Source organism: Cryptomeria japonica, chromosome 2, assembly GCF_030272615.1.
Source record: "Cryptomeria japonica chromosome 2, Sugi_1.0, whole genome shotgun sequence".
Classification (NCBI taxonomy): Eukaryota; Viridiplantae; Streptophyta; class Pinopsida; order Cupressales; family Cupressaceae; genus Cryptomeria; species Cryptomeria japonica.
In genome coordinates, this window is record NC_081406.1 from 638,335,346 (window position 1) to 638,407,434 (window position 72,089).

Below are 72,089 nucleotides of genomic sequence, written 5' to 3' on the forward strand. Positions count from 1 at the left end.
TTGAATCTCCTTGAGGAGTTATGAATAGAATTACTGCTCATACTCCATGATTTTTATGTGAACCATCAAACAATAATTTCCACTATGTTTGTGTCGATAGTACAAATACTAAATTATCTAGGAAATCTATCGCCATTGGATGATTATCTTGTAAAGGTGCTTCTGCAAGTTGGTCTGCTATGATCTTTCCTTTAATATATTTTCTAGTGATGTATTCGATGTTGAATTCACTGAGTACCATGACCCAGTTTGCAAGTCTTCCGGTTAGTGCTTCTCTATTCATCAATTATTTGAGTGGATCAAATTGTGCAACCAACTGTATATTATGACTCAACATATAGTGTCTCTATTTTTGTGATGCAAAGACTACTGCAAGACATGCTCTTTCTATCTCTGTGTTGTTGAGATCATACCAAATGAGTGTTCTACTAATGTAGTAGACATCTCTCTCTTTTCCTTGTTCATCATACTGTACTAGGAGAGCGCCTAAAGAGGAATTTGTTGCAGCTATATATAGGAGTAATGGTTTCCCATGTATGGGTGGAACCAATATCAGAGTGGGAAATAGATATTATTTTAGTGTATCGAATGCCTCTTGGAATTGTTGTGTCCATTTAAATGTAACACCTTTCTTTAAAAGATGTTGAAATGGTTGGCAGTTTTCTGCCAATTAGGTAATGAAGCACCTTATGGATTGTAATCTCCCTTGTAGACTTCTGAGTTGTTTAAGCATAGAAGTTGATGGCATGTCTAATATATCTTTCACCTTCTCTGGATGTGTCTCGATTTCATGATTGGATACCCAAGAGTTTTCCAAATGTTACCCCAAAGATGCATTTTTTTGGATTTAGTCTTACATTATATTGTTCAAGTCTATCAAAGATCTTAGCCAATATGTTTAAGTGACTATCCCTTGTTTTGGACTTTGCTAACAATTTTTCTACATAATCTTCCATGATTGTGTGTATCATGTCATGAAACAAGGTGGTCATTGCCCTTTGATAAGTGGCACCTGCATTTTTAAGGCCGAATGACATCACATTATAGCAATAGGTTCCCCACGGACAACTGAATGCCATTTTAGGTTGGTCTTCTGGTGTAATTTTGATTTGATTATACCCAGAAAAAATGTCCATGAGTGATAGCATTTCATTTCCAACTGTCAATTGTACTATGATATCTATTTTAGGGAGTAGAAAGTCATCTTTGGGGCAAGCCTTGTTAAGATATTTGACGTCACTGTAGATCCTGATACCTCCAGTATGATTGGATACCATGACTAGATTTGAAACCATTCAGCATAGTCTATACGTCTAATGAAAACCACATATAATAATTTTTATAGCTCAATTTTGACTAACAAGGCTATGTGAGGATGAATCTTCTTGAGATTTTGTTTGTATGGTTTTACCCCTGGAAGTAAATGTTGGCATTGAGTTGTCATTGATGTCAACCGGTATCGCAGGGAGGCTATGAGTAGAGCTATGCCATCTGGTATGAAGGAGAGTGTACCGGTATGGTGAAAGACAATTAAGGTATTACGAAGATTAACATGAAGATTTGTCAAACCGGTATGGTGGAAGACAAGTAGTCATTGAGACTATTAGTGACATCACCAGTATGAGGTGAGATGCATGTGTGTGTTGGCATATTGAGTGATAACTGGTAGAGCTTAAATTGGTCTGGAGTTTGGCTGCCTATTTATGATGAAGAGGTAGAATGTTAAAGTAATCACTAATCACCGGAGGTGAAGATATGCTACTGGTGTAGTGTGCACTACCGGTTACTAGGAAGAGAAGGTCTCACTGGTAATGGCATGTACCGGTATGAGTTTTCTGAATGTTAAATTATGAGCCAACTGTGTTTTGGTGAGCTAAGTGATTGACCGTTGTGATGCCATGTGGAGCGGAGGTGGAAAACATGCAGAGGTTAGTGAAACCTCCATGAACATGGTTGTTGAAACAACTAGTCGACATTAATGAAACAACCAAAAATCAAGAGATTGTAACTGACTGATGCAACTCGAGGAAGAAAGAATAACAAAAGAAGATCAAGGATTAGTTGGCACTTGGGTCAAAGCAAAGAAATCAGATTGCAAGAAGGTCTCGAGAAGGAAATAGTTGAACTTTTTAAGAGTCGACAGATTTCAGGCTAGAAAATAATGTACGAGATTGCTATCTTTAGCAAGTATGCATTGGATAATGGAAAATATGTACAAATGCATTCTTGGAGTACAGGTGATTGATCCAAGATAGACTAGATCAGATCTCATGAAGATTGTGTCGGGTAAAGGAAACCCTAACCACTCAAAGTTTGAATTGTTTCTTCATGGGAAAGCTCAAGTTTAAATATGACGACTTAAGACTGTTGTTGCTACTGCTGAAAAGTGAAGACAAGTGTAAATTTTTTGTCTAAAAGTTGAAGATATAAACACTTCAAGTGTTTATGAGTGAAGATCTGACTGATAAGGAGAAGCAGTATAAACAAGTGTAGGGAACAACCGGTAGAGTGTGCATTGATCACAGAGGTGAAAAACCGACAGAGACTATGCCTAATTAAGAGTGATAAAGTGTGAGTTGAAGGTGAAAAGACATTGTGAGAGGGGAATTAGAAAAGTTATCAAAAAAGTCAAGTTGCAGAGTGGGTGGAGAGAATACAGATCGGTAAGGGAGAAACCAATAGAGGAGAATATTGTACAGTTGAAAAACTTCATTTGCAATAGTGATTTCATTTGTATATCTGAGATTCATATTGTTGTCACTAAGTTGTAGCTTAGTGCAGGGGTTGTAGCTCCTTTAGGTTGTAGCCTATAAATTGTGCAGGGGTTGGTGCTCCTTTGAGTTGGTACTCATAAATCATGGGTTGGTGCCCTAAATATTGTAATCAGAGTTTCATTGTGAGGCTGGATTGGAGCAGAAGATCTCCAACACCTATTCTCACCAAGTTTTTTCCCACGTTGGGTTTTCCTCATATATATCTAGTGTTGTGTGATGTATTCTAGTTCATATGTGATGTTAATGTTTTATCTAGTCCTTTCACATACTCTACTTGAATTGTTTATGTTACCAGTTGGCATTCAACTTGTCCTCTACTTTATTGATATCTCTCTGTTAAAGAAAAAGAGTTTAAATCACTGATTCACCCCCTCTTAGTGCTCCATTGTGTCCAACAATTAGTATCATAGCCTAGGTACCCAGTTTTGACAAAAGCATTGTTTAGCTTGGGTAGATCCTGTCAAGTGTCCACAATGGATAGAAATGAATCTGCCTCCTCAAAAGCCCCCATGTTTGATGTTGTCAACTATGCCTTTTGGAGTAGAAGAATGGAAACCTATTTGTCCTCTCTAAGTTCTGATGTATGGATGTTGGTTGTGAATGGGTATACAGTCCCTAATAATCCCCCTACTAATCCAAATGCTAAGAGGGAATACAAGAACAATGCTAAAGCTAAGAATGCCATTCTTAGTGGGTTGTCTGATAATGAGTTTGTTAAAGTCATGCATTTCTCTTCTACCAAGGAAACTTGGGGCAAGTTGCAGAAGATATTTGAAAGCGATGCTAAAGTCAAGGAAGCTAGGTTACATACATTGAGAGCACAACCTGAGGGTTTGAAGATAAAAGAAGAAGAGAAGATAGTTGACTATCTCCAAAGGGTTGATGAAACAACAAATACCATTAGAGGGCTTGGAGAAGAAATAAAAGATGAGTTGGTAGTGAAGAAAGTACTTAGATCTCTTACATGTAAGTATGATACAAAGGTCTCAACAATAGAAGAAGTAAAAGATATGAAAGTCTTTACAATGGATGAGTTGTATGGCTCCCTAACTGCTTATGAGATGAGGACTATCAGTACTGATGTTGTGAAGAAAGAAGCTGCTTTCAAGTCCTCAAGAAAAGGAAAAGAAGAATCTGCTCATGATGCAACCGGTGAAGACTCTGATGACATCATGACAAATTTTTTTGGAAGTCTCAAGACAAGTTCAGGCAAATGTAAAGGCAAGCTGCCTCTGAAATGTTTCAACTATGGAAAGATTGGAAATTTTGCTTCCAAATGTCCTTATGTTGATAAGAATGAAGATGATCAACCAAGTCATAGCAGATCATTTAGTAAGGATAGGAAGAAAAATGTCTATCGACATGGTAGAAAAGGCTACTAGAAGCAGAGAAGTCTTTACACACATGAAGATGATACCATAGATGAGGAAAGTGCCTAAGATGACTGATGCAGTGGATATTAAGTAGACCTTGAAGCAGAACTCATTAGTGCCTTAGATGATATAAACAAAACAAGAAGAGACTTAAAGAATGTAAAAAGGGCTACAACTGAAGAACAAGAATCAATGGAGGAGTCTCTTGAAGAGTCCAAGAGAACTATTACAGATCTAATACTTCAGTTGGAAGAGGCCAAGAGGATGTGTGAAGTCACCTATACCAGTCTGAGTGAAAAGGAAAAGGAATATCTAAATTTGGAAGTAGAAATAGTGAAAATCTGAAAGGACTTAGAGAAAAGTCAGGGAGAAATAAAATTGAGAAGCAAATTTGAAGACAACACTGAAGCCCTGGACAAGATGCTGAGAAAACTGAAGCAATCAAAAGATACCAGAGGCTAGAGTTTTCAAGAAGGTCAAAGTTAAAACATAAAAGACACATCCGATAAGGAGATACAATTCACTTCTTCAAATAAAGGAGAAGAGAAGAAGACATTCACAATAGCCAAGGATACTGACAAGAAGACATATGCAGATACTGCTAGAAATTGCCACACAAAGCGGTATGCTCAATCAATGAACCAGAGACCATAATCAATGCATTGACATGCAGATCCAAGGAGAAATGCGAGTACTAATCATGAAGGATTCACAAGGATTAGCAGCATGAAAGGAAGACCCCCAGTGAGGCAAATGTTTGCAAGTTCAAGACAACATAACCGATATGTTCCAAATTTTTATGGTTATTATCATCAGTGCAATAAGTTTGGTCATAAAATGGCAGATTGTAGGAAAATGAATGTCAACCCTAGTTTTGAGAGTGGAAACTCATTTGCTGCATTACAAAGTACACATGTTAGATGTTATAATTGCAATGAGCTTGGTCACAAAAGTTATGAATGTAGGAGCAATATGAAAATGTCCTACAAGAATGTATCGAGTACATCTTTTAGTACTAATGTGAAATGCTATAAGTGTCAAAATTTTGGTCACATAGCAAGGAACTGTCAGCTGAGAATTGACAAGAAAAAGAGAGTTGTACCGAGTGAGAAGTTGGAGACAAAACCAGAACACAAAGTAACAGAAGAGGAAAAAAAAGAAGAGAAACTTGTTTGGGTAGAGAAGGAGAAAAATAAGACAGAGTCCGACTTGATTGTGTAGACTGCTCTACATGCTAAAAGGAAAAAATTATGTGTAGTTGATAGTGGTTGTTAAAATCACATGATCGAAGATAAGAAAAAGTTCATCAAGATTGATGATTGGAATGGTGGTTCAGTCAGATTTGGTGACAACTCCATCAAGATCAAGGCCGAGGTACATTGAATATTGATGGAAAGCTGAAGGCTCATGATGCGTACTATGTGGAAGGTTTGAAGCATAACCTGCTGAGTGTAAGTTAGATGTGTGACAAAGGATACAAGTTCTCATTTGACTCTACTAGTTTCCAGATAAGAAAGTAAAGTACCGGTTAGGTGGTAGCAGAAGGAAAGAGAACAAAGGGAAATGTCTACAATCTGAAGGAATGCTATGAGTTCCAATGCACGATGGGATAGGTTGATGAGAGCTGGTTGTGGCACCAGAGATTAGGCCATGTGAATTTTGATAATCTGGTTAAGATAAGAAAGACCTGGTGTGTGAGAAACATACCTCAGATAATAAAACCAACAAGTACATTATGTGATGAATGTGTCAGAGGTAAGCAAGAAAAGGTCAATTTTAAAACAAAGGAATATAACACCTCAAGACCTTTAGAGTTGATACATATAGACTTATGTGGGCTAACAAGGACAAGAGCATTGGCTGGTGAAAGGTATTTCATGCTACTTATAGATGATTACTCAAGAATGACTTGGGTGACCTTCCTACATGATAATTCACAAGCATTTGAGAGGTTCAAGATCTTCAGGAAGATGGTGGAAAATGAAAGTGGATATCGGATAAAATGCCTAATATCAGACCAGGGTTGATAATTCTCTTCAATTGAGTTTGTTGACTACTATGAGGGACATGGAATCTAAAGACAGTACTCAGCTGCAAGGACACCTCAACAAAATGAGGTGGTACAGAGGAAAAATAGGACAATGAAGGAGATGGACAGGGCAATGTTGAATGAGGCCAACATACCGGATATATACTGGAAGAAAGCAGTTCATACTACTGTATACACTTTAAACTGGGTCCAATTAAGGGTGAACAATAGAATGACCCCTTTATGAGTTATGGAATGAAAGGAAACCATCATTGAAACACTTCAGAGTGTTTGGAAGTAAGTGCTTCATCAAGAAAGATGTTGATGGTTTGGGAAATTTTGATTCTCGGAGTGATGAAGGAATTTTCTTGGGATACTCAGCCAATAGTAAAGCCTACAAATTATACAACAAGAGATTGAGAAGAGTGGTTGAGAGTGTAAATGTGAGAATAGATGAAGACTCACATAGAGGACAATCTTCACCTACACCCTACATTGATGAGTCAGATGTGGAATATGCAGAATAGTCTGACAATGGATCGGTAGAAGACGTACCAAATAAGATTCCCAACTGGTATGTGCAAAAGAATCATCTAGAAGAACAAATCATAGGAGATAGGAATGAAGGTGTGCAGACCAGAAGGAGATTAGCCTGAGAAGGTTAATAGGTAAATTTATATCTCATGACTGACGTAGAGCCCATAATGTTTGATGATGCTAGCAAAAGCGAGAAGTGGGTAGATGCCATGAATGGAGAACTGAGAAAAATTGAGAAAAATCTGACTTGGGAACTTGTTCCTAGACCAACAAACAAGAATGTCATAGGTACCAAATGGGTCTACCAGAACAAGATGAATGAAGAAGGTAAGATAGTCTGACATGAAGCAAGGTTAGTTTGCAAAGGGTATGATTAAGTTGAAGGTATTGACTGTGAAGAGACCTTTGCACCAGTTGCTAGGTTAGAGGCAATAAGAATGTTTTTATATTTCTCAGCCTACAAGGGATATAAAGTATATCAGATGGATGTGAAATCTGCTTTTCTCAATGGTAATCTTGAAGAAGAAGTGTATATGGAACAACCAAAAGGGTACTTGTTGCATTAATATGATAATTTTGTATACCGGTTGAAGAAAGCCCTATATGGTTTGAAGCAGGCTCCTAGAGCATGGTATTCTTGGTTAGACAAATACTTGAAGGAGAAAGGATTCCAGAAAGGGAATGGGGACAACAAATTGTATGTCAAGGTAAATGGAGATCACATGATTATAGTTGTTGTATATGTGGATGATATTATCCTTGGTGGAGACAAGGACATCATGTGCAAAGAATTTGCAGATCAGATGAAGATAGAGTTTGAGATGTCCATGCTGGGTGAGTTGTCCTATTTTCTTGGTTTGCAAATCTCATAGAAAGAGAAAGGAATTTTCATCTCCCAAAACAAGTATGCGAAAGACATGGTGAATAAATTTCAAATGGAGGACAACAAACTGATAAGTACTCCCATGGTTACCGATTGTAAGTTTAGCAAACTAGATGAATCACTAGAAGTTGAGAAAACATTGTATAGGTCTATAATCGGTAGTCTGTTGTATTTAACAACATCTAGACTAGATATTGTACAAGCTATTTGCATGGTAGCAAGATTCCAAGATGCTCCTAAATAGTCTCACTTAAATGTAGTCAGAATAATCTTCAGGTATTTGCAAGGAACTATCAACTACAGTCTATGGTATCCAAAGAAAGGAGACTTGTCTTTGCAGGCTTATACTGATGCATATTGGGTAGAAAGTATTGATGACCAGAAAAGCACAAGTGGAGGTGCTTTCTACTTAGGAGACTGGTTAGTATCATGGCACAGTAAGAAGTAAGATTCAATGTCACTATCTACTACTTAGGTAGAGTACATAGTAGCTACTACATATTGTTCATAGGTTTTATGGATGAAGTAGACACTGAAAAATATACCGGGGGAGATATTGGAACCCATTCCAATTCAGTGTGATAACTCAAGTGCAATAAACATCTCCAAGATCTAGTAATACACTCAAGAACAAAACACATTGCAATCAAGTATCACTTCTTGAGGAAGAAGGTAGCTAACAAGGAGGTCATGTTAGAGTATGTTCCCACTGATGAGCAGATTGCTGACATATTTGAGTCAAAAGATGGAAGTTGTCCCACCATCTGGCAACACTTGAATGCATAGGAGATTGCATGATTCAGGGGGAGTTAACCATTGCTACTTGTTGTCTTCAAAATCTGATTCACTTTAACATCCTTATAGTGACATGATAACTCTGTATGCAGAAGTGATATTAAAGAGAAGGAAACTTCTAGGGCAACATATGACAAGGTTTGATTAACCTTCTACACTTTGGACTTATTCAAAGTCCAGGCGGGTATACCTTTGTGAAATAAATTCACACTTTTAAAAGATAAATCCAAAGCAAACCAGTCCACAAAATAGTGGATCTAATCACCTTAAAACTAACTAAAATGAAGGAATGAAAATTGTATGCATGTTCAGTATTGACCTACAAAATATGTAATAGACAACCTTGATCTATACCAGTGCCTTATCCAAAGTCACAGAGTCATCTAAGTTCAAACAATACTCCCACAATCAAATATCTCTACATATCCCATTAGTTTGGCTTCGGTAGATCCCTATATATGCCTGACACACATAAGAATTTATTCATACCAAATTAAACTATGCTCATCAAGATTCAAAATATCTCACAAGGAATTTACTGGTAGAAGTGATTCCTGCATATTTAATTCCCCTCCCGAAGAGAAAAGCTAAGAAACATATCTACTGAAAGTTGCGTTACAACCCCTATTCAAATGAAATAACCCTAGATTATTTAGGATGAAACAATAAACACTTGCAAACACATTTGAAGACAACACAAAGTCTTAACTCAAAACCAATGGTCTGTATATTGATATTCTCTTCAAAAAAGTATTACAAGAAACCTTTGAATATTCTCCATTAAAACTTGGAAAAGCTCAGATAAATTTCTACAGCCTTTTCTTACAATTCTTTGCGATCCCTTTCTACTAGTCCTGGTATCCATTTATAACAATATGGATGCATACAAAGCTTCGGACTTTCCTAGGAGAGTTTGTTACAATCATTACTTTTCAAGAAGAAGTTACAAAATCTTTTACAAAATGCGGTTACAAGTCTTTTTCAACCTCTGCGGCTTCTTCTACTTGTTGTCCAGTTGCAACCTCTTCTAACTGCTCTACATCTTGTATGGCATATTTTCTTGTCCACTCATTGTATACATCATCAGCTGGCCACACGAAGTTAATCACTTTTGCTTTTTCCTTGGCTAATCTTTTCCAAGAATTCCTCATTTTGTTAACCTCTGAATTGAGAAAACCATAATGAGATTTGTTTCTCTCTATCTTCTCAATTATTATGACAGAGAAGGAAGCATCTTCTGAGTTAATAATTCCTTTTATTCTAACTGACAATTTGGCTTCTAATTCCTTAAGCCATACTTGTTTGTCCTTCAATTGAACTAGGCTAGCAAAACCCCCTGGAAGTAATTCAAATACTTGATCAGTGTACTCTTTCTTATACAAATTCATCTTCCTATCTGCATTATCTATTCCTTCTACTAATTTTACTAGGTCCTTTGTGGTATCACAAGTAGATTTGATAATAGGATCAGCCCTTGCTTCATCATATGATACACAAATAAGCTCCAAATCCTACTCTCTAGGCTTCCACTTGTCAAAAATAAGCATTAAAATGGCCTTATCTCCATTAAGTTCATTCCACATATCTAGAATCTTGCTCATGTTGTTATATAATAATGAGGCCCCCATGGTGTCGACAAAACTTGAAATTGTAGCCCTTACTCTTTCTTCATATTTCTTTACATACGAGGCTTGATCTTGTTTTAAATCCTCCAACTCATGAGAAGTGATCTCAACCAATTGAGAGATAGAAGGTGCTAGAGATGGTGGGAACTCAATAATGGGGCTGGTAGGTGGAGGTCTTAAGAGGAGATCATCAGTGTTGAAGACTCACCTTGATGATACTGTCCTGCCAACTGGCTTTGTAGCTTGGCAATGATGCTATCTTTACTCCTTACCTCTTCCTTGGCACTATTATAGGCTTTTAAAACTATCTCCAACTTAACCTGGAGATCTGCCTTTTCCTTAGCCTCCCTTTCTGCTACCGCAACACTAAACTTTGCAGTCTCTAGCACAGTGCTAGCAGCTTCCACTACCCTAGTGCTCTGAACTCTTTTTACTATCATTCCACTAAGGTAACTTGACCCTGGGGTGTTCTTATTTCTCTTATTTTCATCTCTTTTAAGAGACCACATGACCAGTGCAACATTATCTTTGCTGAAAGTGACTCCCTCCATAAGTTTGGTCTCTTTTGTTACTGCCTCTAATACCAAGGCATTTGCTATGTCCCACTTGGGGAGAATGAGTACCCCAACCTATGCTACCATGTCTCTTCCTTGATCAGGAGTGATGGTCTTAAACTCATCGATTATTTCTTGCTTTAATTCCTCCTCAACCACAACTGGATCTTTGTGGGTCTACTCACCTTTTCTCTTTTCACACCTTGCATTATATTTGTCAATGTTTTGCTTCCACACAAAGTGCATGAATGCTCCTGATGTGACAAAGTTCTTGTCAGCTAAGAAATCTTCACTGGCCTGCTTAATCTCAGGATCCCACTCCTGGCCTTTGAACTCATTAGCAGTGATGTTCATTTTAGCAGTAAGGGGCTCTTCTGGCATTACCTCTTCCACTTCATCATATGTATATGCTATCTCTCCAAGGCTACCTAACTATATCAGTTGCTCAGCTGCGGCCTGTTCATCTCCTATATGAATAGGGGATTGAGATGGAGAGTACAAAGGTTCATCAGATTGTATTTCTTTTCCCACTCTTTGTTTCTTTGGGCTATCTTGAATGTCAATGACATCTTGTATCTTCCTCTTCCCCTTTGAAGTAGAGGGCTCCCCTGTTGTAGGAATCAACACACTATAATTGGACTTCTTATGCAACATGTAGTCACCAGGAGGGATTTCTCTAGTGGATGCAGACCTACTTAGAACTAGTCTTTCTTTCTCAGGGTTGTTTTTAATTACAACCTCCCTCTTTTCTTTCAAAGTCTACATCACATCCTCAAAACAAAGAATTAGGAACTTTATCTTCTCCTCAAAAGGGTGGAAGCTAGACAATGGGTCATAGCTGGTATCAAATTGGTGTACAAAGTCTAAGGATTTTTTATAAGCCACCCACTTTTCCTTCCTTAGTTCTTGTTCATCTAAATCAAACTCATTCCTAATGAGGTCTTCAGGAAACTGGAATTGATGGGGTCTACCTCTGCATATTGCCCTCTTTCTAAACATGCCATTGAAGAAATCTTCAGGGTCGGCACACCTGGATACTGCAGTTGACAAATGATAAGGTTGAAGAAAATCTTCAAAGCATTTCCAACCTCCTTTAGTTATTAAAAATTGGTGAGCTATGGTAACTGTAGGGAAAATGGTCCCTTTACCTCTACCTATCAACTTTGCCTCCTGTACACCACCAATCTACTTGAGGATCTTTGCAATTCTCACTTTAAGAGGAACTTGATAGGGAAACAAAAATGGAGTGCCTTTGAAACCATATACTCTGAAAACTGTGGAGATAGGGTATAAGTAAATATCACCCCAATTCTGGACAATTTTTATATTCTCTGCAAACTCTTTTGGCCTAATAAATTCCAAAAGAGCCTTGGGGACTCTTGGATTCTCTGAACAGAGGAGAGTCCTAATATTAGATGCAAAACACTTATCAAACTTTAAGAAGCTTGCATCTTCTCTATCCCATGACAACACTGTACTCCATAACTACACTGGCATCTTTTCTCCATCTTTCTCTTTTACAAGATCCATTCCACTTGCAAAATAATCACCACCCTTGAATAAAAATAAATGCATGAGGAGGAAATACCATCCAAAAGGCCTATCTACCTTCCCATTCTTTATTCCTATTAATCCTTCATGGATAGCATCAGTGATAAAGGAAGCATAATCAAAGGTCACTGCAAGAGAAGGATTCAAAATCTGAGCAACCATCAGCATGTAATGAGTGGGCATATTTGCCTCAGCATCCTCTCCTAAAATTTGGCAAAGTGACTAGTATAATCCCTTGGCCCTAAGGGTGAACAGATTTAATGAGAAAGGCTCTTTAGTATTGGGTCCTACAACTGTCAACCCACCTATCTTCACAAAGAATTCTTTAAGAGGCCCATTTCTAAGGTGGTTCTTCTACACACTGTATACCTGAGCTAGAGATTTGAAATTAATAGGTTCTAGAAAATTGGTAAACTCATTAAGCCCAAAAGCATTTCTGAATTCCTCATTATGGATTTCAATGAGGGTTTTCCCATTTATATCCCTAATACTCCTTGTGACTAGATCATAATTGTGTGCAATTTGAGTTAGGAGATCCACATCCATGAATACTCCAGGGACCACTAATTTGCCAACATCCAACTCCTAGATACTGTTCTATGGGGTTGAGGAGTTTCTCATGCCAAATCCAACTTTAAACAATCCCAACCCAGACAACCCAATTTGAGGGTCTCTTAGCCAGTTACCCTTATCATATAATCCCTCCCCTATTTTTAGGCGAGGAGCTCTTGGCACAAGTTCTTTTACCTTTGCAACCACATTAGCTGACAATGTCAACTATTCAAGGAAGTCATCACAGATAGCCCTCTCTTGGTAATTAACCTTTCCTGAGAATTCTCTCTTAGGTGCCATCTTAAAAACTATGCAAACAATTTAATTACTAAACCTAACTATTTAGTGACAAATCAAGACCTCAATTGAAACACACTGTTAAGTAAATGCCAAACAAGAGTATAAGAGAACCTGTTTTTTGCTTGAAGAAATCCGCTCTGCAACTGAAGCAATTTTCTCTGTAAGCACTTCTCTGCAACTACTCTTCAAAATGATGCCTTCATTCAATTGATACGAGATCATATACGGTAGTCGTACTCTTAACTACGACATTGATACCGCATGTTTCGCCCGTCCCTTCAGAATTGAATTCATAGAAGAATTCAAAAATTTCACTCCAACGGGTCATAACATGCCTATGTATTTTCCTTTTCGCTCTTTCACCATTTCACAGAGCATAACATCTTAGCAATTTTTCTTAACGAAATCATGCCAACCGTTCGATCAAATGAAACTTGATTGGTCTTTACATTGACTTAACGCCTTTGCCTTGGCATTGGGCCCTACTTCCTTTTCGCCATTTCATGGGCTTTATCCCCCGAGCACTTTTCTTTCGCGAAGCTATGCCAGGTGTTAGATGGGACTCTAACCGCTCGGCTTTTAACTCTTACTCGTACAGTCAGCCTTTTCACTAACCATGCCTCATCCTGACGACTAACGATTTTTCACTATTTCGCATAGCTTAACCCGCTTTCAACTTTGGGCCACAAAACAATGCAAAGCATTGGATCAATCCTGAGATGACCATCCTTTAAGCGAGACCTTTATGCTTGCATCGCTTACCTCACTCTTTCACTGGTTACCGAATACCACATGGCACTCAACCATTAGCCTTGGAAAACTCTTTGAGTTTAGTTCAGAGTCACCCATGTGTCGTATTTCCCTTATAACTGCCGGTTACACCTTGGCGCCCTCAGTCCCTTTTGAAACCACATGTCAATCGACACGTCACCATCGAACTTTATGCTGGGAAGGACCTTCTTTTCTCTTTCACCATTTCGCTGGCCTTAATGCTTGGTTAATTTGTAGCCACGAAATAATGCAAGCCCTTGGATCTTTTTGGAGTTGATCCCCTTTTACCTTCATGCTTTATCTATTCTTCGGGCCCCAAAAATATTTTGCTATTTTGCAAGTTATAAAACATGAGCATTTTACCTTCGCAAACTCACGTAGACCGCTAGATTAGAGCTGACTTGCTCGATGCTTAACAACCTACTAAGGTTCGGTAGACATGGGCCCTCTGACTCAGCTCTATCCACCTGGTGTCTAATCATTCTCGAACTGACATGTTAACCTTTTATTCACTGAGAGAAAACACCGAATTCCACTTCATCCTTGCCACATGGATCTGCCAAGTCACTTCACACCCCGTGACATGACTCATCCTCTTGGACCCACCTTTTAATCCTTAGATCCGACTTACTGACTACTTTGACTTTCTACCACATGCCATTATCTTACTCACCATCTCAACCAACTTGACTGCTTGCCTGGAACACCATGTCATTTCGTTGTTTCGCGAAAGCTATCGTTTGAGCATCTCTCCCCTGCGAAGCTGCGCTAGCCGTTAAATCTTTGGGAACCTACGCATCTGTTATGCTCTTTATAAACCTCTTTTGCTGATGCCAAAAACCTTTTGCTGTTTAGCAAGGCATAACATGTGAGCACCTATCAACCACGAAACAATGAGAACCGTTGATTTCTTTTGAACTTGATCACCTTTTAGCCACGGAAAAGTCTTCACCGTAGGGTCTCGCCAAACCTTTTTGCCATTTTGTGAAAGGTAATTTGCTTGCTGGTTTTGGCTGTGAATCAATGCCAGCCGTTAGATCTTGAGTGAGATGGAATCTTGTTAAACTAGACCAAATGCGCACCATTGAACATGCTTTTCCTTTCGCTATTTCGCAAGTCTTAAAGCACTCACAACTTCGCCTAACGAAATGGTGAAAGCCGTAGATCCATCTGAGAGCTGCATGACACTTACTAGGCCCGACAACATTAGAAGGAAAAAGACATAAGGCATAATTTTTTATAATTATTTAACGACCACCTAGGTAAATGACAAGGGGGAACACTTCATATGACCACAAGACCCATTACTTAAGTGAATTAAATTAACATAGGAATAGAAACTAGAGGGTTTTAATTAGACATGTGAGTGATTTAAAACCAAAAACCCTAAACCCTTAAAGAATTAACACAAATTTGAAACAGTTAATAGTGTGCTTGACTCAAAATTTCAGAAAACTTAGCCAATTATAGGAAAAGAAAACCCATTTCTTAAATAGTGATAACACTACTATCTTATGAATCTTGAAACCTTAAGCATGGACACGGGGGGAGAGTGTGTCTTAACTAGATGTAGTCAAGGGAGAGATTATTGGTGTCATACTAAGGTTCCCTTTGCCATTTCTATCAAAGGGGGAGAGAAACCACAAAAGAAGATGTTGACATCAATGCCAAAGGGGGAGATTGTTGGTATTGAGTTATCATTGATGTCAATCGGTATTGCAGGCAGGCTACTGGTAGAGGTATGTCATATGGTATGAAGGAGAGTGTACTGGTATGGTGAAAGACAATTAAGGTATTGAGAAGATTAACATGAAGACTTGTCAAACCGGTATGGTGGAAGACAAGTAGTCATTCAGACTATCAGTGACATCACCATTATAAGGTGAGATGCATGTATGTGTTGGCATGTTGAGTGATAATCGGTAGAGCTTAAACTAGTCTGAAGTTTGGCTACCTGTTTATGATGAAGAGGCATAATGTTAAAGTAATCACAAATCACCGGAGGTGAAGATGTGCTACCGGTGTAGTGTGAGCTACTAGTTACCAAGAGGAGAAGGTCTCATTGGTAAAGGCATGTACTGGTATGAGTTTGCTGAATGTTCAAGTATGAATTGACTGTGTGTCAGTGAGCTAAGTGATTGGTCATTGTGATGCCATGTGGAGCTGAGGTGGCAAACATGCAGAGGTCAGTGAAGCCTCCATCGACATGGTTGTTGTAACAATTAGTCGACATTAATGAAACAACAAAAAATCATGGGGTTGTAACTGACTGATGCGGCTCGAAGAAGAAATAATAATAGAGGAAGATCAGGGATTCATTGGCGACTAGATTAAAGAAAAGAAATCAGATTGCAAGAAGATCTCGAGAAGGAAATAGCTTATCTTTTTAAGAGCCTACAGATTTGAGGGTACAAAATCATGTACGAGATTGCCATCTTTAGAAACTATGCATTGGATAATGGAAAACATGTACAAATGCATTCTTGGAGCATAGGTGATTGATCCAAGATAGAATGGATTAGATCTCATGCAGATTGTATCAGGTAAAGGAAACCCTAACCGTTTCGATTTTGAATTGTTTCTTGGCGGGAAAGCTCAAGTTTAAATATGATGACTTGAGACTATTGTTGTTGCTGCTGAAAAGTGAAGACAAGTATAAATTGTTGTCTGAAAGATGAATATATAAACACTTCAAGTGTTTATGAGTGATGCTCTGACTAATAAGGAGAAGCAGTATAAACTAGTGTAGGGAACAACCAGTAGAGTGTGCATTGATCATAAAGGTGAAAAACCAATAGAGACTATGCCTGATTAAGAGTGATCAAGTGTGAGTTGAAGGTGAAAACACATTGTGAGAGGGGCATTAGAAAAGTTATCAGCAAAGTCAAGTTGCAGAGTGGGTGGAGAGAATACAGACTGGTAAGGGAGAAACTGACAGAGGAGAATATTGTAAGGTTGCAAAACTTCATTTGCAATAGTGATTTCATTTGTATATTTGAGATTCATATTGTTGTCACTATGTTGTAGCTTAGTGTAGGGGTTTGTAGTTCCTTTAGGTTGTAGCCTATAAATTGTGCAGGGGTTGGTGCTCCTTGGGTTGTGCCCTAAATATTGTAATCAAAGTTTCATTGTGAGGCTAGATTGGAGCAGAAGATCTCCAACAACTCTTCTCATCAAGATTTTTCAAACATTGGGTTTTCCTCATATATATCTAGTGTTGTGTGATGTATTCTAGTTCATATGTGATGTTAATGTTTTAGCTAGTCCTTTCACACACTCCAGTTGCATTGTTTATGTTACCGGTTAACATTCAACTTTTCCTCTACTTTATGGGTATCTCTTTGTTAAATAAAAAGAGTTTAAATCACTGATTCACCCCCCTCTTAGTGATCCATTGTGTCCAATAGTAAAGCCAAGTGATGCAAAACTAACTCTAGGTATAATCCAGGCATATCTGCATAAGACCATGCAAAATTGATGGGTCTTTGCTTAAAGAATTTCATGAATTTCTCTTTTTCCATTGGATCAAGGGATTTTGCTAGGTGAATGTTACAAACTTTATCAACATCACCGATGTTGTTTTCCTCAGTTTGTTCTACCAATAATGTTGATTGTTATTTATCAATAGGTAGGGCATCTATTATGTGTTGGACTTTATCATCACTGTCATGATTAAGAGAGGAGCTTGCTTGTCCAAAATATGTAGTTTTGTCCAAATCTATTGCATAACCAACTTTGTGATCATTATAAGGGAATCCTTCCCTTCCACCCAAGAATTCATCTATGGATTCATCATTTTGAAACCAATCTAATTGTTGTTTTCCTTCCCACCCCTAGTCAATCAAACATGGATGCATGAGGACCAAGTCTTTGTTTCTTTTTGTCTTAGAGGATGGTGATATCATGCATACTTGGTTATCATCTATTGTTTCTTCATCATAAATTTGCGGTGGTTTGTCTTCATTGTCAGATGGAAATTCATAGTCATGGGAATCTATGACGCTTTCCATATATATTTCACTTTATGATTACGCGTTGCTTATCTGCTCTTGTTCTGGTAACTGAGTTTGTTGTAAATGAGTAGATCTCCTTTGTATTGTGCATACCCTTCTTAAGCCTGGTATAGTCTTTGCAGTCTTTCTTCATCTGATTCAAATGTAGGAGCTGAAGTTGTTTCTCTTGGAAAAATTATTGACAATAACCAAGGATTTGGTTCATCTACTAGTGTTAGGCCTGTATCTGTTACCATGTTTGCTTGTGGGGATGATTTAGGTGTTTTATTGCTAGATGTCTCTATGCTAGGACCTTGTAGAAGTTGCCTCATGTCTTCACCATCTGGTTCCATGATAAGAGATATTGGTGGTCTCTTTCTTTTTTGGGGTGGAGAGAAATACATCTTTGTTGATGATTGATTTTGAGGTATTTATTCTGAAGGTAACCTTGCCTTGTTCAATATATCCAATGTATGTTGTCTAGCTTTTGTTTTTGTGGCACATATTTATATCCCAAGCCTTGATTCTTTGGTTTTTCATGTGGTAAAACAAGTTCTAATATTCCTTACTTTTGTAGTCATAATCATGAGGTGCCATCATACCCATGTTTTTGTGACATCTTGAAGTCATTTCCATATTGATGTAGAGGTATCCTGGGTACTACCATGTCATCCTCTTCTCTGTATATCTAGTGATTGATATCTTCATTTAGAGATTCTTCTTGTAGGTCTCCCCATCTAATGAAAGAACGAGAATATGAATACTTTACTATTTCTTTTCCTTTATCTTGCTTAGTTGTTGTGTTCCCAGGCTTCCCAAAGGACCTAAGAGAAAATGATGATTGTTTGTCGTCTGATGTGATTGAAATGGAATATTCTCCACAACCAACTTCTCTAATATGCAGAGAAGATGTGGTTGGTGTATTTTTCTCTGTTTCTTTAAGTGATAATGATTTCATTTGTAGGCAAATAGGAGCTTCCTGATTGTTTGGTACTTGATTGTCTGAGCTTGCCCTTAAATAATTACTATGTTGAAAAGGGTTTGGGTCACCATGGATAGTGATCTCTATACCATTGTATGAGAACTTGACACATTGGTGAAAATTTGATGGTACTACTTGCATTGTATGTATCTATGGGTGACATAACAACATATTGTACCCCAATTCTCTATCTAGGACTTGAAAGGTGATATTTGTTGTAGCCGGTCCCACTTGTATTGGTAAAGTCACCATACCGTTAGAAGGGCGTTCCTCATCATCATATGCTTTATATTGTTTCTCTTAGTAGAGCCAATATAATTTTTAGAATATCCTAAAGCGTTGATCAAATGTAGAGTGCATATGTTGAGGCCAACGCCACCATCTATAAGTACTCTTCGAACCTTTTTTCAATCAATGAAAGCTTCCAAGTGCAACGGATCATTTTGCATGAGTCAGTGCAGTAGGGACATCCTGTTCAGTGAATGTGACCTTTGAAGATGCCAAGTTTCTCACAATTGATTGAAATGTGTTCTCATCAATATCACTAGCAACAACTGAATCTTATAAGACTTTATCTAGGACTACTTTATGGGCTGGTGATATGTGGAATAACTCAAATAGTGAAATTTGGGCTGGAGTTCATTTCAACTAATGCACCATATTGTAGTTGCTAGTTATTGGAGGCTGGTTTGAAGGTACTCCTTGTAATGTGACTTTTGTTCTTCTAGTGATGACAACACAATCTCTTCTTTTCAGATTCACTGTGATTGTAGCTACCATTGCATGTCCTTCACTTAGTGTGTTAATGGCATAGTCAATTGCTACATTGGTATAATTGGCAGTATTGTTTTGTGCATTAGAACCGGAAGCCTTTCCTTTGTCATGTTTGAAAAAAGGATCTTTGAAAATGGTATGATCTTTGTTTGGTGCTTTATTATCCACAGTAATGTCACCTTGATCAATGAGATCTTGGATGAGGTTCTTCAATTTGTAGCAACTTGCTGTCTTGTGACCCTTATTGCGGTGATATTCACAGAAATCATTTTCATTCCACCAAATAGGCTTTAAATGGACTTGGTTCATATGGCCTAGCTTCTGATAAAGTTACGGAATTGCTCTATATCAACTTCTTCAGTGCTGATTCAATAGGTTCTCCAAGGGGTGTGAAGTTCCTTTTGGGTGCACCTATCTTTGGAGGCCTCTGTAGTGCATTGGTGTAGTTTTTCTGAGACTGGTTCTTATCAGTTGGTCATTGTAGAGATATTGTTGGTGAGATCTATTTACAATACATGCGTCAACAACTCCATCGTTTGTGACATTTTTGTTTCTAGACCAAAATTTTGGTCTTTCATTGTTTGTGCTAGTGGTTGGTCCACCATCCTTTTGGTGTTTTAATATCCCTTGTTCTAATAGGCCTTTATCACATTTGATGCCTTTTTCTGTTATGTCTTTGATATTATTCAGGCATTGCATTTGTAATGGATATTTAATCAGAGGCACAAGATTTTCATTGAAGATGTCAACTTGCTCTGCTTCAGGAATGTGACTAAGACATCGACAATATAGGCCTCTCCATCTTTTTAAAAATTTGGCGAAAGTCTCACCTTCTTTTTGTTTTGTTGCACAAAAATCCATTAATATGATTGGATTATCTATGTTGAAGGCAAAGTTGGATATAAATAACTCAACCAATTCTCCCCATGAAGTATTTTTTCGTGGAAGGTGTGAAAACCATTCTAATGATGTCCCTCCCAGGCTCTTTGAAAATAATCTCATCAAGTATGTATCATTGTGAGCTAGTTCAATGCATGCCATGAAGAATTCTCTTATATGATCTCGAGGATCTCCTTTCCCTCTATATTTGTCAAATTTTGGCGTTTCAAAATGTGGGGGAAAAGGTGGCATGTATAATTTTTTGTCAAAAGGATATAGATAGAGATCCTCCATGGTGTAGCTCTTTTTATCATTACTTGTTTGTATACTGGCCATCTTATTTTGAAGCTTCTCCATTTATTGAGTTAGAAGTTCCGTTTGGGTTATTGGTGTATTGACCTGATGAATCTTCCCCATAAAAGGAATAGTATTTGAGTACCTTTGAGCTTGTTGAAATATAGATAGACAAGGTAACTATGTCCCATAAGTCCTAGTAGGTGGTGTGAAGTATGCAAATTAAGGAGTAGCATTTGGTTAAGCCAAGCTAGTTTTCCCTTGATTCACATTCTGACTATTGTCGGTGGAACCGACCAAAATTGTTGGTTGAGTTATGTTTGCCAAGGTAGTAGTGTGAGTTATTGGAGCTTGCAGCATCATATATGGTGTTGTCAATGTTGTAAGATTGACACTTACTGGTGCTACCGTTGACTATGTTGAGGTTGTAGTCATATTGGCGTTTTGAGATATACCTTGCGTTGATGTAGTAATTGTTGCTTGTGTCTGTGTTGTAATTGGTATTTGAGGTATATTTTGATTTAATGTTACACCTTGTGGTAATATTGTTGAAATATCTACCCTTGGCGGTACCTTGGCCCCATTCTAGACTAAGAAAGAGAGATATCTATCTCTATCACTATTAATGAGAGCGTTGAGAATCATTAATGTTACGGGATCTTGTTGGGCTGCTTCTAGCTCTTCCTTTGTCAAATTATGTCGTATTTCATCAATGGAAGGCATCTTGTTCATGTTTGTTGATATTGTTGTGGGTGTGTAACCTTGTGTTTGTTATTGTGTAGATAGATCCATATTCCATGTTGGGTTGACCAGGGGGTCATTGTTAGGATCCATTTGGTTTTTTGCCTTTTGAGCTCGGGTTAATGACATGAATATTGTTTTTAAGTGATCTTGACTCTTTAAAATGTGTATACAGGACTCAGTTAAATGCATATAAATATGCTTCTATGACTTCCTTAGAATTAAAGTGTAGACAACATTATCTATGAATGATGACTTTCTATCTAGGATTCCAAAATTCAAACACAAGATTTTCAACATATTGCTGAAAAGCTTCAAATTCTACCTCTTCTTTAATTCAATTTTCAAGGTCCATGTCTATTTGTAATGATTTCCCAACTTCTTCATCTATGATAGCCTGGACTATGTCGTATTGGTTTTGATCAATTATTAATTCCTTAGAAAGGACATTGAAACTGTCAATTATTTCTAATTGAATTTTGTTTGCCCCAAGATTTGGTTGTTCAAATGAGAATTGACCATCTCCTTTTAGACCCATGCGTTGAAGATTACTATGCAGACAATGCAGATACTAGAAATGAATGAATGATACCTAAAATGATGGACGCTTTTTCTCTTTTCTAACATAGCTTGAGGAATTTTGCTATGGTCTTCTCTACCAATTGTCTAATGGCTTCTTTCTGGGCTGTTCTTTGTATCTTTTTCCTTAGTTTCTCATCAAAACAAATAGACTTTCAGATTTCATCATCTATGATGGCCTCAACTGTATCATATTGTGTACGATTGACTCTTACTTTCCAAGAAAGGTTATCTAAACCATCAATTATTTATAATTGGTCATTGTTTGGTCCAAGATTTGGTTGTTCGTGTAGCTAGGAAATCAGAAATCATCAAAGCAATTAGTATTAATAATCTAGCTCAATCACAAAAGCTCAAATGCAATGATCAATCCTAATTACATCCAATAGAGATATGAAAACAAGATATTCAAGATTGAAAACTTAAGCAAACCAAATGCAGACTTGAATGTCTCCTTCATGTAGCTCCATTGTCCTTCTTTCTTCTTCAAATAGCTTTTTTTGTGGATCTCACCTACAAGTGCATACACATGAGATGAAAGCAAGTAGACAAGATAGTAGCAAAAGAATACTCAAAGTGTGATTGATTCGACAAAGTGATTAGTTTGATAATGTGATTAATTCGATAATGTGATTATTAGATCAGGATTGAAGAAATTCATCCAATTTATAGACAAATTGGAGAGATGATCAAATTAGCATGAAGAGATTCAAATGGAAATTGCAAATCAAGAATGTCAATTATGACAAATTTGCACTTTCTATGCAAGATTGATTGATTGATAATTCATGACAAAATTATGACAAATTTCTATGTCAAAATTGATTGATTGTCAATTATGACAAATTATGACAAATTGAAAAGTCATTCCCATGAAATTAGGAGAAAAATAGGAGAGAATTGAATTAGAAATTAGGAAAATTAGAAAATTAGAAAATAAGAATTAGGAAATTAGAAAATGAGGAAAATAGGAATTAGGAAATTAGAAAATGAGGAAATAGGAATTTAGTGAATTAATTAATAATTTTTCATTTATTAATCAATTCACAAAGAAGAAATTTAGAAATTGATGAAAAATTAGGAAATTAGGAGAAATTAGGTAAATCAATTAATAATTTGTCATTTATTAATTAATTCACAAAAAGAGGAATAATTAGTTAGCCAATTAAATTAAACATTTAATTGTGACACGAAGACCTAGGATAAATAAATAAATTATTTAACCTAGAGGGAGAAATGACAAATAGGGTTGAATGAATAAAATCATGAAACCCTAAAAGATGAATTAGAAATGCAAGGATGACAATTAGGTCTTGACAAAGGATAATTGACGTCGATTCGATTTAATCATGATTCTGACTTGATAAAAGACCAACGCTGACAAACGATTTGATTGATAGATGCACCAATTGACGAGGAACAATGACAAATTGATCCAAATTGACACGATTGAGAAGGATGACGATTGATGACAAATCGATCACAAAATGACAAGATTGACAAGTTGATAAGGATTGATGACAAAATAGATCACAAAATGACAAGATTAATGACAAATTGATCAAAAGACAAGGATCGATCGCATGATGACAAGATTGATAAGAGGACAAAACCCTAATTAGGATTGACGATGTCCAAAATGATGACAAATGAATATGCACATAGATGCAACAGGATAAGATTGACCAAAATCATGACAAATATTGCTACCGACAAGACCAAATTCAAAGACGAGACGAATGATGAATGCAGAAGAAGGACTCGATGCTCGCAAATGATAAAGACAAAGTGCGAATCATAGGAGAAATGTTAATGCGATGCAAAAACCCTAAAATAAGGCAATGCGCAAATGTTAAAGTATGATTCCGCAAGCATTGACCATTTTTAGACGTCTACATTTTACCCCTCTTTGAGACAATGCGATTTTAAGTGTTGTTTCAAAGAATAATAATGAAAATGCCCCAGACAATAATAATGACATATGCATGCCCCCTCAAGGAATTGGCCGGAAACATGCAGAGAAGAAGCCAATTGATCGATAAAAATGATAGGAGTGAACGGACTGACAATCGGAGACTGGATGCATGAAGGACAAACAAAAGAAGATGCAAAATACCGCGACCAACATAAGATGGATAGGGTGCACGTCCATCTATGCACTGACAAAGATCTATAAAAGAGGCAAAGAGAGTGAAAAATGCTCATTTGCACTAGCTAAAGAGGAGAATTTGTTGCTCTAGAAAAGGACACTTACAGAGAGATGGCAAACATTCCAATGGAAAATCACCTCAGAGAACGTGTATGCACATACAGATGACCGAACAACATGGGAGCAACAGTATGTATCTCAAAAACCCATGTTTTCAATTTGATGAATTTGACTGGTTTGCGGGACATTGTGGGGCCCATAAAAAAGGCAGAAATTGACTTCTACGCTTGTGGAGGGCGAATCCTGCACTTGTGTAATGTCTTCTGCGCTTGTGTAGGAGGACACAGGTGTAGAACATGTGACACAGGCGCAGGATACACAACACAGGCGCAGTTGTGCCCTGATAACTCAATTTAGGTCAAAAACAACATGCAAATGATCCGGAAAGGGGGGATAAGGGTAGGATAGGTCAGAATAGATGAAAAACACCCTGATTTAGACATGAAATGAGGAAAATCAACCCATAGGAGAAAACCCTAAAACTAACAAAATATGCCCTATTGTGATGCAGAGTCGACAGTATCCATTGATCACGTGGGAGAACTGACCAGACTGCTTCATGCTACGACATAGACTCAGGAGCACGGATAGAGATACATTGGCAGGACTTGGGATATACTATATCACATTCATGCCTGAGATTAGGGCAAACATAGGACTGCTTACTGCATTGGCAGAGCAATGGCATTCGGAGACCTCCTCTTTCCATCTGGTGAGTGGAGAGGCGACTGTGACACTAGAGGACGTATGGTGTATCCTCCACATTTCAATTCATGGGGAGATGGTAGAGTATGACCCAATGATAGGGAGAGATGCGTTGTGTAGATTATTTGAGTGCAACACAGATGATCTTGATATCGTAGAGAGGGAGATCAGCTGGGAGACCATGGCATCAGAGTATGATCGACGATATGTGGTGATAGCATGTCTACTAGCAGGAGATAGACGAGGACATGGATTCCCTATTGGATGGGGAAGAGTGCTAGAGCAGATGGTGACAAAGGGGATGGTGTACGCATGGGGACCATGTATACTAGCCATGCTATATTTTCAATTGCATCAGATAGCATATCAGGGAGTGCAGACTTTGAGCTATGGAGTCACACTGCTAGAGGTATGGACATTTGAGCACATAGCCATATGTCGATTGATTACAGAGAGATAGGTAGTACCACACCAACCATATGTGTATTGCTATGGTGGAGCACTGAGATAGGGTCCGTTTGGATACATATTGTATTGGCGACATGAGTTAGACAGACTAAGAGAGTTCACATGGAGACCGTATCGTGATTGCCCGGGATGGTCAGATGATAGTGATGAGCTACCATATTGTAGATAGGAGAGGTACCTGATTGGGTGACCAGTGAATCACCAGAGAGTGATTGAGATGTACCCGCCAGAGAGAGTCAGATGACAGTTTGGAGAGAGGCAGGATGTACCCAGGAGGACTGCACACTTTGCTCGATCTCATAGAGAGACGAGTCAATGGGGGAGTATGATTCAGCCACACATAGCATATGTTTACTTCTCACAGCTACAACAGAGATAGTGGGATTGGAGATCAGATGTGGAGGACATCGGGATGACAGAGGAGTATGAGTGGTGGTTTGCACGACGACGACCAGTGCCATTGACAGATCTTGATATTCCAGTACCGAGGAGATAGGAGGAGGGAGATGATGAGGATGAGGAGGATGAGGGTAGGGATGAGGATGAGGGGGATGATGAGGATGGAGATGAGGATGGGGATGACGATTATGAGCCAGGTTCAGGTGAGCAGGAGTCATTGCAGGATATACCCATAGAGCTGGAGATAGCTAAGATAGAGGAGATGGAGATGTGCAGGGCTACCATAGCGAGTCAACATGATCATATTGCGACATTAGAGAGATAGAATGCCATCTTGAGGATAGAGAAGGATCAGTTCAGAGAAGAGATAGCCAAACTTATAGTGGCTTGAGATACAACAATAGCTCAGGCACAGCGAGAGGAACAGAGAGTCACTGAGTACATTGGGTCGATCAGGGACGCCAGTGCATGGGAGATGGCACAGATGTTGGTAGAGACCGGAGAGGAGATACGCCATTGGAGGACACTATATGAGAGTTTAGTTCCATTAGAGCAGAGAGCAGCTTCATATCAGGCACGATCGAGGATAGAGAGCAGAGCACACTCTCGGAGGTCAGTGAGCAGTATGGGGGTAAGTGGACCTATGAGACCACCACAGCCAGGACCAGGAGGGACATCATCCTTGAGACATGGCAAGGATGAGGAGGACAGAGGGAGCACCCAGTGATAGAGGCACGTGCTCCTTAGGACAGAGATAGATGTAGTTTTACATTATGTAGTCAGCCTGCGGGCCATACTTAGGACAGACAGTCCAATTTTGTACTCCAATATTATGGTGACATATGATATGATATGCATCGATATGATGGAATGCAATGTGTTATGACATATGTTATTTTCCATGTATGGATGACTTATGCATTATTTATGTACCATTGTGGAACATGTATGGATGTACTTTTATTTATTTTTATGTGTTTTTGATGCATTGATAATATGAAATGGATAAAATGCTAGATGTGATGCTTGATGTAATGCAAATGTACTAACCAAATGGATGCAAGATGCAACATATGTGTGTGGAAAAATCGGAGCACTAGACCAAACTGACTATCCGAACAGACGGAAGAAATGTTAGTAAGAAGAAAATGAGAGAGAGGACAGTTAGAGACGAAGAAAAACTTGCTTTCAGTTATGCACTTTGTAGGTGAGAACCTTTATTTTAATGTAGCAAAATGGATGTGTAGCATCATGGCATTGAAGGCCAGAGCTGAAATGCAACCCTTTTTTTGCAAAAGACAGACACATCACAGACAAACAACAATCACAACAAGAAAGAAAGGGACCATGAACCATCCTGGTCACTCTAAATCACTCAGTGACATCATCGAGCAACATAGGAACATGACCGAAGCCAAAGAGAAATCAGTAAAAAGATAAGATGCACAAATTCCAACAAAGCAAACAAACATCTTGATCTTCATTGTCAAAAGTTGAAAGTGTTGAAAGGACGATCAGGCTGTCTGGTTTCAGGACATGCGGTACCCCGTCTAAGATAGGACACAGTCTGGTTTCGAGTATACCACACCCTGTACAAGACCCATGATAGTAGTGACAAGGACAAATAAATTTACGATTGATTGATATGACAAGTGCGATCAGTTTGAATGTCTAGTTTGATTGAAAAGTTCATCTGTTTAAGCATGATTTCATTAAAGCATAGTGTATGATTGCATGTCGTTGGAGGGATGCTCAGTGATTTGTCTTATGCACAAAAGGGATCATTTATTGCAAAATGCTTGTTTTTGGATTTTAATGTTTTGAAATTTTTTTGTGTTCATTTTTTCAAGACTGTATATGACTTTTTAGGGATTTTTTTTCAGCACATTATTTAATTTTTTTGAATTATTTCAGGACATTTTTCAATTTTTTTTTTTTATGATTTTTTTCAGGACATTTTTCAATTTTTTTTTTTGGATTTATTTCAGGACATTTTTCAATTTTTTTTTTTTGGATTTATTTCAGGACATTTTTCAATTTTTTATGATTTTGCCCCCAGTGTCTTGCAAGGCAAGGAATATGACAGGTGAATAAATAGGCTTTCTAAAATGTTGGTGGATAGAGGGAAGACAAAGGCCTTTTATTATGGAGACAATGCAGATGCAATTTTCAAGGGCTATTGCATGATGGGACAAGAGACTAGATATGACAATGTAAAGCAAGAACATGGCATGAGGGACATGTCAAGAGGTTTTTGAAACCATATTTAAATTTTGCATCCTTATGTCAGATCAAGATCAAGGAATGAAAAGAGTGTATGGATAGTGATAAGAAATGGATAGGATAAGCAAGACCAAGAATGGATAAGGGACATGGACTGAAAGTTGGGATTGGCTAAGGAATAGTGGCAGAAAGTTGCAATAAGCTAGGGAATATGGATGAAAGCTTATAATAAGCAAATGGATAAAGACCAAAAGCTACAAACAAGATGCATGATGCTCATGATGATCCTAAACCTTGTCAAGGTCAAAGGTGGAAAGGGAAAATGGACATGAGGGACAATAGGATAATGGAGGAGTATGACATGGTATGATAGGATAATGAAGGGCAATAGGATATGAAGGAGGAAACCTGCCCCCAAGTGTGGTGTGCAAGGAGTTCATAGATTACACATGATGCCTATTTGCCAAGTTTTAATCATGGTACTTGCCCAAGGTGCGTGTTTGCCAGGTTTTCACCAGTGGACGAATTATTTTTGCTTTACTTTTTTTTTTCTTTTTCCTTTTTTTTTTCACTTTTTTTTTTTTACTTTTTTTTTTTTTTTTTTGATTTTGACTTTTTCAATAGAAGATGGACACATGATAGGGGATGGAAGAAGGGCTCAAGCATCTTTTTGTTTGGATAGTAGCCTTGAAAAAAAAAATGGACCATGACTTTTAAAAGTATGCTCAAAGACGTTGGTAGGATAGGACATGGAAAAAGAGATGAAACTAAGGCGAGGATTTATGCAAAGGATTGGATCAAAGGGATGGAAGGATGGAAAATATGCATTGGATAATAGGTAGGGTATTGGAAGAATTGGGCTTTAGTGGATGGAAATGAAGGCAAGATCGACATTGGCACACACCTTGAGGGGTGATGGACTGATGGAGGAAAGACGTATTTTGGATATTGAGATTTTGACGAAGGAAAGGCTATGGATTTTGGGACATAAGGGCCCAAAATGGATGAAGAAGGTGGTGGAGGAATAGCAACTTTGGGTGCCAATTGTGATGTTTCTTTAGGCTTTTGTGCTTCAAGGAGCCACTTAGGGATCCATATGGTTTTTGATTTTTCATGCTTTTGTGGTTCCTTGGAGTGCATTGCTTGCACAAGGGATTTAGGAACCCATATATATTTTGACTTTGCTTTATTTTGCTCAGTGGGCCTCTATGGCCTTTTAAATATATATTTTTCTTTATAGATCATATTGTTCTTTGTTTTGACATGTCGATTATATTGGACATGTTGATCCTTGAATACATGTGGATTGCTAGACTTATGACTTTTACACTTGGCATCCAAATTGCTTGGAGGGGGAAAAGAATGCATGGATGGATATGAATGAAATGGAGCTCTTTTGGATGGATGAAATTTACTCAAGGATGTGTGCCTTTGCTGACCTTGCATACAGGACGTAGGGATATAAGGACCTAAGATGGATGGAAGGGATGATGGGGAAGGGATATGTTTGGATTTTGATGGAGGGATACCAATGTCTTGAGAGTGAGTTGTGTAGACATGACCCTTAAGATCTTCTTTGCCTTTATGGATATCTTGACTTGTAGGATACTCTTTTCTTTGGGAAGAAGACGCGAGTCCATTATGAGGTGGATATGATATGAGAGAAATAATGAGATCTTGAAGTGGATCGGATTGCACCAAAGTGGAAGAACCCATTATGCATGTCAAGGGTTCATGAACATCTTGCACTGACACGTTAGAATCATGAAGGGGATTAGGATCATGAGGGGGGCTAGGATTGTGTAGTGGACATGGTTCAATGACAGGCTCTTCAAGAGATGGAATGGGAGAAATAATGGGATCATCAAAAGAAATGATATCTTGGAGTGGATATGGAGCATTAAGACAAGGAGATGGAGGAACAAAAAGATCTTGTGGAGGATTTAAAGGAAGAATTTGATCTTGACAAGGAGGAAGATCATTGGAAAAGGTGCTTTGCTCTTGACTTTTAATCAGATCATCGGAAAGGATGGAAGGGATATCTTGATCTTGTTTAGGAAGTGGAATGTCAATGGGATTTGAAAGGATATTGTGTTCTTGGAATGGAAGGGGATCATTTGGGATTAGATGGACTGGGATATCCTGATCTTGCTCGGGGAATGGAGTGTCAATAGGACTTTGGATAGGATGGACAAGAATAGGGGAATTGTCATGAGTGTCTGGGAAGATGGGGTCCTGGTCAACAATTGGATGGGATGATAAGGTTTCAAGATCTTGATCTTGATCTATTTTAACACATGTTTCTTCATTCTCTAAATTATCCTCTTGACATGGGGTTGGACTTTGGATATGCATGCAGGATTTTGACAAGGAATCAATGTTTTGGCATGAAGGAAATGCACTTTGAACATTTGGGATGGATTCTAGCAAGGAATCAATGCTTGAACATGAGGAAGAGGGACTTCGAATGGGGTCCTCTAAAACAGGTAATGGCAATAAAGTGCATGGTGGCATTGGGTCTTGTATTTCTGAAACATGACAATAATGTGCATCATGAATTGGACTATCTTGGCAATCAATTATGGATAGCCCTTGGGTAATTGCCTCCTTGGGTGTATTATTTGATGAGGACAATATGGAAGGTTCTTGTGAAACTTCAAAAGATGTAGGGATAGATGCCATTGGAGAGTCAATTTGTTTGCGGGGGGCTGAGGCATTGCTAGACACAGTTGTATTATCTTGATCTTCCTCAAAGAACTCACTTGGTAGGTTCCTTAAGAGCCTTGCAATAAAGCCACCTTTCTTTCAAGGTTTTGACATAATTGTATCTGGAATTTGAACTTGTTTGGCAAGGAGTTGGTTCTGATTTGATGTTGAACTAGATGTTGATCAAATTGGTTTGACATGTTCAAAATTTGGCTTGGTGCGTGTTGCAACCTTTGTTTTTGAATGTTTGGTTGTAGTTGTTGACATTGATATGTTTATTGAACTAGTTGATATTCCACCATTGGTTGAACTATTTGTGGACATTGTATAGGTGGTTGGACATATTGTTGAAATTGGACCATTGGTTGTGTTGGCTGAATATGTTGGACCATTGGTTGTGATGGTTGAAAATTTGATTGATAGTAAACACCTTCTTGTTCTTGTTGTGGAGGCACATAATGTTGAAATTTATGTTGTCTCTTTTCTTGAAATTGTTTCATCATCTCTATTTGTGAGAGGAGAGCTGGTATGTCTGATCGTTCAAGAAGAGATCTTACATCAATTGGCTCAATCTTTGGATTTTGACTTGGAAATTTTTGAAACATTTTGGACATTTGTGATCTATTCTTCTCAATGTTTTTCACTCTTTGTTCCAATATCTCCTCTTCTTGAGCTAGTTTCTCCTCTAGTTTTTGTATTTGGACATTTACATCATCATGATAAGTTTGATCCAAGTTTTGAGACATGTAGAGATTGGATTGACATGATTGATTGCTCAATTGTGATGACATGGCTTCGTAAGAAGGTTGAGACCTCAATTCAACAAACATGTCACTATGCAAATGCAATATTTTTGGAATTTTTATTTTATTTTAAAAGGATGATGTATGATATGCAACTAAATGCAACCTAAATAGATGAAAATGCAATCTATGGCAAGAATGCAACCTATGTTTTTGGTTGTTTTTCAAGATTTTGACAAACTTTTTGGAATGCAAACCTAAAAGAGACCCTTAGGAAATTGAAATGATGTCTAGACCTCAAAGGACAAAAGGACCAAGTGACAAAGGACAAAGTGACAATGTCTCCCCTATATGCTTGGATACTAAGCTAGGTTTGACGAAATGACATTGATGACAAAAGACAGAAGGTTTGATAAGGTCTAGACTTCTTAACAATGACTTAGGGTTTATCAAAGATTTGGATTACTCAAGTATGACAAAACCTAGTTTTGACACTATATGCAAAGGGACAATTACTATGCAAATGACCCTAATATGATATGATAATGACCTAAGCTTGATGAAGAGACCTAGGGTATGCAAATGCAAATGTAGGACAATGGTATTACTCTAATGCAAGAGGACACATGCAAAAGGATGACCATTATGGATATGCAAAGGAGTATGACCTAGATGAAACCTAATCTTGGTACTTGACAATGAACTTTGCAAAATGCAAACCTAGGATGAACCTAAATCTAAGTGACATGAATGTTGAGACAAGATTTTGAAAAATGTTTGACAACCATGTTTGAAGGTGTTTTGAACTTTGTTGGATGACATGTTCTTGTGTTTAACCTTGTTTTGAATCAATTTATCTTGAGATGCAATTCAAATTTTGACAAACAAAGAAGACAAGATATTTCAACTTAGACTCAAGACAATCATGCTCATTAACACATTTCTTATGGTAGGCAAGGACATTAGGTATTTGAGAGGTAGACTTGTTATGGGATTCAAGGAGAATACATAGATGCTTGACCCCAAAGGCTCCCCTCCATGACACTCACTTCTCAGGGCAGCCAAGCATCAGTCCCCATGGAAATCTCCCCATGGTGAACTTAGTATCTCTTCCAAGTATCCGAACTTGTCCTTCTCAAGCAACTAGAAGGATTTTTGGCCTCTAAATACAAGGTGTTTAGTAAGGATTTCTGTTAAGCATTACTCCTTGGCGTCACACAAGCGTGATTGAGACATTAAGCCCACCAAGATACCAAACAAATTTAGTCGTGCAAGCATGATTTAGACCATGAGGTCCTACTTCGATGTTGATATGAGAAAGAGTTCAAGGGTCATCACTTCCCAAGTAACTGCAATTCCCACGTAACCCTTCCTTCAAAGCTTTCGCCCATCAGGTATTTGTTTATAGTAAGTTAGAATGCCAAGGTATTCTAGCTGTACTCACTTTCGGTCATTCCCTTCTCATGATTGTCACTTGCTTGCAAAAGCAAATGGTCGGGAAGGCAGGCCCTCTAAAGGTGACACACAATAAAAAACATGAGCATGGTATCGAAGATCTAGATTTCTGATCACCCTAAGAAGGATGAGAGCATACTCTCCTACTCTAATGTCAAACTCAACAATCAAAGCAAACATATATTCATACCATCCTATTTAGAAATCTTACTAGGTGCCTAAATATTAATTGCAAACACAAAGTTTAGTTGTAGTCCAAGGCAACCTGCAAAAACCCAAGTCAGAGGTTTGATATTTTTAGTCTTTGACTATCGAACCTGCATAAAACATGTTAGTAGTTTCATTTGTTGTCTTTTTCATGCATATGCCAAGGTGCTACACAGAGAATCAGTACCAAAAAACCAAAAAGCAGAAACAAAATGCAAAACCAAAACAATTTGCAAGTAAAAAACACTGCTTTTTACCTCTGTTTCTGTCCCTACATAGGCACAGAATGTCTCACACAGGCGTAGAATGCTTGACATAGGCACAGATTGTCCTTGACACAAGCGTAGAATGCTTGACATAGGCGCAGAATGTTTGACACAGGCGCAGAAGTTCCCAGAAAACCCTGCATTACCCTGTTTCTTGGGTTTTTAACCTGCAAATCAACTCAAAACCACTCAAAAGCATGGTTAAGTGGTTAGTTCATGTCGGGTTCACCAATTAATGTAGCTAGGAAATCGAAAATCATCAAAGCAATTAGCATTAATAATCTAGCTCAATCACAAAAGCTCAAATGCAATGATCAATCCTAATTACATCCAATAGAGATATGAAAACAAGATATTCAAGATTGAAAACTTAAGCAAACCAAATGCAGACTTGAATGTCTCCTTCATGTAGCTCCATTGTCCTTCTTTCTTCTTCAAATAGCTTTGTTTGTGGATCTCACCTACAAGTGCATACACATGAGATGAAAGCAAGTAGACAAGATAGTAGCAAAAGAATACTCGAAGCGTGATTGATTCGACAAAGTGATTAGTTTGATAATGTGATTAATTCGATAATGTGATTATTAGATCAGGATTGAAGAAATTCATCCAATTTATAGACAAATTGGAGAGATGATCAAATTAGCATGAAGAGATTCAAATGGAAATTGCAAATCAATAATGTCAATTATGACAAATTATGACAAATTTGCACTTTCTATGCAAGATTGATTGATTGATAATTCATGACAAAATTATGACAAATTTCTATGTCAAAATTGATTGATTGCCAATTATGACAAATTATGACAAATTGAAAAGTCATTCCCATGAAATTAGGAGAAAAATAGGAGAGAATTGAATTAGAAATTAGGAAAATTAGAAAATTAGAAAATAAGAATTAGGAAATTAGAAAATGAGGAAAATAGGAATTAGGAAATTAGAAAATGAGGAAATAGGAATTTAGTGAATTAATTAATAATTTTTCATTTATTAATCAATTCACAAAGAAGAAATTTAGAAATTGATGAAAAATTAGGAAATTAGGAGAAATTAGGTAAATCAATTAATAATTTGTCATTTATTAATTAATTCACAAAAAGAGGAATAATTAGTTAGCCAATTAAATTAAACATTTAATTGTGACACGAAGACCTAGGATAAATAAATAAATTATTTAACCTAGAGGGAGAAATGACAAATAGGGTTGAATGAATAAAATCATGAAACCCTAAAAGATGAATTAGAAATGCAAGGATGACAATTAGGTCTTGACAAAGGATAATTGACGTCGATTCGATTTAATCATGATTCTGACTTGATAAAAGACCAACGCTGACAAACGATTTGATTGATAGATGCACCAATTGACGAGGAACAATGACAAATTGATCCAAATTGACACGATTGAGAAGGATGACGATCGATGACAAATCGATCGCAAAATGACAAGATTGACAAGTTGATAAGGATTGATGACAAAATAGATCACAAAACGACAAGATTAATGACAAATTGATCAAAAGACAAGGATCGATCGCATGATGACAAGATTGATAAGAGGACAAAACCCTAATTAGGATTGACGATGTCCAAAATGATGACAAATGAATACGCACATAGATGCGATAAGATAAGATTGACCAAAATCATGACAAATATTGCTACCGACAAGACCAAATTCAAAGACGAGATGAATGATGAATGCAGAAGAAGGACTTGATGCTCGCAAATGATAAAGACCAAGTGCGAATCATAGGAGAAATGTTAATGCGATGCAAAAACCCTAAAATAAGGTAGTGCGCAAATGTTAAAGTATGATTCTGCAAGCATTGACCATTTTTAGACGTCTACAGTTCGAATGGGAATTCTCCATCTCCTCTAATACCCATGGACTTAGGTACGATTCCTATAATCTGATGCAACACTAACCTTAAGGTACTTTGGTGGAATGAATTGTGTGAGGACTTTGTGTGATGATTATAATGGAACCTCTACATGAATTGAATACCCAGGACCTATGATCACTTGGAAGTAACATGTTCATTTTTGAATTTGTGCAAAAGGTTTGGTTTTGACGTTGGTTTTGTTGTTGACACTTGTTTTTCTTGTTGAAGTTTTGATCTTGTTGAACACTGAACCTTTTGACTTTGTTTTGGTTTGTATCTTGCAATGTTTTGAATTTGTCGAAGTATAGCAAAGGACACAATAGTCACATCAAAACAATAAAATCATGAAAAGAGCAATTGTTTAGGATTTTTTATTTTATTTCCATGAATGTTGGAATCTTTTTCAAGACCACATTTTGTTTTTGCTATTTTAGGGTAATTCAATATCACATTAGGTAGACTCTCCTAAGGTCAAAAGGTCACAAGTAATATCATGACCCACATCTTGATACTCCATCAACTCAAACAACCCTGGCACACCGTAAGGTGTGCCCATCTTTTTTTGTCTTTTTTCAGAAATTAGATCAATGAAGATTGCTCCTCAATTGGTCCATTATCCTAGGAGGCTTATGGTGAGCGTCTTGGGGGAAAATTCTTCCCCACCCTTGCAATATGATAAAACAAGTGTCTGGTTACTGACTCAACTTGGCTTCTAATTTCTATGGTGTTTAGACAGGGTTCCATTCGAGTGGTCACAATCAGTAGCGTTTTACACTCTGTTGACGGAGGTCTCCTAGTCTGTAGAGGTTACACTCTACATATTTTAACGTACCGTATAGGCACTAAGGGAGGCATAATGTCGTTGTGATAGCAAGTAACACTGGTCGCACATGATTTTCATCACATATGCATTTAATTATAGTGGCTTGGATTACCTGGCTTTAGCCATTGGCCACTTAGGTCATTCCCCTCTCACCGACCTTGATGGGGCCCTAATGGAAACTGGGGAGGGCAGGCCTTCTAAAGGTTTTAACTGCAAAAATAAAGGAAAGCATGAAGGAAGAGAGTCTAGTTTTCTGATCACCCATTGAAGGGCAGAGCATAATACCTATCTCTTTGGGAGCACAAAAGACAAGGGTTCTTTTTAACTTTTTATTGCAATGATTTTCTATTCTAAGTGGAGATGTTAGGAGCCAAGCCTTGTTAGAAGCTTATACAATATTGTTCTATTAGGAACAGATCCAGTTAAGGACCACCCGGTTAAGGGATTGACTATAAATACTTTGTTAAAGGTAATACCCGTTTAAAGGTAACCTCAGTGGAGGATTTCAAATCCAAGCTAATGGATCACTTGGTTAGAAGATTTCAATAAGAAGCATGTTAAAGCTTACCCCGTTAAGGGATTTTACTATTGTAATGGTTAGAGAACAACAAGTTCTTGACTGATCTGGAAATAGCACTTCCTTGCTGAATCAAATCCTTTATCGCTCCTATCTACCTTCACATCATTTTGTAGACACACCTCCTAGTTCGGCAAGAATCACTTCCACACTTAACCAAATTTTCCAACACATCATTGAATCAAATCATTGACCTTATAAAAAAATATAATAGGTCAGTAACACAACATAAAACCTACAATTCTCATAGAGATTACAAACACATTGGTTCAATATTTTTTGTTAGATTACATGCAATCAACTTTACATTCTTCTAGGCATCTACAATCACTCCTGGATCACCATAATTTGAATCTTGTAACACATCACTTGTTTTACACTTCATACTATGAATTTGATCATTCCCAAGATAAGCGGTTATCTTTACACACCAAAACCTTTTCAAAACTCATCACATGCAACATGCTTACATGGCATCTTCATTATCGAGCATCATTCAGTCATAGATCATCACAACCGATCTCCAAGCTTCATCGGTTAGGGTTTTTCTTCTCAACTGGTTAGGGTTACCAATTGATCTTCATTGCATCATTACTGGTTTCTTTACTGCTTCATTACAGGTTGCTATACTACTTCATTGCTGGCTTCTATTTACATCAATGACAACACTATACTTCTTCAATGCAATCTACATGCAATGCAAACATTCTACCCCTTTGGCATTGATGGCAATACAAATATCAATACCAAATGACTGTCATGATTGAGAATAAAGCATATACAAAGGTATAGGAATCCTGGTTTACATTTTTCACCATCTACTATCCTTTAGCTGTATCTTCATGTCTTCAACTAGTAATTGGGTCTTCAGTTGGTAACTGGTCTACAATCTGTCTTCTCTCCTTTACATATAAGGCTATCAATCATATAATTTTCTTCTCCCTTTTGACAATAATGCCAAAGTGAAGGTAAACTATGTTGTTTCTCATCCATGCTTCACCGATCTATAATTAGCTGCCCCCCTATGGAGTAGCTCCAATCTTCACCAATCCTTCTTCAACATTTTCAATAGGATCCGAGATTGATGTCTTCCACATTTTCTTAATTGACTTCATGTAGGGGTACAACCCCTAGCTAACCTCTGAGATATTCAAATGTATCCTTAGGTAGAGGCTTAGTAAAAATATCTACTAGTTTTTCTTTAGTGGAAACATGCTCCAGTGACTTTGCTTTGAAATTTGTCTCTCAGGAAATGATACATCAGCTCTATATGATATTTCCTAGCATGCAACACCGGATTCTTAGAATTATTTATAGGACTGGTGTTATTATAGAAAATTCGTACTGGTTCTGATATATGTATTTCATCTAGATTGCTTGGGTACAATTCATGTCAACTACAACATACTCAGCTTTTGTTGTTGATTGAGAGATACAACTTTGTTTCCTACTGCTCCAAGACATTAATCTGCCTCGAAGGAAAAATGCTCTTCCGGTTGTACTTTTCCTGTCATCAACATTTTCTACCCAATCTGCATCGGTATACATTTTTAAGTCAAAGTCTCCTACATATGGATACCATAATCCATAATCTATTGTGCCTTTCAAGTATTCAAAAATTCTCTTGGTTGCAATCATGTGTGACTCCTTTGGATCTTTCTGAAATCTAGCAACCAATCCTACTGCATGAGCAATGTCCGGTCTATTGTGGATAATATAATGTAGCTTACCTATCATAGATATATATTCTTTTTCATCAATTGGTGCAGAATCATCTTCCTTTGAAAATTTACAACCTGTAACCATTGGTGTTCCAACTAGTTTACAATCTCCCATTCCAAAAGTTTTCAACACTTATTTAACATACCTGCATTGTGTGATAAAAATTCCTTCCTTCATTTGTTGGATTTGGAAACCTATGAATTTTTTTATCTCACCTACCAATGAAATCTCAAATTCATTCTTCATTTCATTAGAAAAATCATGACACATATCATCATTACCTCCAAAATTGATATCATCAACAAATACCTCCCTTACCAATATTTTATCTCCTTCTGTCTTGAGATATATGTTACTATCTTCACTGGTTCTTTGAAAACCTATCTTTACTAAGTGAGAGTGCAATATTTCATACCATGCTCTTCGTGCTTGTTTCAAACCATATAGTACCTTATGTAGCTTGTACACCATATCCTTTTCTTCTGATAATGCATAACCATTTGGTTGTTCTATGTAGACTTCTTCTTCCAATATTCCATTTAATAATGCTGATTTAACATCTATCTGATATACTTTAAATCCTCTGTATGCTGCAAATGCAAGTAGAGTCCTTACTCCTTTGAATCTTGCTACTGGTGCAAATGTATCACCATAGTCTTCACCTTCCTCTTGTGCATATCCTTTGCATTCCAGTTGTGCAAACCACTTATTGATTTTGACTTGCTGACTATTATAATGTTATCAAAATTCACACAAAAAAACCTTCGATTCCAAAGCCAACTATCTTCTACTTTTGCAATCAAACAAATATTGAATTTAGATTTTAAGTGAAATAAGTTACCTCTGGTTTGTTTTCCAGTTGCAATCAGTTCACCTTTGCTTCCAATGATCTTGCAGACTCCATTCTTGAATTCTAATGGGTAACCTTTGTCATTGAGTTGAGCAACACTCAAAAGATTGTGTTTCAGACTTTCAACCCAGTAGATCTCATTTTCACTACTCTTACCATTGAGGGAAATGGATCCTTTTACTTTCACCATGCAGGGAGTGTTATTCCCAAATCTGATAACACCTCCATCAAATTTGTTTAGTGTAAGAAACTTGCTCTGATCACCAGTCATGTGGTGTGAACAAACACTGTCTATAATCTAGTCATCTGAATTATCCAAGTAAGAGACCAATGCCTTCTGATCAAATATGTCTTCTTTGATAGCAACAAAGACAATGTCCTCATTTGCATCTTCCTTAGATTTTTCATTGGTAATACCTCCATCCATTGCAATGAAACAATTTATTTTTCCTTTTCCTTTAAACTTCCTATATTTCTCTCATTTTTCCTCATTTTCTCCATTAGAAAAGTTAGCAACAATATGTCCTATCTGTTTACATGCAAAACATTTCAGTGGTAGTTTACCTCTATACTTATCAGTACCTCTGACTAACCACTTGGCCAACAATGCTTCAAGTTCCATCAGGCTATCTTCATCATCTACCTCTCTACTGGATCTAGATTCATGATTGTAACTTACTTCTCTTCTATTCCTTACTGGTGGCATTGAGACTGAGGCTTTAAATGCATATTCTAGCCTCTGAACACTTCCATCAAAATCATTTAATTAAAATGCAGTTAATTTACCAATGATAGAGTCAAGAGTTATCTTTGTCTTGTCAATAGATTTGAGTTCTTGAATGACTACAACTTCTTGGCATTTTTAGATTGTTGGCATTTTGGATATAGATTACATTAATGATATGTTGTCATTGATGTCAATTGAACTGGTGAATGGTATTCATGATATTGCTGATGTTATTGTTGTTATTACTATTGTCTTGTAAACGGTATGATAAACTTTGATGAAGATGTTGTAAACTAGTATATGGTAGTTTGTAAGTTGAACCGGTGTAAAGGGTTAAACGTTTCTATGTTATATAACCGGTAAACCCTACCAGTTGTTTTTTGATAAACCCTAACTGATCAAGTTTGTTGGTTTAAGATCTAATGTAGAGTGGTAATGATGGAGACATGTGTAATCATTTTATGAGGATAAGTTCAGATTGATTTGGTGCATTTGTTTTATGTGTTGGAAAGGATCAAAATGGATTGCATCTAATGCATAGCGTACAATGAGTTACAAGTCCAATGAAGCAGTGATCATGGAGCAGTTGAAATTTTCTTGATTAATGTGAAGAGATTGTTATCATTTATAACTGTCAAGATTGTACCGACTTGTTTGTAATCTCGATGATGAGAATTAGGTTTTTGTTGTATTACCGACCTAGTTGATTTGTATTTAAGGTCAATGATATTGTTTTGTTAAGCATTGGCAAACATTGACAAGATTGGTAGAAACCAGTTGAGTGTGTGGTTGCCTAACTGGTGGATGGATCTGCAATTTGAGTAAAAGAATATTGAAGCTTAAGAAGGATCTGATCGAGCAAATGTAGTGCTATTCAGATAGATCAAGAAAATCTATTGTTTTCTAACAATTACAACAGAAATTGAAATCCCCTAACTGGGTAAGCTCTAACAAGCTTGGTTACTTTCTAAATCCTCTCACAAGGTGGTCCATTAGTTTGGATTCTCAAATCCTCCAACGAGGTTACTCCTAATAGGGTATTGTGTTTTTCATTGAGGCATATTTGTAAATCCCTTAACCGGGTGATTCCTAATAGAATCAGTTATCAACAGGACTGATTGTAAAAGCTTTAACAAGCTTGGCTCCTAACAGGGTGAACTTTAGAAGTGTTCAGATAGCTATCCTTGTGAGTCTCATCTCACTGTGGTTTTTACCTATTTGGGTTTTCCACGTATAAATATTTGTGTCAAGTGGTGAATGCTTTTGTGGTTATGATCTTATTTGTTGATTTGATTAACTACTTAACTATTCTGATAAGGCATGATAACTAGAAGCATTGAGAGATGAATATGTTGACATATGATTAAGCATTTTTGATGTTTACAAGATTGAATTTGTTTACTGTTAAGTTGTCATAATAGTCAAACCGATTGATGTTGGTAATCTTTGAGATATTATCTTGACAAAGTTATTTGTTGATAAGTTCATTTTGAGTTTGGGAGTTTGTATCAGTTTTTTAGTTTACTGATTCACCACCCCCCCCCTCTCAGTAATCTACTAGACACTTATTATTTCATCATACCATCACAACTCTGATAGCGTAGACCGGTAGAAGGGTTCTCAATACCTTACTAACCACAATAGCATCGTCCACTGTATCTCCAACACTTTTGATTTCTCCTACTATCTCCTTAATTCTCTGACCATACTGTTGAATGTTTTCACCTTCAGCCATTCTCATGTTATCAAATTTTCCTCTAAGACTCTCTTCCTTGGCTATCTTTACATTCTCATCACTGCCATAGATTTATTCCAGTTTCTTCCTAACTTCATATGTAGTCTTGAATCCATGAACATCAACATATTATGAATCTGACAAGGTACTAATGAAGACCTCCAATGCTTGGTTGTTCTCCTATTGCTCCTTCTTCTTATCATCTGTCAGAATTCCACTAGGCAAGTTATACTTAGTAACAACCTAATCCCAATACTGACTTCCTAAGCTCTTGATGTAAATCTTCATCCTATCACTCCAGATTTTGTAGTTATCTCTATTAAACTTTATACCTTCTCTCTTCATCATTTTCTCCTAGATCTTTACCTCAAGCTGTTAGGTTTATACTCAAGAGGACCTGGAATGCTCTGATACCAATTGATAATATGATAAAATTTTAAAGATCTGGTCAACTACTGGAATCCTATGTGGCTATCTATGTGAGTTATTCTGACTTCAAAATCAACCTGGATAGAGCCTCGCTACTAGCAAGCATTTAGGGATCTGACAAGGTTATGCACTGTAATCTCTCAAACATTGCTCCCTTGCTAGTGGGCGTCCATAGCCCTGATGGAGTTATTTGCATGTTCCCATAGTCAAGCTTCTTTTTGTCGCACTTATATGTGTGATATTTCAATAATATCATTTTTTTTTTGTTTTTCCTTGAGATTTACATAACACTTTTTTCTTTTATTTGCCTTTGAGTTGTAAGTAATGAAACCTACTTGGGTATGACAATTATAGCGGCGCTAAAGTAGAATATTGGTATTTTCACTAGCCTTATGATCAACTAGGTATCTGTAATGACTTTGAGTTTTTGATTAATCTGTGACATATAGCAATTGATAGATTTTGGGTAACAAGAGTTGATAAGGAAACCTCCACCCAACCAAGGATAAAGTGTAATCACAGGGCGACATTGAAGATGAATGACTAAAGACCTCCTAAAGACTTCATGAGCAAGTATCTAGGAAATGAGACAACCTTCATTCTTTTCAGCGCAGACAGGTGAATGACTTGGACAATCACCATGTTTTATTGATGCAACTATATGAGAAAAGGATAATGCAATGTGGTAAATAAATATGCAAATGCAGTATGAAAAAATGAAATTAACCCACCCTTAGATGTAATATCTTTTTAGGTGCATACTATTGATGAGATCAGGGAGTGAATCTCCCTCCATTGTTTGTAAATGATAAGCGCCATTTCCAATTACTTTCGTTATGACAAAAGGACCTAACCAGTTAGGTTCAAACTTTCCTTGTTTCTCACGTTCAACAAGGTTCCTTTGATTTTATTTAAGAACAATATCTCCTATTTCAAAGTAACGTGGGTTGACTTGTTTGGTGTATCTTCTTCTCATCCTATTTTGGTAGCTTGGTAAATGTCTTAGAGCATTTTGTCATTTTCCATCTAGGAATTCTAATTCTTGCAAACATGCTACTCTATAGTTTTCTTCTGAGATAATGTTTTTTAGAGATACACTTAGGGATGACAATTCTACTTCGATAGGTAAAATGGCTTCTGCACCATAAACCAAAGAGAATGGTGTTGTATCGGTTGCCATGCAGATACTAGTGTGATAAGCCCATAGATATGGATTTAGTTGGAGATGCCAATCTCGTTCACTGTCATTGACAAGTTTCTTTAAAAAATTTAAAATATTTTGTTTGTTACCTCAACTTGACCATTGCTTTGGGGATAGTAGGGTGTTGTAAAATGTTGTTGGATGTTAAATTGTTCAAAAAGTTCACCCACTTCTTCATTTTTGAAGGGTAGACCATTATTACTTATGATGCACATTGGTACCCCATACCTGCAAATAATATAATTCAAGATGAATTTATCTATTTGCTTTCCTATTGTGAAAATCATCAGGATTGCTTCAACCCATTTTTTGAAATATTTTGTAGCTATGAGAATAAACTTATGTCTGTTGGAGGAGGTAGAATTTATTTTTCCTACAAGATCTAATCCCCATTGTGAAAATGGCCATGGTGATGTTATTGGATGAAGATCTTGAGCAGGTGCATGAATGAGGTTCCCATGTATTTGGCATTGCTTGTATCTTTGGACATACTTGTAAGCATCCTTTTCCATTGTAGGCCAATAATAACCTGTTCATAATAGTGTTTTTGCTAGAGCAGGTCTAGAAGAATGTGCACCACATATTCCATCATGAACTTCTTTTAAGGCAATTTGTGCCTCCTCAATATCAAGGCATCTAAGTAAGGTGTTGTCTATACTTTTTCTATATAAAGTATCAACAATAATTGCATGTTTTGATAATTGTCGTATGAGTGCCTTCCTTTGATTCCATGAAAGATCAGGAGGTATATATTGATCATGCAGACACGTGTATATATCTTTGCACCATGGAGACTTAGGTCCTACTATCATACATACATATTCAGTGGATGGTATTTCATAAGCTGGGACAATGAGTTGTTCCACTTGAAATTCAAAGCGAGTTCCATCAATTGGCATATCCAAGAGAGATCCTATTGTTGCCATTGCATTTGTTGCCTTGTTTTGCACTCTTGGTATCTGTTCAAATGTGATCTTGGTGAAGTGTTGTTTGTATTCTTCCACCAGTTGTTTGTATGGTTGTAACTTATCATCTTTTGTATTGTAATCATCATTGAATTGATTAATGATGAGTTGCGAGTCTCCAAAGACCTGTAGATCTTTGATCTTCCATTGTAGTATAGTGCGTAGTCCTACCATTAGAGCTTCATATTCAACAATATTATTGGTGCAAGGGAAGCTAATCCTGAATGATTTGGGAATTTAATCTCCTTGAGGAGTTATGAATATAATTCCTGCTCATGCTCCATGATTTTTATGTGAACCATCAAAGAACAATTTCCACTGTGTTTGTGTCGATAGTGAAAATACTGATTTATCTGGGAAATCTATCACCATTGGATGATTATCTTGTAAAGGTGCTTCTGCAAGTTGGTCTGCTATGATCTTTCCTTTAATAGATTTTCTACTGATGTATTTGATGTCGAATTCACTGAGTATCATGACCCACTTTGCAAGTCTTTTGGTTAGTGCTTCTCTATTCATCAGGTATTTGAGTAGATCAAATTGTGCAACTAGTTGTATATTATGACTCAACATATAGTTTCTCTATTTTTGTGATGCAAAGACTACTGCAAGACATGCTCTTTCTATCTATGTGTTGTTGAGCTCATACCCAATGAGTGTTCTACTAATGTAGTAGATATCTCTCTCTTTTCCTTGTTCATCATGTTGTGCTAGGAGAGCGCCTAAAGAGGAATTTGTTGCAGCTATATATAGGAGTAATGGTTTCCTATGTACAGGTGGAACCAATATTAGAGTGGACAATAGATACTATTTTAGTGTATCGAATGCCTCTTGGTATTGTTGTGTCCATTTAAATGTAACACCTTTCTTTAAAAGATGTTGAAATGGTTGGCATTTTTTTGCCAATTAGGTAATGAAGCACCTTATGGATTGTAATCTCCCTTGTAGACTTTTGAGTTGTTTGAGCGTAGAAGGAGATGGCAGGTCTAATATAGCTTTCACCTTCTCTGGAATTGTCTCGATCTCATGATTGGATACCCAAGAGTTTTCCAAATGTTACCCTGAAGACGCATTTTTTTGGATTTAGTCTTACATTGTATTGTTCAAGTCTATCAAAGATATTAGCCAATATGTTTAAGTGACTATCCCTTGTTTTGGACTTTGCTAACAATTTGTCTACATAATCTTCCATGATTGTGTGTATCACGTCATGAAACAAGGTGGTCATTGCCCTTTAACAAGTGGCACCTACATTTTTAAGGCCGAATGATATCACATTCTAGAAATAGGTTCCCCATGGACAAGTGAATGCCATTTTAGGTTGGTCTTCTAGTGTAATTTTGATTTGATTATACCCAAAAAAACCATCCATGAGTAATAGCATTTCATTTCTAGCTATCAATTCTACTATGATGTCTATTTTAGGGAGTGGAAAGTCATCTTTGGGGCAAGCCTTGTTAAGATCTTTGATGTTGGTGCAGATCCTGATACCTCCAGTATGATTGGATACCAGGACTAGATTTGAAATCCATTCAGCATTGTCTATAGGTTTGATGAAACCCACATCTAATAATTTTTGTAGCTCAATTTTGACTAACAAGGCTATGTGAGGATAAATCTTCCTAAGATTTTGTTTGTATGGTTTTACCCTTGGAGGTAAATGTTGGCATTGAGTTGGCATTGATGTCAACAGGCATCGTAGGGAGGTTACTGGTAGAGGTATGCCGTCTGGTATGAAGGAGAGTGTACAAGTATGATGAAAGACAATTAAGGTATTGCGAAGATTAACATGAAGATTTGTCAAACCGGTATGGTGGAAGACAAGTAGTCATTGAGACTATTAGTGACATCACCAGTATGAGGTGAGATGCATGTGTGTGTTGGCATGTTGAGTGATAACCGATAGAGCTTAAACCGGTCTGGAGTTTGGCTACCTATATATGATGAAGAGGTAGAATGTTAAAGTAATCACAAATCATCAGAGGTGAAGATATGCTACCAGTGTAGTGTGAATTACCGGTTACTAGGAGGAGAAGGTCTCACTGGTAAAGGCATGTACCAGTATGATCTTTTTGAATGTTCAAGTATGAACCAACTGTGTGTCAGTGAGCTAAGTGAATGACCATTGTGATGTCATGTGGAGCGGAGGTGGAAAACATGCAGAGTTTGGTGAAGCCTCCATCGACATGGTTGTTGAAACAACTAGTTGACATTAATGAAACAATAAAAAATCAAGAGATTGTAACTGACTGATGCAACCTGAGGAAGAAAGAATAACAGAGGAAGATCAAGGAGTAGTTGGCACCTGGATCAAAGCAAAGAAATCAGATTGCAAGAAGATCTCGAGAAGGAAACAATTGAGCTTTTTAAGAGCCGATAGATTTCAGGCTAGAAAATCATGTACGAGATTGCTATCTTTAGCAAGTATGCATTGGATAATGGAAAATGTGTACAAATGCATTCTTGGAGTATAGGTGGTTGATCCAAGATAGACTAGATTGGATCTCATGAAGATTGTGTCAGGTAAAGGAAACCCTAACTGCTCTGAGTTTGAATTATTTCTTGGCGGGAAAGCTCAAGTTTAAATATGATGACTTGAGACTGTTGTTACTACTATTGAAAAGTGAAGACAAGTGTAAATTTTTTGTCTAAAAGTTGAAGATATAAACACTTCAAGGTTTTATGAGTGAAGATCTGACTGATAAGGAGAAGCTGTATAAACTAGTGTAGGGAACAACCAGTAGAGTGTGCATTGATCACAGAGGTGAAAAACCGACAGAGACTATGCCTAATTAAGAGTGATCAAGTGTGAGTTGAAGGTGAAAATTTATTGTGAGAGGGGAGTTAGAAAAGTTATCAACAAAGTCAAGTTGCAGAGTGGGTGGAGAGAATACAGACCGGTAAGGGAGAAACTGACAGAGCAGAATATTGTACTGTTGAAAAACTTCATTTGCAACAGTGATTTCATTTGTATATCTGAGATTCATATTGTTGTCACTAAGTTGTAGCTTAGTGCAGGGGTTGTAGCTCCTTTAGGTTGTATCCTATAAATTGTGCAGGGGTTGGTGCTCCTTTGAGTTGGTACTCATAAATCAGGGGTTGGTGCCCTAAATATTGTAATCAGAGTTTCATTGTGAGGCTAGATTGGAGCAGAAGATCTCTAACACCTATTCTAACCAAGGTTTTTCCCACGTTGGGTTTTCATCATATATATCTGGTGTTGTGTGATGTCTTCTAGTTCATATGTGATGTTAATGTTTTAGCTAGTCCTTTCACATACTCTACTTGCATTGTTTATGTTACCAGTTAGCATTCAACTTTTCCTCTACTTTATCGATATCTCTTTGTTAAAGAAAAAGAGTTTAAATCACCGATTCACCCCTTCTTAGTGCTCCATTGTGTCCAACAATTAGTATCATAGCCTAGGTACCCGGTTTTGACAAAAGCATTCTCTAGCTTGGGTAGATCTTGTCAAGTGTTCACAATGGCAAGAAATGAATCTACCTCCTCAAAAGTCCCCATGTTTGATGATGCCAACTATGCCTTTTGGAGTAGAAGAATGGAAACTTATTTGTCCTCTCTAAGTTTTGATGTATAGATGTCGGTTGTGAATGGGTATACAGTCCCTAATAATCCCCCTACTAGTACAGATGCTAAGAGGGAATATGAGAACAATGCTAAAGCTAAGAATGCCATTCTTAGTGGGTTGTCTAATAATGAGTTTGTTAAAGTCATGCCTTGCTCTTCTGCCAGGGAAACTTGGGACAAGTTGCAGAAGATATTTGAAAGCATTGCTAAAGTCAAGGAAGCCAAGTTGCAGACATTGAGAGCACAACTTGAGGGTTTGAAGTTAAAAGAAGAAGAGAAGATAGCTGACTATCTCCAAAGGGTTGATGAAACTACAAATACCATTAGAGGGCTTGGAGAAGAAATAAAAGATGAGGTGGTAGTGAAGAAAGTACTTAGATCTCTTACATGTAAGTATGATACAAAGGTCTCAACAATAGAAGAAGTAAAGGATATGAAAGTCTTTACAATGGATGAGTTGTATGGCTCCCTAACTGCTTATGAGATGAGGACTGTCGATAGTGATGCTGTGAAGAAAGAAGCTACTTTCAAGACTTCAAGAAAAGGAAAAGAAGAATCTTCTCATGATGCAACTGGTGAAGACTCTGATGACATCATGACAAATTTTTTTGGAAGTCTCAAGACAAGTTCAGGCAAATGTAAAGGCAAGCTTCCTTTGAAATGTTTAAACTACGGAAAGATTGGAAATTTTGCTACCAAATGTCCTTATGGTGATAAGAATGAAGATGATCAACCAAGTTGTAGCAGATCATTTAGTAAGGATTGGAAGAAAAATGTCTACCAGCATGGTAGAAAAGGCTACCAGAAGCAGAGAAGTCTTTACACACATGAAGATGATACCACAGATGAGGAAAGTGCCTGAGATGACTGATGCAGTGGAGATTAAGTTAGAGAAAACCTTTTTATGTCTCAAGAAGTATCGGTACCCGAAGAAGCAGAAGAAGAAGAGCAAGAAGGAGAAGTAGACCTTGAAGCAGAACTCATTAGTGCCTTAGATGAGCTAAACAAAACAAGAAGAGACTTAAAGAAGGTAAAAAGGGCTGTAGCTGAAGAACAGGAATCACTGGAGTAGTCTCTTGAAGAGTCCAAGAGAATTATTACAGATCTAAAACTCCAGTTGGAAGGGGCCAAGAGGATGTGTGAAGTCACTAGTACTAGTTTGAGTGAAAAGGAAAAGGAATATAAGAATTTGGAAGCAAAAATAGTGAAACTCCTAAAGGACTTAGAGAAAAGCCAATAAGAAATAAAAGTGAGAAGCAAATTTGAAGGCAACACTGAAGCCCTGGCCAAGATGCTAAGCAAACTGAAGCAATCCAAAGATACCAGAGGCTTAGGTTTTCAAGAAGGTCAAAGTTCAAACAAAAAAGACACATCCGATAAGGAGATACAATTCACTTCTTCAAATAAAGGAGAAGAGAAGAAGACATTCATGATGGTCAAGGATACTGACAAGAAGACATGTGCAAATGCTACTAGAAACTGCCACACAAAGCAGTATGCTCAATCAATGAACTAGAAACCATACTTAATGCATCAACATGCAGATCTAAGGAGAAATGCGAGTATTGATCATGAAGGATTCACAAGGATTAGCAGCATGAAAGGAAGACCCCTAGTAAGGCAAATGTTTGCAAGTACAAGACACATAACTGATATGTTCCAAATTTTTATGGTTATTATTATCGGTGCAATAAGTTTGCTCATAAAATGGAAAATTGTAGGAAAATGAATGTCAACCCTAGTTTTGAGAGTGGAAACTCATTTTCTGCATTACAAAGTACACATGTTATATGTTATAATTGCAATGAGTTTGGTCACAAAAGTTATGAATGTAGGAGCAATATGAAAATGTCCTACAAGAATGTATCGAGTACATCTTTTAGTACTAATGTGAAATGCTATAAGTGTCAAAATTTTGGTCACATAGCAAGGAACTGTCAGCTAAGAATTGATAAGAAAAAGAGAGTTGTCCTAAATAAGAAGTTGGAGACAAAACCGGAACTCAAAGTAACAGAAGAGGAAAAAAAAGAAGAGAAACCTGTTTGGGTAGAGAAGGAGAAAAATAAGAGAGAGTTCGGCCTCATTGTGCAGACTGCTCTACATGTTGAAAGGAAAAAATTATGGGTAGTTGATAGTGGTTGTTAAATCACATGACCAAAGATAAGAAAAAGTTCATCAAGCTTGATGATTGGAATGGCGGTTCAGTCAGATTTGGTGACAACTCCTCCATCAAGATCAAAGCCGAGGTACACTGAATATTGATGGAAAGTTGAAGGCTCATGATGTGTACTATGTGGAAGGTTTGAAGCATAACTTGCTGAGTGTAAGTTAGATGTATGACAAAGGATAAAAGTTCTCATTTGACTCTACTAGTTGCCAGATAAGAAAGTAGAGTACCGGTCAGGTGGTAGCAGAAGGAAAGAGAACAAAGGGAAATGTCTACAATTTGAAGGAATGCTATGAGTCCGAATGCATGATGGGATAGGTTGATGAAAGCTAGTTGTGGCACCGAAGATTAAGGCATGTGAATTTTGATAATTTGGTTAAGATAAGAAAGACCTGGTGTGTGAGAAACATACCTCAGATAATAAAACCAACAAGTACATTATGTGATGAATGTGTTAGAGGTAAGCAAGCAAAGGTAAATTTTAAAACAAAGGAATATAACACCTCAAGACCTTTGGAGTTGATACATACAGACTTATGTGGGCTAACAAGGACAAGAGCATTGGCCGGTGAAAGGTATTTCATGCTACTTATAGATGATTACTCAAGAATGACTTGGGTGACCTTCCTGCATGATAAGTCACAAGCATTTGAGAGGTTCAAGATCTTCAGGAAGATGGTGGAAAATGAAAGTGGATACTAGATAAAATGCCTAATATCAGACCGAGGTTGATAATTCTCTTCAATTGAGTTTGTTGCCTACTATGAGGGACACAGAATCTGAAGACAATACTCAGCTATAAGGACACCTCAACAAAATGAGGTGGTAGAGAGGAAAAATAGGACAATCAAGGACATGGCTAGGACAATGTTGAATGAGGCCAACATACCGGATATATACTTGAAGAAAGCAGTTGATACTATTGTTTACACTTTAAAATGGGTACAATTGAGGGTGAACAATAGAATGACCCCTTTATGAGTTATGGAATGAAAGGAAACCATCATTGAAACACTTCAGAGTGTTTGGAAGTAAGCGCTTCATCAAGAAAGATGTTGATGGTTTGGGAAGTTTTGATTCTCGGAGTGATGAAGGAATTTTCTTGGGATACTCAGCCAATAGTAAAGCCTACAAATTCTACAACAAGAGATTGAGAAGAGTGGTTGAGAGTGTAAATGTGAGAATAGATGAAGACTCACACAGAGGACAATCTGCACCTGCACCCTACATTGATGAGCCAGATGTGAAATATGAAGAACAATCTAATAATGGACTGGTAGAAGATGTACCAAACAAGATTCCCAACTGGTATGTGCAAAAGAATCATCCAGAAGAACAAATCATAGGAGATTGGAAGTAAAGTGTGCAGACCGGAAGGAGATTAGCCCAGGAAGGTGAATAGGTAAATTTTTGTTTCATGACTGAAGTAGAACCCATAACGTTTGATGATGGTAGAAAAAGCAAGAAGTGGGTAGATGCCATGGACGAAGAACTGAGACAAATTAAGAAAAATCAGACTTGGGAACTTATTCCTAGACCAGCAGACAAGAGTGTCATAGGTACCAAATGGGTCTACTAGAACAAGATGAATGAAGAAGGTAAGATAGTCCGGCATAAGGAAAGGTTAGTTTGCAATGGGTATGCTCAAGTTGAAGGTATTGACTGTGAAGAGACCTTTGCACCAGTTGCTAGGTTAGAGGCAATAAGAATGTTTTTATCTTTCTTAGTCTACAAGGGATATAAAGTATATCAGATGGATGTGAAATCTGCTTTTCTCAATGGTAATCTTGAAGAAGAAGTGTATATGGAACAACTGGAAGGGTACTTGTTGCATTAAGATGAATCACTAGGTATGTCGGTTGAAGAAAGCCCTATATGGTTTGAAGAAGGTTCCCAGAGCATGGTATTCTTGGTTAGACAAATAATTGAAGGAGCTAGGATTCCAGAAATGGAATGGAGACAACAACCTGTATGTCAAGGTAAATGGAGATCACATGATTATAGTTATTGTATATGTGGATGATATTATCCTTGGTGGAGACAAGGACATTATGTGCAAAGAATTTGCAGATTAGATGAAGACAGAGTTTGAGATGTCCATGTTGGGTGAGTTGTCCTATTTTCTTGGTTTGCAGATCTCACAGAAGGAAAAAGGAATTTTCATCTCCCAAACCAAGTATGCGAAAGACATGCTGAATAAATTTCAAATGGAGGACAACAAACCGATAAGTACACCCATGGTTACCGATTGTAAGTTGAGCAAACTAGATGAATCACTAGAAGTTTAGAAAACATTGTATAGGTTTATAATTGGTAGTCTGTTGTATTTAACAACATCTAGACTAGATATTGTACAAGCTATTTGCATGGTAGCAAGATTCCAAGATGCTCCTAAATAGTCTCACTTAAATGTAGTCAGAATAATCTTCAGGTATTTGCAAGGAACTATCAACTACAGTCTATGGTATCCAAAGAAAGGAGACTTGTCTTTGCAGGCTTATACTGATGCATATTGGGTAGAAAGTATTGATGACCAGAAAAGCACAAGTGGAGGTGCTTTCTACTTAGGAGACTGGTTAGTATCATGGCACAGTAAGAAGTAAGATTCAATGTCACTATCTACTACTTAGGTAGAGTACATAGTAGCTGCTACATATTGTTCATAGGTTTTATGGATGAAGTAGACACTGAAAGATATACAGGTGTAGATACTGGAGCCCATTCCAATCCGGTGTGATAACTCAAGTGCAATAAACATCTCCAAGAATCTAGTAATACACTCAAGAACAAAACACATTGCAATCAAGTATCACTTCTTGAGGAAGAAGGTAGCTGACAAGGAGGTCATGTTAGATTATGTTCCCACTGATGAATAGATTGCTGACATATTTACCAAGCCACTTCCCTTGGGCCCATTTGAGTATTTGAGTCAAAAAGAAGGAAGTTGTCCCACCATCTAGCAGCACTTGAATGCATAGGAGATTTCATGATTCAGGGGGAGTTAACCATTGCTACTATCTTATGACTCTTGAAACCTGAATCATGGACATGGGGGGAGAGTGTGTCTTAACCAGATACAATCAAGGGAGAGATTATTGGTGTTAGACTAAGGTTCCCTTTGCTTTTTCTATCAAAGAGGGAGAGAAACCAGAAAAGAAGATGTTGACATCAATGCCAAAGGGGGAGATTGTTGGTATTGAGTTATCATTGATGTCAATCGGTATTGCAGGTAGTCTACTGGTAGAGGTATGTCATATGGTATGAAGGAGAGTGTACCGGTATGGTGAAAGACAATTAAGGTATTGAGAAGATTAACATGAAGACTTGTCAAACCGGTATGGTGGAAGACAAGTAATCATTGAGACTATTAGTGACATCACTATTATAAGGTGAGATGGATGTATGTGTTGGCATGTTGAGTGATAATCGATAGAGCTTAAACTAGTCTAAAGTTTGGCTGCCTATTTATGATGAAGAGGCATAATGTTAAAGTAATCACAAATCATCAGAGGTGAAGATGTGCTACCGGTGTAGTGTGAGCTACCAGCTACCAGGAGGAGAAGGTCTCACTGGTAAAGGCATGTATCGGTATGAGTTTTCTGAATGTTCAAGTATGAATCGACTGTGTGTTAGTGAGCTAAGTGATTGGTCATTGTGATGCCATGTGGAGCTGAGGTGGCAAACATGTAGAGGTCGGTGAAGCCTCCATCGACATGGTTGTTGAAACAACTAGTCGAAATTAATGAAACAACAAAAAATCACAGGGTTGTAACTGTTTGATGCGGCTCGAGGAAGAAAGAATAGCAGAGGAAGATCAGGGAGTAGTTGGTGACTGGATCAAAGAAAAGAAATTAGATTGCAAGAAGATATCGAGAAGGAAATAGCTGATCTTTTTAAGAGCCGACAAATTTTAGGGTAGAAAATCATGTATGAGATTGCTATCTTTAGAAACTATGCATTGGTTAATGGAAAACATGTACAAATGCATTCTTGGAGCACAGGTGATCGATCCAAGATAGAATGGATTGGATCTCATGCAAATTGTGTCAGGTAAAGGAAACCCTAACCGCTTCGATTTTGAATTGTTTCTTGTTGGGAAAGCTCAAGTTTAAATATGATGACTTGAGACTATTATTGTTGCTGCTGAAAAGTGAAGACAATTATAAATTTTTTGTCTGAAAGCTCAATATATAAACACTTCAAGTGTTTATGAGTGTTGATCTGACTGATAAGGAGAAGCAGTATAAATCGGTGTAGGGAACAACGGGTAGAGTGTGCATTGATCACAGAGGTGAAAAACTGACAGAGACTGTGCCTGATTAAGAGTGATCAAGTGTGAGTTGAGGGTGAAAAGACATTGTGAGAGGGGCATTAGAAAAGTTATTAGCAAAGTCAAGTTGTAGAGTGGGTGGAGAGAATATAGACAGGTAAGGGAGAAACCGACAGAGGAGAATATTGTAAGGTTGCAAAACTTCATTTGCAATAGTGATTTCATTTGTATATTTGAGATTCATATTGTTGTCACTAAGTTGTAGCATAGTGCAGGGGTTTGTAGCTCCTTTAGGTTGTAGCCTATAAATTCTACAGGGGTTGGTGCCCTAAATATTGTAATCAGAGTTTCATTGTGAGCTTGGATTGGAGCAGAAGATCTCCAAGAACTATTCTCACCAAGGTTTTTTCCACATTGGGTTTTCCTCGTATATATCTAGTGTTGTGTGATGTATTCTAGTTCATATGTGATGTTAATGTTTTAGCTAAACCTTTCACACACTCTACTTGCATTGTTTATGTTACCGGTTAACATTCAACTTTTCCTCTTCTTTACCAGTATCTCTTTGTTAAATAAAAAGAGTTTAAATCACTGATTCACCCCCCTCTCAGTGATCCATTGTGTCCAATAGTAAAGGCAAGTGATGCAAGACCAACTCTGGGTATAATCCAGGCATATTTGCATAAGACCATGCAAAACTGATGGGTCTTTGCTTAAAGAATTTCATGAATTTCTCTTATTCCATTGGATCAAGGGATTTTGCTAGGTGAATGTTACAAACTTTATCAACATCACCATTGTTGTTTTCCTCAGTTTGTTCTACCAATAATGTTGATTGTTCTTTATCAATAGGTAGGGCATCTATTATGTGTTGGACTTTATCATCACTATCATGATTAAGAGAGGAGCTTGCTTCTCCAAAATATGTAGTTCTGTCCAAATCTACTGCATAACCAACTTTGTGATCATTATAAGGGAATCGTTCCCTTGCACCCAAGAATTCAGCTATGGCTTCATCATTTTGAAACCAATCTAATTGTTGTTTTCCTTCCTACCCCTAGTCAAATAAATATGGATGCATGAGGAGCAAGTCTTTGTTTCTTATTGTCTTAGAGGATGGTGATATCATGCATACTTGGTTATCATCTATTGTTTCTTCATCATAAATTGGCGGTGGTTTGTCTTCATTGTCAGATGGAAATTCATAGTCATGAGAATCTATGACACTTTCCATATATATTTCACTTTATGATTCTATGTTTCTTATCTACTCTTGTTCTGGTAACTTAGTTTGTTGTAAATGAGTAGATCTCCTTTGTATTGTGGATACCCTTCTTAAGCCTGGTATTAGTCTTTGCAGTCTTTCTTCATCTGATTCAAATGTAGGAGCTGAAGTTGTTTCTCTTGGCAAAAGTATTGACAGTAACCAAGGATTTGGTTCATCTATTGATGTTAGGCCTGTATCTGTTACCATGTTTGCTTGTGCGGATGATTTAGGTGTTTTATTGCTAGATGTCTCTATGCTAGGACCTTGTAGAAGTTGCCTCATGTCTTCACCATCTGGTTCCATGATAAGAGATATTGGTGGTCTCTTTCTTTTTTGAGGTGGAGAGAAATACATCTTTGTTGATGATTGATTTTGAGGTATGTATTCTGAAGGTAACCTTGCCTTGTTCAATATATCCAATGTACATTGTCTAGCTTTTGTTATTTGTGGCACATATTTATATCCCAAGCCTTGATTCTTTGGTTTTTCATGTGGTAAAACAAGTTCTAATATTCCTTGCTTTTGTAGTCCTAATCCTAAGGTGCTAGCATACCCATGTTTTTGTAACATCTTGAAGTCAATTCCATATTGATGTAGAGGTATCTCGGGTACTACCATGTCATCCTCTTCTCTATATATCTAGTGATTGATATCTTCATTTAGAGATTCTTCTTATAGGTCTCCCCATCTAATGAAAGAACAAGAATCTGAATACTTTACTATTTATTTTCCTTTATCTTGCTTAGTTGTTGTGTTCCCAGGCTTCCCAAAGGACTTGAGAGAAAATGATGATTGTTTGTCATCTAATGTGATTGAAATGGAATATTCTCCACAACCAACTTCTCTAATATGCAGAGAAGATGTGGTTGGTGTATTTTTCTCTATTTCTTTAAGTGATAATGATTTCATTTGTAGGTGAATAGGAGCTTCCTGATTATTTGGTACTTGATTGTCTGAGCTTGCCCTTAAATAATTACTATGTTGAAAAGGGTTTGGGTCACCATGGACAATGATCTCTATACCATTGTATGATAACTTTACACATTGGTGAAAATTTGATGGTACTGCTTGCATTGTATGTATCTATGGGTGACCTAACAACATAGTGTACCCCAATTCTCTATCTAGGACTTGAAGGGTGATATTTGTTGTAGCCAGTCCCACCTATATTGGTAAAGTCACCATACCTTTAGAAGGGCGTTCCTTGTCATCATAGGCTTTTATATTGATTCTCTTAGTAGAGTCAATATAATTTTTAGAATATCCTAAAGCTTTGATCAAATGTAGAGTGCATATGTTGAGGCCAACACCACCATCTATAAGTACTCTTCAAACCTTTTTTCGATCAATGAAAGCTTCCAAGTGCAATGGATCATTGTGAATGAGTCAGTTTGCAGGGACATCCTGTTCAGTGAATGTGACCTTTGAAGATGCCAAGTTTCCCACAATTGATTTAAATGTGTTCTCATCAATATCACTAGCAACAACTAAATCTTATAAGACTTTATCCAGGACTACTTTATGGGCTGGTGATATGTGGAATAACTCAAATAGTGAAATTTGGGCTGGAGTTCATTTCAACTAATGCACCATATTGTAGTTGCTAGTTATTGGAGGCTTGAAGGTACTCCTTGTAATGTGACTTTTGTTCTTCTAGTGATGACAACACAATCTCTTCTTTTCAGATTCACTATTATTATAGCTACCATTTCATGTCCTTCACTTAGTGTGTTAATGGCATAGTCAAATGCTATATTGGTATAATTGGCAGTATTGTTTTGTGCATTAGAACCAGAAGCCTTTCCTTTGTCATGTTTGACTAAAGGATCTTTGAAAATGGTATGATCTATGTTTGGTGCTTTATTATCCACAGTAATGTCACCTTGATCAATGAGATCTTGGATGAGGTTCTTCAATTTGTAGCAACTTGCTGTCTTGTGATGCTTATTGTGGTGATATTCATAGAAATCATTGTCATTCCACCAAATAGGCTTAAATGGACTTGGTTCATATGGCCTAGCTTCTGATACAGTTATGGAATTGCTATGTATTAACTTCTTCGGTGCTAATTCAATAGGTTCTCCAAGGGGTGTGAAGTTCCTTCTGGGTGCACCTATCTTTGGAGGCCTCTGTAGTGCATTGGTGTATTTTTTTGAGACTGGTTCTTATCAATTGGTCCTTGTAGAGATATTGCTAGTGAGATCTATTGACAATACGTGCGTCAACAACTCCATCGTTAGTGACATTTTTGTTTCTAGACCAAAATTTTGGTCTTTCATTGTTTGTGCTAGTGGTTGGTCCACCATCCTTTTGGTGTTTTAATATCTGTTGTTCTAATAGGCCTTTCTCACATTTGATGCTTTTTTTTGTTATGTCTTTAATATTATTCAGGAATTGCATTTGTAATGGATATTCAATTAGAGGCACAAGATTTTCATTGAAGATGTCCACTTGCTCTGCTTCGGGAATGCGACTAAGACATCGATGATATAGGCCTCTCCATCTTTTTAAGAATGTGGTGAAACTCTCACCTTCTTTTTGTTTTGTTATACACAAATCCATTAATATGATTGGATTATCTATATTTGTCAAATTTTGGCTTTTTGAAATGTGGGGGAAAAGGTGACATGTATAATTTTCTGTCAAAAGGATATAGACAGAGATCCTCCAAGGTGTATCTCTTTTTATCATGACCTGCTTGTATACTGGCCATTTTATTTTGAAGGTTCTCCATTTATTGAGTTAGAAGTTCCATTTGGGTTATTGGTGTATTGAACTGATGAATGTTCCCCCAAAAAGGAATAGTATTTGAGTACCTTTGAGCTTGTTGAAATATAGACAGACAAGGTAACTAAGTCCCATAAGTCCCAGTAGGTGGTGTGAAGTATGCAAATTAAGGAGTAGCATTTGGCTGAGCCAAGCTAGTTGTCCCTTGATTCACATTCTGACTATTGTAGGTGTAACCGGCCAAAACTATTGGTTGAGTTATGTTTGCCAAGGTAGTAGTGTGAGTTATTGGAGCTTGCAACATCGTATTTGGTGTTGTCAATGTTGTAAGATTGGCATTTGCTAGTGCCACCGTTGACTATGTCGAGGTTGTAGTCATATTGGCATTTTGAGATTTACCTTGCGTTGATGTAGTAATTGTTTCTTGTGTCTGTGTTGTAACTGGTATTTGAGGTATATTTTGATTTAATGTCACACCTTGTGGTAATATTGTTGAAATATCTACCCTTGGTGGTAACTTGCCCCCATTCTGGACTAAGAGAGAGAGATATCTATCTCTATCATTATTAATGAGAGCATTGAGAATCATTAATGTTACGGGATGTTGTTGGGCTGCTTCTAGCTCTTCCTTTGTCAAATTATGTCGTATTTCATCAATGGAAGGCATCTTGTTCATGTTTGTTGATATTGTTGTGGGTGTGTAACCTTGTATTTTTTATTGTGTAGATAGATCCATATTCCATGTTGGGTTGACCAGGGGGTCGTTGTTAGGATCCATTTGGTTTTTTGCCTTTTGAGCTCGAGTTAATGGCATGAATATTGTTTCAAAGTGATCTTGACTCTCTAAAATGTGTATACAAGACTCAGTTAAATGCAACTAAATATGCTTCTATGACTTCCTAAGAACTAAAGTGCAGACAAAATTATCTATGAATGATGACTTTCTATCTACGATTCCGAAATTCAAATACAAGATTTTCAACATGTTGTTGAAAAGCTTCAAATTCTGCCTCTTCTTTAATTCAATTTTCAAGGTTTATGTCTATTTGTATTGATTTCTGAACGTCTTCATCTATGACAGCTTGGACTATGTCGTATTGGTTTTGATCAATTATTAATTCCTTAGAAAGGACATTGAAACCGTCAATTATTTCTAATTGAACGCTATTTGTCCCAAGATTTGGTTGTTCAAATGGGAATTGACCATCTCCTTTTAGACCCATGTGTTGAAGATTACTATGGAGACAATGTAGATCCTAGAAATGAATGAATGATACCTAAAATGATGGACACTTTTTCTCTTTTCTAACATAGTTTGTGAATTTTGCTATGGTCTTCTCTACCAATTGTCTAATGGCTTCTTTCTGGGCTGTTCTTTGTATCTTTTTCCTTAGTTTCTCATCAAGACAAATAGACTTTCAGATTTCATCATCTATGATGGCCTCAACTATATCATATTGGGCACGATTGACTCTTACTTTCCAAGAAAGGTTATCTAAACCATCAATTATTTATAATTGGTCATTGTTTGGTCCAAGATTTGGTTGTTCGAATGGGAATTATCCATCTCCTCTAATACCCATGGACTTAGGTATGATTCTTATAATTTGATGCAACACTAACCTTAAGGTGCCTTGGTGGAATGAATTGTGTGAAGACTTTGTGTGATGATTCTAATGGAACCTCTACATGAATTGAATACCCAGGACCTATGATCACTTGGAAGTAACATGTTCATTTTTGAATTTGTGCAAAAGGTTTGGTTTTGACATTGGTTTTGTTGTTGACACTTGTTTTTCTTGTTGAAGTTTTGATCTTATTGAACACTAAACCTTTTGACTTTGTTTTGATTTGTATCTTGTAATGTTTTGAATTTGTCGAAGTATAGCAAAGGACACAACAATCACATCAAAAGAATAAAATCATGAAAAGAGCAATTGTTTAGGAAATTTTTTCAAATTTCCATGAATGTTGGAATCTTTTTCAAGAACACATTTTGTTTTTGCTATTTTTGGGTAATTCAATATCACATTAGGTAGACTCTCCTAAGGTCAAAAGGTCACAATTATTATCACAACCCACATCTTGATACTCTATCAACTCAAACAACCCTGTCACACCCTAAGGTGTGCCCCTTTTTTTGTCTTTTTCAAAAATTAGATCAAAGAAGATTGCTCTTCAATTGGTCCGTTATCTTGGGAGATTTATGGTGAGTGTCTTGGGGGAAAATTCTTCCCCACCCTTGCACCATGATAAAACAAGTGTCTGGTTACTGACTCAACTTAGCTTCTAATTTTTATGGTGTTTAGATAGGGTTTCATTCGAGTGGTCACAATCAACAGCATTTTACACTCCATTGAGGGAGGTCTCCTAGTCTGTAGAGGTTACGCTACATATTTTAACATACCGTATAGGCACTGAGGGAGGCATAATGTCATTATGATAGCAAGTAACACTGGTCTCATATGATTTTCATCACATATGCATTTGATTATAGTGGCTTGGATTACTTGGCTTTAGTCATTGGTCACTTAGGTCATTCCCCTCTCACCGACCTTAATGGTGCCCTAAGGGAAACTTGGGAGGGTAGGCCTTCTAAAGGATTTAATTGCAAAAAATAAAGGAAAGCATGAAGGAAGAGAGTCTAGTTTTCTGATCACCAATTGAAGGGGAGTGCATAATACCTATCTCTTCGGGAACACGAAAGACAAGGGTTATTTTTAACTTTTCATTGCAATGATTTTCTATTCTAAGTGGAGATGTTAGGAGCCAAGCCTTGTTAGAAGCTTATATAATACTGTTCTATTAGGAACAGATCCAGTTAAGGACCACCCATTTAAGGGATTGACTATAAATACTTTGTTAAAGGTAATACCCGTTTAAAGGTAACCTCAGTGGAGGATTTCAAATCCAAGCTAATGGATCACTTGGTTAGAAGATTTCAATAAAAAGCACTTCCTTGCTGAATCAGATCCTTTATCGCTCCTATCTGCCTTCACATCATTCTGCAGACACACCTCCTGGTTTGGCAACAATCACTTCCACACTTAACCAAATTTTCCAACACATCATTGAATCAAATCATGGACCTTATAAGCAAATACATTAGGTCGGTAACACAACACAAAACCTACAATTCTCATAGAGATTACAAACACATCGGTTCAATATTTACCATTAGATTACATGCAATCAACTTTACATTCTTCTAGGCATCTACAATCACTCCTAGATCACCACACTTTGAATCTTGTAACACATCACTCATTTTACATTTCATACTATGAATTTGATCATTCCAAAGATAAGCGGTTATCCTTACATGCCAAAACCTTTTCAAAACTCATCACGTGCAACATGCTTACGTGGCATCCTCATCATCGACCATCATTCAGTCATAGATCATCAGAACCAATCTCCAAGCTTCATTGGTTAGGGTTTTTCTTCTCAACTGGTTAGGGTTACCGATTGATCTTCACTGCATCATTACTGGTTTCTTTATTGCTACGTTACCGGTTGCTATACTACTTCATTGTCGGTTGCTATTGACATCAATGACAACACTATACTTCTTCAATGCAATCTTCATGCAATGCCAACATTCTACCCCTTTGGCATTGATGGCAATACAAATATCAATACCAATTGATTGTCATGATTGAGAATAAAGCATATACAAAGGTATAGGAATCCTGGTTTACATTTTTCACCATCTAGTATCCTTCAACTATATCTTCATGTCTTCAACTACTAACTGGGTCTTCAGTTGGTAACTGGTTTGCAATCTGTCTTCTCTCCTTTACATATAAGGCTATCAATCATATAATTTTCTTCTCCCTTTTGACAATAATGCCAAAGTGAAGGTAAACTATGTTGTTTCTCATCCATGCTTCACCGATCTATAATTAGCTGCCCCCCTATGGAGTAGCTCCAATCTTCACCAATCCTTCTTCAACATTTTCAATAGGATCCGAGATTGATGTCTTCCACATTTTCTTAATTGACTTCATGTAGGGGTACAACCCCTAGCTAACCTCTGAGATATTCAAATGTATCCTTAGGCAGAGGCTTAGTAAAAATATCTACTAGTTTTTCTTTAGTGGAAACATGCTCTAGTGATACATCTTTGCTTTGAAATTTGTCTCTCAGGAAATGATACTTCAGCTCTATATGATTTTTCCTAGCGTGCAACACCGGGTTCTTAGAAATATTTATAGCACTGGTGTTATCATAGAAAATTCTTACCGGTTCTAGTATATGTATTTCATCTAGATTGCTTGGGTACAATTCATGTTAGCTGTAACATACTCATCTTTTGCTATTGATTGAGAGATATAGCTTTGTTTCTTGATGCTCCAAGACATTAATCTACCTCGAAGGAAAAATGCTCTTCTGGTTGTACTTTTCCCGTCATCAAAATTTGCTACCCAATTTGCATCGGTATAGATTTTTAAGTCAAAGTCTCCTACATATGGATACCATAATCCATAATCTATTGTGCCTTTCAAGTATCTGAAAATTCTCTTGGTTGCAATCATGTGTGACTCATTTGGATCTTTCTGAAATCTAGCAACCAATCCTACTGCATGAGCAATGTCCAGTCTATTGTGGATAACATAATGTAGCTTACCTATCATAGATATATATTCTTTTTCATCAATTGGTGCAGAATCATCTTCCTTTGACAATTTACAACCTATAGCCATTGGTATTTCAACTGGTTTACAATCTCCCATTCCAAAAGTTTTTAACACTTATTTAACATACCTGCATTGTGTGATAAAAATTCCTTCCTTCATCTGTTGGATTTGCAAACCTATGAATTTTTTTATCTCACCTACCAATGACATCTCAAATTCATTCTTCATTTCATTAGCAAAATCATGACACATATCATCATTACCTCCAAAATTGATATCATCAACAAATACCTCCCTTACCAATATTTTATCTCCTTCTATCTTGAGATATATGTTACTCTCTTCACTGGTTCTTTGAAAACCTATCTTTACTAAGTGAGAGTGCAATATTTCATACCATGATCTTCATGCTTGTTTCAAACAATATAGTACCTTATGTAGCTTGTACACCATATCCTTTTCTTCTGTTAATGCATAACCATCTTGTTGTTCTATGTAGACTTCTTCTTCCAATATTCCATTTAATAATGCTGATTTAACATCCATCTGATATACTTTAAATCCTTTGTATGCTGCAAAGCAAGTAGAGTCCTTACTCCTTCGAATCTTGCTACTAGTGCAAGTTTATCACCATAGTCTTCACCTTCCTCTTGTGCATATCCTTTGCATTCCAGTTTGGCTTTATTCCTGATCACTACTCTTTCTTGATTCAATTTGTTTTTGAATACCCACTTTGTGCCTATTACATTCTTGTTTTTCGGTCTGGGTACCAATGACCATGTATTATTCTTCTCTATCTGATCAAGTTCTTCTTCCATTGCCTTGTTCTAGTCTTCATCTGCAAAGGCTTGTTTTGCTATTCTAGGCTCAATGGTGGAGATCATACAAGAGTTTTATCTTAGCCTTCTTCTAGTTAACACACCCGCATTCTTGTCTCCAATAATCTGATCGGGACTGTGATTAAGTCTGACATACCCTATAATAACTTGATCTTGGTTTTCAGGTTCTTCTTCTTCTTCTTCACTTTCTTGAAATTTTGTTAGACCTTCCTGTTCCGTTTGAACTAGGGCTTCTGTGTTCAGTTCTCCAACTTCTAGCTTTACTGGTTCTAGTTCCAAAAATAGTGTGTTTGGTTCTTCTTCTTCCTTCTTCTTGCTGGTTTCTTCAGATTTTTCAGGAGATTCATATACTCAGACATTGACACTTTCAATGATCTTCTTAGTCCAGTTGTTGTTGTTTCTATGCCTAAATGTCATATGTGTTACTATGTCATTTTTCCTTTGTAATGGGGACAAATTCCTTTTTAAAAACTCCTTTCGGAGTCCTAGTCTTTCTTGTAATACCTCCATTCAAGCCCTTAGTCCGTTTGTAAATCGTCTTTCTATATTTAAAAAAATTGCCGAGTTCTAGTAATCGGTTGAACTCTGTGAGCACTTTGAACCATCTTGAACTGGGTTCAATAGGTTCATTTAGGTTCCGCAGGTTCCTAGGTGTTCAGGGGATTTTTCATACTAACATTTTCTTAAGTGTGTTGCAGCGGCTCTTTAAAGGTTTTTGTTCAGTGACATTTTATGTCATCTCTCCAGGCATTGAACTCATTGAACCAAGTTCAAAAGGTTCAAATGTGTTCAACATGTTCAACACAGCACAAATGGTCAGCAGCTTGGCATAATTAATATTGTCAGCAAAGATTTCCCTTGAGCGCGGCATACACCTTGAACTACTTGAACCCCAATGAAGTCTATTCAGGATGTTCATATGTATTTGAAGTTGGTGGGTCCCGCGGGTTAAATGGTTTGAGGGTGCAGTAATTGCCAAATATGAGGAAGGTGAAACATATCTTGAGTGACGTCAATCCTTGGCTTTTCGAAGTAAGTAATCATTTCGAGAACTGGTGGTTACTTCAAAAACACCGCCATGCATTTAATGCATGCATGTGATGTGCAATCCTCAAATTTAACACACTCAAACTAACAATTGGAATTATTGAACTTAATAGTTCCGTATCATTGCCCTCGCTATAAGGTATGAAGGATTAATTCTCTGAAAAATTTGTTCCTTGCTGCTACGGTGTTATTTTTCCTAGATAGAAGTATTAATCGCCGGAAGTCGTCTGGTTGCTCAACTGTGAAGGTGAGTCCCTTTCTTGTTCTCTCCAATAATTTTTGCCTGTATTTCTTCTCTCGTAGTAGGGTTACTGCAACAAAGTAAGGCTTATCACTTTGCATTATGAAGTCCACACTGCACTTGTTTAGGAATGTTTTTAGCCTTGCATGTACAGAGCCCATAGTTAGCGATACCGACCTTAAAGGGGAAAATCTTGAAGTTCTAAAAGAAATGGTAATCAAAGGGATTGATGGTTCTTTTGGTGTGGAGATTTTGAGTAGTGGTCTCATAGAGGCAACAAATTTTCCCCTAGCTATCCTGTGCCCAGAATTGGTTACGGAATGTATCGCTAGGTGTGATCCAGCCTCTGAGACCATTAGAAAAGAGCATGGTGAAACCCTTCTTGTTGTAAACCATGAAGTAATTTCCTCTGTCTTCAAGATACCTAATTATCAGTTCTCCAATTTTTCCCCTGCTCAGTCAATCACTGAGCTTAATGTGGATAGGACCAGACATCGAAATAATGTAGCAAAATATTGGTTGAAGGTTCCTCAAAGGGGTGGTTCCAAGTTGCCCAACAATCCCAATAAGAATCAAATGATGCCTCACATTCACGATGTCATGCTTTTGTTGCACCGAGTCAGAGGCTCTATAGAAGCCTACAGTATCGACAACTAGATTTATTGCTATGTGCAGCTAGTGCTAGAGGGGAAGCAAAACCTTGATTGGGCGGAACTGATTGCCGATTCAATGAGGGAGCAACTAAGTATGGCTAAACAATTTAAGCAGAATTTCTTCATGTCTTTGTATCTTGTATACTATTTGGCATATGTTAAGGATTTAGTTGGAATACCACAACAGCTCACTGAGGAGGATGTTCCCGTGTATGATTTCTACCCCATGCTACAAAAGGATAATGCCTTGCAGGATTTCAAAAGGGTACACAATGCTTTTCTGGGTTATTTTTGCTAGAAATTGAAATGTATGAAAACCAAAAGAATCTTCGAGGATGCGCAGATAGTGATAAGGAGGTTTGGCAGTTTCTTTATCTAGTTTCCCTATGTTTGCTATATAAGAATAGGCAGTTTTGAAGAGTAACCCTTCAAGCTCCCACTTTTTTGTTTAGATTGCTTTGTTTTAGCGAAGATATGTAGGTAGCTGACCTTTGTGATTAAAAAGGCGCAACCCAGGAATAAATGGGAGGGTCATTTTCCCATCCAATTAGGTGTGTTGTCTTGCAATTCAATGTCTGATGCCTTGAGTATTGGAGCAGATCTCAAGAACTTCAATTTTTCCCTATATCCTAAAGGAAAGGTTTTGATAATAAGGGTTTTTCCCAAAGTCTTGGTCTAATGCCATATCTCCCAATGCTAAAGTTAGAGGACTTTTGGGAAGATTTTATTAATGAACTCGAGGTGTTCAAAAGGGGAAACATGAGGATGGTGTTAGAGCAGGTTATTTCAATGCAGGTAAAGCTGGACATTCAGGGGCTCGAAGAGGACTATCTAGAACTTTTTGAACCTGAATACTTAGCCTGAGCAAAAATTGAGGTGCCTTCAATTAACTGGGATGAGGAATAAGAAGATGATATACAAGTAAGAACTAAAGGAGTTCTGGAGAGAACTGTGGCATGGGTTGCTAGGAAGAAAGTAGTGAAATTAGGCATCAAGTCTAATTCTGTGAGAAGTAATGAGGTTCCTCTGCATTCACCAACATGTTTTTTTAATAATGCTTCTATGCCTGTTCATGCAGGTAAAGATAAAAACTACCTCAGGTTAGACACAAGTCTAACTCAGCTTTGGATTTATGTACTCCTCGGCATACCCGGTCACGAAGTGCTGCTCAGAGAAGGATGGATCACGCTAAGGATACAGAGGTGAAGGATATGATTCTTGATACCCAAATATTTGAAGTTGAGGACCTGGATAGCAATGTTGCTAATGCCCTAGACTCCCATACGGTAACCATAGCTATGACACCACATTCCAAAGCCATCGAAGGAACAACCAGTTCTAGTGCAACTCCTAAGTGGTTAACCACTTCGGTAAACAAAAAGCAAAATTTCCTTCCTGTGACTATTCCAATTCAGGAGATGGTTGTGAAATATACTGAGAAGGGGCCCAAGCCAAAAAAGTTCAAAATAGCTGCTCGTCTGGATAATGATGAAAGAACCAGAAAATGGGTTGCTGAAATTGCCTCATACAAGCCCAAGGATGAAAACAAGGAGGCCAGTGCAGATGATTTTGAGATCACTAAGGTGGAGCTGGGAAACATGAGTAGGGACTCATACAATCATTTCTTCCAGGTATTGGCAAAGAAAATGCTCACCAGATCGGAGAAAGATAGTTGGGAAAAGAGAGAGCTAAAGCGACACATAAATATTCTTGCCCAGTTCATTGACAATATTGGTTGGTTTGGGGCACTCCCTATATCTCATACTATGGAGAACTTTGACCCGACTTCACTGGAAAATAAAAAGTTAATGAGCCAGGTTCAACAAGCCAAAAGTATTGCAGAGGCTGTGGAGAAATGGGTTGAAGGAATAGTCAAGGATGGAGAGAAGTATATCACTGACTCCCAGAAGTTATGCGATGAAATATAGAGCCTCATTGCAGAAGTTCAAAATCAGATTTCACCATGGGCGAAAGAGGAACACAAATGGGAGAGTGTCTTGTCATTGTTCACAAAAATAGAAGAGTATGGAGTTACTTGATTCCTGATAGAGAATTCAATCAAATTGATGACAGATGAATGTCAGCTCTTTGTGTTGAAAAAGACTATAATGTGGCAGGTGCTTACCTTCAAATCTGTGATCTCTGAGGCTAAGACTTTTGTGCATGAACTCCAAGATCTCCAATGCAGTATTGTTAATGACAACAAGGTGGTTAACCCTGACCACGATTGGCAGTTGGGAATTTGCAGGCTGAACACGCAAGATGCAATAAATTTTTTTTCAAATATACATGGAGAAAATCAAAGCCAAGGGTAATTTCACTCTTGAGGATATAACATGGGTTGCTCAGATTGAGTCTATGACCTTTATTGGTAATGATCAGTTACCAAAACATGCCGAAAAGATGGTGAAGCACCGGTGGAACAAGGAGGTGGCAAAGGCAAAGCTCAATGTGATTAAAGTTCCGAACCAATCTATAATCTAGGAACTCACGACCACCCATGATGCCCAGGAAAGCGGAAAAGAAGATAATGATGGGAATGCGGCATAATGTGTTGATCAAAGCTCCGTTTTTTTATATGTAATTTTCATGTTTATGCAAAGACTTCGGAACATGTGTTCCAAATATATCTTGTTAGTTTCATAACTGTTTTGGGGGAGGTCAAGTTTTCAGGGAGACCTCCCCTGTTCTAAAAACTATAAATTAAAGGAAGATAGATAGAATAGGGGTTAGATTATGTAAAGAATTTTAGTTAATTTTTGGTTTTAAATTCCTCTGTTTTGTAAAAAAATCCTGTTGGAAGGAAGGATCAGATTTTCAAATCTGGAATTGGAAAGGATTTATAGATGTATTGTCATCCCTTTGTTGCATAATATATATATATATATATATATATATATATATATATATATATATATATATATATATATATATATATATATATATATATATATATATATAAGATCATACTGTTTTTGGGAGAAGGAAAATCTGTGGGTTTTGAATCTGTGTAGTTGCATATCTTTGCATATGTTGGTCTAATAAAACAATAGTAATCACCTTTCTATTGTAGAAAATTATTATTTTTCTGGGACTCCTTCCTATTAGTTTTGTTTTGTTTAAAAAGATTTATGCTTGAAGATAGATTTGGTTTCTCTTATCTGTTCTTTCTAAATTGTTGGAATGGTTTTTTGAACTTTGTTTCATTTACTTCCATCCCTTGTGTTGAATCAATTGGAAAATTAATTCTTTTTCTCCGAAATATGTGTGAAATATTGGCCTCTCATCCAAGAATGAAGTAGGCAGCCTGACATGATTTCAGGTTAAAAGCATACCAATCAAAAATTAATTATATTATTCCCCGAATAACTAAGGGAGGGAGTCGAACCTATGGAAAATTTAGAGGGAGGTGGTTTATATAACACTTACCCAACTGTCCAGTTGAACACTTGTCTTTAAAAGAAGGCAACAGAGTTTGAAATTGATCATTTTTAAGAAAGGCAAAATCTGTTCACTAATAGATTTTTGGCGACTCTGCTGGGGATCAAACGAAATAGGTTTGCTTTGTTTGAGACAGATTCCCAAAGTACAGGAATATTGTTGGGCTTGAAAGAATTGTTTAAAGATCTGAGAACCCTAGGAGTAACACCACTAGATTCTCGTCCTTATACCAGATCACAGAGGAGAGAGAGAATAGCTGATAATTGTTTTGAAGAATTGCAAGGGTTATCATTTGCCACAAATTTCACTACCAAAAGAAATGCTAAAAGTAGTCCTTCCTCTCCTATTAGAACTACTTCTATACCTTCCTCTTCAAACCCTTGGCAAGCACTAATGCTTACTAGATTTCAAGCCCCTCCTCTAGTAACCATTTATCCTGTGTTCATTATGGCCCAACCATGGGGTGCTGCTATCAGACCTCTTGCCCTCGGAGCTCATAACCCACTTCCAAAAGGGGTGAGAGATGTCCTACCTAAGTATAATGGAGATGGAAAAGTCTTAGTTGAAGAGCACTTGAATTCTTTCAATGTAGCCACTGGAAATCTACCAGTCCAATATGAAGATGTGGCTATTAGGCTTTTTGCCCAAACTCTTACTGAGGGGGTAGTAGATTGGTTCAATTATCTGCGAGCGGGATCCATAACCAACTGGAAAACAATGAAAACCACTTTTGAGAAAAGGTTCAAGAGTGTTGATGATGAACACTCTTTACTGGCTCAATTACACAAATGAAAAAAGAAATTCATGAGCCAATGAGGGACTATGTAGCTAGGTACAATAAGATTATCCATAAAATTCCTTAGGCTAAAAGACCAACCACTGATAATTAGCAATGCTTTTTTATAAATTCCATGTCTCCTGATGTAGGTTTCCACCTTAGAAGAAATAGGTCAGCTGATCTTGAGACTATGCAAAATGAAGCTATACAACTTGAAGATAACCTAATAATTGTTGGGAAATGGAGGAAAGATGTACAAACTCCTCAAGGTCAACCCTAGACATCCACCTCTTCCACTGACCCAGTTGTTCAATGGCTCGTCAATGATATGATTGCTTTGAAGAGGTAGATACCAAAGCCTGGAAATTCCTATCTACAGCCTTATCAAGATATAAGAAGAAAAACTCCAAATCAGTATAACTATGGATGATCATTGCAATTATCTGCTGCTCCACAAAGATTGCAAATAGAGGCTCCTCCTAGCAAGGGTGCCATGTGTTCATTTCATCTTACCACAAACCATGATGGAGGTTCTTGTCCTGATATGATAAGACATGTTCAAATGCAAAACACAAAGGATGAATTAGGTGAGTTCACTGAAGCAGAGAAAATTCAAGAGGTACCTGGCGACTCTGGATCATTCTACCTCGAATATGAGTTGGATTCAGAAAGAGGTAGTAATATTTTGGCAACCCTTGAAGATCCTACGTGTGCAATCCTCACAAGGAATCAACGAACTTCCCAGTCTTCCCCTTTTGTGAGCCCTTCTGGAGGTAATTTCAAAGGTAAAGATCTCCCAAATAGTAGCTTTCCCTCTCATTCAAAGACTCCTAAAGTTAGGATTTTGCAAAGGAATCATGAAGATAAAAATAGCTCTTCTTCTTCCTCCTCCTTTGACATCATTGAATTTTGTAAAGCTTCTACTGTTCAACTTTCCACTACTGAGTATTTGAAACTAAACTTGAAAGAACTAGATAAGCTGGTCAAGTATGTTAAAGGAGACTCTTCTTCGGAGTCCTTGGTGCACGGATGTGTGGAGAATAGTGATTTGATTGCTGTTGAAAAATCTTCATCTGTTTCATGCCCATCAGCTAACTTGGCTGATCCCTGTGCTTTTCATAATGCTGAAAATTGGGTTTGAGATTGAGGTTCTGAAACCTGAACCTTTCTGCATATCCCTCCTCTTGAATGGTCAAAAGCTTAGCAATTGCATAATAGATTCAGGAGCATCATACAACATAATGCCTTCATCCATTGCTAGGTCTTTAGGTTTAACTCTCACAAAAACATTTGGGAGGTGTTATTCAATGGATGGGAAATAGGTCCCTCTTATTGGACAGGTAAAGGATGTCTAGGCAGTGCTAGTAGCATGCCCTGATAAAAGAGTAAAATTGACTATCCTGGTTGCTGACATTCTTGCAAGTTATGGGATTCTCTTGAGTAGAACTTTTTGTAAGGACCTTGGAGGTGAAATTAAGATGGACTGGTCTGAAGCTATTTTTCCCCTTGGAAAACAGAAAATTAAGCTTGAACCTGAGCCAAAAAATAAGTACACTGTCTTTCCTTTTGATAACCCTAAAGCCCAAATTCTATTTCAAGAATGCGAGTTGGGAAACTATCTCATCCTTGCACCTGGTGAAAGAGAACCTCAAGAAGCAATTGACGAACTTGGTGGGTTGTGGCAAATGGAATTTGATGGAAGTTGTGCCAACTCTGGCTTTGGAGCAGGGTTAGTTTTACTGTCACCTAATGGTAACATTTTTCCTTTTTCTTTCAAGTTGGATTTTAAGAATACTAATAATACTACAGAGTACGAGGCATTATTGTTAGGATTAAATGAGGCCAAATGCAAAGGTATCAAATTGCTCAAAGTTAAAGGTGATGTAGAGTTGATTGTCAAACAGGTGAGAAATGTTTATACAGTTAAGAATGACAGATTGAGACATTATCAAAATAGGGTTTGGGATGAGATAGAATTTTTTGATGCTTTCTCGATTGAAGCCATACCAAGGGATCAAAATAGCAGGGCAGATTTGTTGGCCGTTTCCGCTTCTCTTTCGTTACCACATCCAGACTTTAAGGATAATTCATATAGGATTGAAATGATTTATAGGCCTAGTGTCCCTGATAATATAAATCATTGGCAA